Source organism: Carettochelys insculpta, chromosome 5 (assembly GCF_033958435.1).
Source record: "Carettochelys insculpta isolate YL-2023 chromosome 5, ASM3395843v1, whole genome shotgun sequence".
NCBI classification, from domain to species: Eukaryota; Metazoa; Chordata; order Testudines; family Carettochelyidae; genus Carettochelys; species Carettochelys insculpta.
Genome location: NC_134141.1, coordinates 122,720,809 through 122,792,897, shown reverse-complemented (window position 1 = coordinate 122,792,897; position 72,089 = coordinate 122,720,809).

Sequence of the window (72,089 nt, the reverse complement as noted above, 5' to 3'; positions counted from 1 at the left end):
GACCAGCCCCTGAGGATTCTCTGTTCTTTGCCTCAGAATAATTTCACCCCAGTGGCAGATAATTCTGTTGCAACAGTAAAGTGAATTTGACTGTAGCTGCTTTGAAATCTTTCCATGGCTTCCCCCGACTCCCGAGCCCCAAATGCTTATTTCTGAAAAGAGAAGCTCTGAAGAAAAGTCTTGATTTTTCTTTAAGTGACCATTCTCTTTTAGAGTTTTGTTATTTTTAATTTGGGAAATTGTCAAAGTGTCCCATTCCTACACTTCTGAAATTAAAAAGTTCAATATTTCAAGTCAAAATAACCTTTTTCATTTTGAAATGTAAGATAAGTTCCTATTGTAGATTTCATAGGATGAAATTAATAGAAAAAGATTAATAGAATTTTTTTCTGCAAAAAGCTATGGGGCTTTTCTATAAAGGGTGAAAGGTGAAAAAATTGCATATGCTAGTCTGAGGAAAAAAAATTAGGGCATATTTTGAAAAGTTATCCCTTGAGTCTCCATGAAAAACCTTAATGAAGATGATTCTTTCTTTTTCCTTGCACCAGGACTACAATTCTATTATGCCTCATGCCATACCAGTATAAAAGAAGAACATACATGCAATCCAAGGTTCTGATCCCATGAGGTGACCAACTAGCCTAAAACCTCAGTGTCTACATGTAGTACATTGTAGTCAGGAGGTAAATGTAAAGGACATATTGTCCATCAAGATCTTCAGGGAGGCTTCTGATGCTGCATCTACACTACGAGATACATTTGAATTTCAGGGCTTTAGCTTGATATTAAAATGTGACTGTCTTCACACGTAATACTGTTAACTGAATTTACTGAGCCATAATGCCAATTACAAAATATCAGTATTATGGGACGGAGGTAGCATCTACCTCAAATTTAAAATCTCAAATCAAGGCTAGTGTGGAAGCACCATGTCCTTAATTTGAATTTGCTAGCCTCCAGAAGTGTCCTGCATGTGTCCCACAAAGCTATGTGGTTAGCCTCGAAGTATGACCGCTTCATTGTTCACTGCTGTCAGGTGTGCAGGAGGAAGGTGAAAATAAGCCAAAGTAAGTTTGGATTAAATTTGAACTTTAATTGAAATTTGAATGGGAACTTAGCAACCCAGCCCTGCAAATAAAAAGAGGGTCCATTATGAGAAAAGCTGTTTGCCCGTCATGTCGCACCACATCTGTAGCCACCACACCACATCGGAAGCAATTGTCAGTAGCCCTGTACTGCAATCATGAGCACTCAGGGTAGTGATCTGACTAGCACTCCTCAGGCTCGCAAGAGAGCCCCAGCTTGGACCCATCAAGAGATTCTGTATCATTGCCATTTGGGAAGACCAATAAATGGCAAAGAGACTTTGGGTGGCCAAGAGAAATGTGACCATCTATGATTAGATGGTGCATGAGATGGCAGCCCGAGATTACTCCTGGGACTCTGTGCATTGCTGGGTGAAGGTTAAAGAACTTCATCAGGCCAATCAAAAGTCTGGGAAGCCGAGCAGTGGTCAGGCGTGGCTAGCTGGACCTGCCACTATTATCAACAGCTCCAAGGGGAGTGTCCTCACCATGGAGCCCGGACTGAATTACAATACTTGTGGAGTCCCTGGAATGCATTATGCAGGGTGAGCATGGAGGAGCAGCATGGCCTGGAGGAAGAGGGCAATGGAGAGGAGGAAGGGAGCAATGATCAGGGGGCAGATGACGTTGTTCCAGACAGCCCAGAGCTCTTCACCATAGCCCCAGAACCAGTCCCCTCCTTGGCGGGCCCCTCCATGGTGTTCCCCTCCATGCTGGAACCCTCCACAGCAGTCCCCTCCACACTAGTTACCTCCACGCTGGTCCTTGAGCCCTCTGGAGCAAGCAGTTCAGGTGAGTCTTTATTCTGCATGCTAGAAGTGGGTTAGGAGTGGGTATAGATATAGGGTTTTGCATAGGTGCCAGTTTGCTAGCCATGCTTCTGTGCCCCTCAGAACAGTGTCTTAAAGTTTCTTAGGATAGAGCACTTCTCCTTTATGGAGATCTTCTTGAAGGCCTCCTCCAGGCATTCTCGTATTTTTTTCACAAGATTCTTGGGCAGGCCTGACTTGTTGTGGCTTCCATGGTAGCACACCTTGCCATGCCAGGTGACCAGATAGCGATGTGGTGTCATGGCACCACACAGCATTTTAGCAAATTTTCCAGGCTGTTGGTCACACAGCAGGAGTAGCTGTTCTTTCTCCACATCCCTTAGTTTTAGGAAGGTGATGTCTTTTTTGGCAACCTGTGGAAGCATGGAAGTTTGCATCTGTTTCTTTTATTTTTCAACATGGTTCCTGCCCCTTTACTTTGGCCTGCAGCAGCCGGTGACCACTCTTTTCCCCACCCCATAACACAGTTCTCAGGCTCTGTGGAGGTTCCCCCTGCATGTCCCTTTCCAACCAGCATTTCTTGTCATTTTTCATGAACCCCTGCCCCAATGCCACACTGCTGCCAGGCTCTGCTGGGTGTTTCCCCTCCCAATCCCCCTTCCCACAGCATTTCTTTTGATTTTGCAGGACTCCCAGGTGCCACATGGCTGCTGGGCTCTGCTGGGCATTTCTCCTCCCATGTCCCTTACCAAGCACCATTTGTTTTGAGTTCTCAGGAATCCTCCTGCTCCAGGCGGGGGATTCCTCTGCTGTGCTTTTCCTCTCCCATGTCCCTTTACATCCAGTCTCTCTTTGGATATTTTTTCTTTACATTATTTTTATTGTGCATCGAAGCCCCACACACAGCCATTCATTTGTCACTGCCACTGGACACCCGGCCAGGACATCTGGTGGCTGCCCCTGCTTTGCAGACCTTCCCATTCACACCAAAAGAGGACAATTGCTTATAACTTCCCATGTCCACAAAGCAATGCTCTGGAGAAGTGATGGCACATGAGGTACTGTGAAAGGCACACTTACTGTCCTATTCTTCAAAAGTATACTTTCAGTGACAGTACACGGAAAGAACCATTCGTTGCACTTCAAGGCACATTATGTCAATTGTATCTTAATTTTGACCCTCATTTTCCAAACCCAGTGTACTGTGCTGAAGAGAAAACTAGGAGATGCAGTAAATGCAAACAAGGTATGATTCTGCTGCACATGCAAGACACTCAGGCAGAGCACATGAACTTGGCAAAGGACACTGCTCAGTGATGTCACAGTACAGCTGAGTGGCATTTGATAATAATGGGCATCTCCAGTGGCATAAGAGTCAAGTAAACTTCAATGAGCGAATGGTTGATCTGCAGCAGTAGCAATTGTCAATAATAATGGGCATCTCCGGATAGTCAAACTTGATTTTCCAATCAGGGAAAAATGTCCCATCCAGAAGCTTTCACTACAGTCCCGAATTTTGGAATATGCATGTGTCATGAACCCTCCCTGCCAGCCAACGTTCATGTCAGTAAAATAAATTTTGAGGAAGAAGGGGCTTGTAGAAGGAGGTTTTCTTCTAGGAGATCCCTGTGGGCTGTGCATCCATACATGCACTTTGGAGTCCAGAAGAGCTTCCTCCGGACTCTGACTCACGTTCCCATATGCTTATGAGGTGCGGGAAATTTAAATACGTGCTTCATTAGTATGTTCCGGACTGCTCATTACCATTTCACTTCCAGAAGAAGTGGCATGTGTAGAAATAGCCTAAGAGTCATAGCAAATTCCATAGTGTACTTCATGAAATCTCTGAAAGGTCTCCCTATTTAGAGTCAAAGCTGCTTCCCTGAAAAGGAGGCTGGAAAAAGAGGTTCTGGCTCAAAGGAGACCAAGCATTTTGGGGGCTGAATTTGATGATTTCCTGGGCTCCCTTCCAGTGCTAGGATTCCATGATTCTATGAAATAGATTGGGCAGTTTATAATGTAAACCTAACTTATGGTGAAAAGATTTACATAAAGAGGAACATAGTTTTGCTTATAAATTCTCAAGCCCAGAAAGGTGGGGACTTTTTTGTGGGGGTGTGTGTAAAATGAGGGGGTGGGGGACTGAATTACTAAAAAAGGGGAGGAAAAAAATCTTTTTTGAAGGATGCCATCAGGAAATCCTCATAATATAGAGCCAGACAGCAAACTCAGAAAGTGCCAGTGAAGTAAAAGTCAATAACAGTTCACTCCTCTGAGTCAAGAGGTTAAATTCTTTATCTAGCAGTTTACATACTCAAAGACCCAACTGGCTAAAGACTAATGAACGGGAAGACCACTGAAAGCACAAAAGGGATTTAAGCAATCAATTTTCATGGCGAATAGCATAGTCAACTGTCCTTTATGCTTCACTCTTCCAACATACTCCTTAACGCATAACAGGATAAATACAAATTAGCATCCCCTGTTAGGAATGAGAAGACAAAGAGACAAACTGACTTGCCCAAGGTTCACACCAAATAAATAAGTAAATATTAATTAATAGTATTCAGAATAATAGCTCCTGTCTTGAAGCTGTGTGGTGATGTAGGTGACTGATCAGATAAAGGTCTTGGGACCTGGACCCTTTATTTCTATTTTTCCAGTGCATTGGCCTCATACCTTGAGTAATCTGCTTCGAACCCCCTTGCATCTCAGCCTCCTTTCCGGGACAGTAATAGAGGTTGAACTTCTCTAGTCCAGGACTCTCTCATATGGAACATCTGTAATCCCACCTGGTTTTAGTTGAATGGACAACCAATTAAAATGGGTATGACCAAGTTTCCTAAAGTCCCATAGAGTATGCTTACAGCTACCAGTCCTGGCTCTCAGGGTTTGTTATTTAGCTGTCTTCTCAGAGCCACTAAGCAGTGGAAGTGCTGGTAATGTGGCTACGCAATATAGACCTCCTGTGGTTCGGCACATTATTTGTTCGGTATTGGTCAGGTCCCTAGGGTGCTGAGCAAGGGAGGTTCAACCTGTTCTTGCCACTCTTTTCAAACTGCTTTGAAATCTGCTGAGAAAAAGTGTTAACAGAGCCCATTCCAATTCTCACTGAAGTCTATGCAAAGACTTGTCTTAATGCCAAGAAGTGATGGATCAGGCTTTATAAGGACTGATAGTTCTCTGTAACCTAGAAGTGGAATCTAAAGGTCCAGGCTGTGTGAACACTTTGTTTTCCAGTTACATCATTTGCTTGTATACAGTAGTCTCAATTCTTCACCTAGAATAATTCCCTTTGCAAAGTACTTGTCCCACTGCTTTACAAAGAGTAGTTCCCAGAGCCAAACAAAGGATATTCAGTGGGAAGAGAATGACCAGCTTTTTGTTGTTTTGTTTTTTCATACGAGGAAAAGGGTCTCATTTTTTAATATACTGCATGGAAAAATAAAATCTCTCTCCTCTACCAGCCCATTGCAAATTGGTGTAAAACTGTTAGGTTGCCTCAGAACCTTTCTTCAATTTACATAGTTTTGGAACTGCTCCAGCAGATCTGTGCCTTGAGTGTGCATAAAAGACATCAACATCAAGAGTGACAAAAGAATTGGCACAGGTACAGAGTCACTTCTGAGGAAACACTCTCATAGTGAATTCCCATCTGCAAAGAGCCTTTACAGAGTGTGGTAGCCTAGCTCAGTGAGGAATGACAATTTCCTGCAAATGCTAAAGGCTGCTAACTAACTTTTTGCCAGGCAAATGCAAGGAGGGGATGGCATTAATTTCAGCTGATTCTTCCCACTGTGACCACAAGCTAATCAATCCAGAATTCCTGTACTATCCACAGGGCTGGCATAAATACACAACAGTGACTGCAACAGCAGCCAATAGAATTCATGCTGGGAACAAGGTTCTTAAAAAAATGAATATCAATAAGAAATTCATGCTCCACCAAAATCCACTTTCCAGGCTTTTGTTTTGCAAGGCCTTGTTTGCCAAATAATAAAAATTCTATGCTAAGTTTGATTAGCTGAATGTCCTGCCATTAAAGGTCAGGCCTTTAATGGGAAAATAATTTGTAGGACGGACTCCTGGATCTGAGCACCTGGGTTATACTAACCTGGATATAAGCAAACAGAGCGGAAACACTTGTGTAATTGTGTTCTCAGTGGTGCTGCATTCACTGATGTGCTTTGCTACACTTTGGGGAGGAATATCATTGGTTCTTTGAATTTCCATAAGATGAGGAACTCTGGGATTCTGTCCCAGTGAATTGTGGGAAATCTTGCCCGTCCTTCTGGGCAATCTGAGGGAATTATCTTTAAAAACTATGTACACTATTATTTAGCCAGGAGATGTTGTCATCCCTATTGTACACATGAGAAGAGTGATATGCCCAGCACTGGAAGGCAATGCTCTTGCCAATATTAGAAATAACAAAAGTTGAACAGCTTTTAGGCCCAGCTCTGATCTACCAGATCAGTGAGGTAACTCTGTCTATGTGAGGCTCAGAACAGGCCAACCAGGGACAAAGTGTGTTTGTGTGTGTGTGGTTAAGATGCTCAGATATGTGTCAACTAAGGTAGACCCACTATAGACCCTTTTGGACCTTCAGCAGTTCTTAGGTAATCTTTCAGTGCTTTAACTACTTATCTCTTTAAGGTGCCTTTTGATGGCCTCCTCCAATGTCTGCTGAAGTCGGTGAGAGTCTTTCTCCTTACTTCAATGAGCAGCATTAGCTCCTAAACAGTAAGATTGTGTTCTCCTCTCATGGCAAGGGATCCAATGATACATACCCCACAAGGCATCAGAAACCTCACTGGTGACCTTTTCACCCAGTGGAAACCTTGGAACTTGTGCACCTCCACATCATTTTCTGTTTCATGTGACTACAAGAAGCAAAGATCCAAGTCCCAGCTTCCTGTGACGACATTTATCATCTTACTCCCTTACCACTGAGCTGAGGCCATTAACACCCCACGGTGCATTCAGTGTACAAATAAGCTGGACATCTTAGCACATGGGTAGTTTGAGGGTGGGGGAAAAAGAGAATTTAAGTCGTTACATAACTTATTTGCTTGTGTTTTTTGATGGTATGATTCCTCCTGTATTTCTTTTATTACATAAAGGGCATATGAAAGTTTAATGGATTAGGCCTCCAAATAAATAAGAAAGAACAAAGGAAAATCTGTCTTGGCCGTTGGCACATTATTGAATGTACCGTCATATACATTATTTAGGCATACAGAATTCTGTCTAGACATTGTGTCCCCATGTAACTCTACAGCTGTTACAGAGACTCTAAAGTAGGTTGAGCAGGTGTCTGGATTTCATCTGAATACCTGGTTGAAAAGGGACTCTCCGTAGTTCTCCCCAGCCTGGTGAAAAGGAACAAGTGAGGGTGGTGGACAGCAAGTATAAGAGTGACAGGGGATGAAATAAGCCTGGTGGAACCTCAGAGAAGGGCGTAAGCAAGGGTGTTTGATTTTGTTCAGGTCAAAAAGTTTGCAACTCTACTCTAAAGACAATCTTGCAACATAGTTTTCTTAACAAAATTGATTCTGGATGCTTTCCTTCTGCCCACCCCAAATGTCTTCAGGATAGCTGCTTTCATTCTTAAATTTCTTCTGGAAGTTATCAAGTCCTGAGAAAAGGTCTTTATTTTCAAGATGAGATATTCTGGGGATAAAAGTGTCTGGAAAAAGGAGCTTTCTTTTTGTTCCCCTCCTCCTTTTGGAAAATTCTCCTAGACTACGTCTACACTACAGAGATCATTTGAAAGAAGCCCTTCCAGAAGATCTCTTTTGGAGAACTTCTTTTGAATGAGTTCATCCACACACACAAAAGAGGATCAAAAGAGTGATCTGCTTTTTTGAAAGAGAACATCCACACAGTCCCTGCTCTTTTGAAAGAATAGGTCCAGGATCGAAAAATCAGGTGCCATGAGGACTGATCTTTCAATAGTAGGGCCCTATGGATTATCTATACATTTTCTTTCAAAAGAAGCTTTTGAAAGAAGGCGTACTTTCTGAAATGGGAGTGGAAGAGAGCTTTTGAAAGGAGCACTTCATTCTTTTGATTTACTTTCAAAAGAACACTTTTAGTGTAAGATGCTTCATGGGATCTTTTGAAAGAGCCCCCTTCTTTTGAAAATCTTTCAAAAGAATTTGCTAGTGTAGTCACAGCCCTGGCGTTTATGGGAAACCATCACTTCTCAAAATGGCCAGCTCTTCAAGCATCAACTTAATTTTAGCCAGGTGTCCCTGGTAGAACTAGAGATGATGAGCAAATTCAGGGAGGTTGATTGGTTATCAGTATTTCTTATTAAACATTGAACCTTTAAAAATTGCATCAGCACCTGCAGAACTTACAGACGCAGGAGATGATCCTGCAACAGGATCCATTAGCAAGCATGGAATCTTGTATCCATACAGAGTTCCATTATGTTCATTCAGACTCTGCATGGTCATACCAGTCTGTGACAACAGATACTGGTACAACCTTAGGAGTTTGGCTGATTTGGCCAGAATTTTGAAAGATGGGTTTTCCTCAACCCACAGGCAGATATCTGGGCTGGACATCAAAGGAGCTGGTGCCACACTCCCTTTAAAATTCAGTGAGCAGTGCATGCCTCACTCCCTTAAATGCTGTCAGTAACCTATACTTTTAGCCTTGACCTACAAGTGACTCCATGTGGGCACATCTCTGCACCCCTTCAGAGTCCCATTGACTTCACAGTGACCACAGAGATGTGTCCAGGCTTCCACTGAATGCAGGGTCTAAGAACAGGTTCATGCACCTCTCAAAATCGTATAGATTATCTACCAGGCATATAGGGAACACTTGGGACTGCTTTGCTAACAGCATACCTCTACTCACGCACCAGATGACATGAAAAACATGTTCCTCATTTGGTAGGGAATCTCTTCTTTTTGCTTCTAAGCTAAAAGGTTAGAGTTTGTTTACAAATAAGCAGCCCTCTGGAGCAGGGCCAACAGCCACCATGGACCATAGGGCAAGATGCGAGGAAGGTAAGCTCTGCTTTCCAGGAAAGGGCGGGGCCTAGGGCACTCAGTCCTTAGCACTGCCAAGACCACAGTGCTGTTTGCTCTCCAACCTTCATCACAGCCACACAGAGTGGTGTAGCAGCACAGCCATGGTGCTTCAAAGGGGTCCTGAGCTCCAGGCCCACTTAGTCCCCTCTGTCAGCAGGCAGTCGTGTAGTGTTCTAATCGAAAATGGGTGGTTTGTAAAGGAGAGGTGGTGCGGTGTAATGGATAGGAAAGTTTTCTTTCTATCTCAGCTTCATTCCTCATTCATTGCAGCAAGCACCTGTCTGCATCTCTGTCTCTCTGCCCCACCTTTGCCAGCCTATTTTTCACGGAGAGCGGATGGGGGAGATTTTGAAAATGCCTCCATGATTTAGTATTGCTAATTCCTGAAAATCTCAACTCATCAGGACAGAAATTATCTCTCACTATGTGCATGTACAATGCTTTGCACAGTGAGTACTCAGTCTCACTTGGGGCTTCTAGATGTTATTGTAATGCAAAGAATAGTTTTAATGAAGCCACAGTTGTTTCGCTAATTGGAGAGTTTGGGAAAGGTGTTTCTTCTTTCCTTTTCTACCTGTAAAGATTTGAAGATGCAAAGAAGAAAAGGAAAATAATAAGAAAAAGTCCTTGTTGGTGTCTCATGGAAAGAAGAATATTTTCCAATCCTCTCTCGAAGCTGCTTGATTTCCTTTGCAGGCTCTGCTCTTTGAAAATGGGAGATACCCCTAGGAGATTTCAGTTTCCTGGAGGGAGGAAGTTATCGAACTGTAACTGCAAACAATATCCTCAAATCCCTTTGAAAAGTATCACCTGCACTGTGTCAACCTCTTGTCTCACCAGACACAAGAAGCCCTGTACAGAGAAACTACCATCCTATTTTGCATCCAGTAGCTTTGCATGGCATTGGTGGTGTTGTAAGTTTCAGCATTACTCATGCTAAGAGGGAGAATTAAATTCCTCTATCCCCCTTGGAGCTGGGAGCTGGGTGGAATTTACCTACTGTTGTTAAAGTGGCGGGCTGATTACAAGGCTGCAGCTGCTTGGCCCTGTCTTAAACAAGCAAACAAACCTCCTAACCAGCCACCATGGAGCACCTTTTACTCTGTTCCCATGGCAACACCTCTATCCTCTGGTGCCCATGGTGTCTCTAATGCTTTCGACTAGTTGGATTCATTGGTACCTGCTTCCAGTGCCAGGTCTTGTCAAACCTTATTAAGCTGAGAATCCATTTCTACTGCACTAGTGGGAAAAGAAAGCAGACAAATTTAGTTCACCTGAGATCTCTTTCAAATCCCAGTAAAGTCAATTTCTCAAGTTTCCAGCTAAGAGCTGAACTTGCCAAGGGCAAGTACACACAAACACACACCATTTCTTTCTCTTTCCCTTTATCTCTCTCACACACACTGTCACAAACTCATTCCCTTTCTTCTGCACACACAGTCTGTCACACACAAAGTAGCCTTCATTTACACACACTCATAAACAAATTCTTACACACAGAATAACCTTATTGTACATACACAAAATCTCAAACACATAGGCAAAGTTGTGGTCTCTCTAAAGCAACACACATTAGCTATATTTCACACTCACACCAGCTTGTTCATCCATACACAAACTGACAGATGTCCTTTCTCTTTGACTTGCACACATGTCCCTTCTCTCTAGAGCACATCTTTTATGGCATCTATAAAGTCATTATATTTAGTTAAAATCAAAATAAATTTTCACCTGGTTTAATGGAGAAATGTGAGGCTCACATTTTCCCTAGGAAAGGGGTTTAAGAATATATATGTATGTTTTTGTTCCCCGCTCCACACTGTCACAGGTGAACTTATGAATATATCATGCCAGGTTCATTTCATGACATGAGTGTATTAAGAGGTGATACTGCTATTGTGCTGGCACGTGTCATCACATCCTTAATGTGCATGTTGGGGTGATTAGAGAGGTACGTCTGCTCTCTGCCTACTGCCTCCAGCTGGCTGATTCATCCATACAATCAGCAGCAAGCACTTGTGGCTGTATTTTGTTAACTTATGGAGGACCAGCAAGGAGTGCATTCCTCAGCTTGCTCTAAAATATCCTCTTACTGTATGCATGATTCCTGCCACAGAGGCCACCTGAGATGCTGATGACCCTCTCTGCACTGGCAAGGGATTGATTTTACACTTGTTCTTTCATGTCACACAGGAGAGTAGCACATTGCATTGGATATGTCTTGGGAAAATTCTGCTTTGCTGAACTTCTTCTCCCAAGTTCATATCAAACTTAACTGCATTACACTATGGTAGGTTGCTGTGGCATGGTGAAGATCAGACTAGATGAGGCTGTCTCCAGCTTCCGTGAAGGAATGAAGCTAAATGGTATTCAGAGCCACCAGAGGGTATGTCTACACAGGAAAGTTGCTTGGAAATAATAGCTGCTATGTCAAAATATCTTTGCAATAGTCTACACCATGTAATGGCTACTTCAAAATAACAAGCATCTTATTTCAAAATTGCTGAAAATAATTGTACAAGGAACAGTGCCTATTTTGAAATAGCTATTTCAAAATAGGGGCTGTATAAACAGGGAATATCATCTATTTCAAAATAAGCCATACTGGCTACATCTACACTGGGATGCTACACTGAAATAGCTTATTTCGACGCAGCAAAATCGAAATAAGCGATTTCAATGTGTAGCATCCACACATCCTCCGGGGCTGGTGCCATCGATGTTCAACGTCGATGTAGGAAAGCGCTACATTGAAACAGGCCTTGCGGGAGAGCATCTACACACAAGAGCGGCACCTATCAGAATGAGAGGGCTAGGAAAGCCTGTGGACAGAATAGCCCTTCCGTGGCAACAGCAAGCTGCTCCCTTAAAGACCCCCTCCCAGACACACTTGGACTGCACAGCACAGGTCCACAGAGCCGACAATCGGTTGCAGACCCTGCGCATGCAGCATGGACCCCAGCAGCAGCAGCAGCCAGAAGCCCACATGGCTGTCTCCGAGGTAGTGGCCGCCCTGCTTGGTGCCGCGGAGGAGGCCGCCCAGCACTTCCCGAAAGATGAGCTGTGAAGGAGCTGCCCCAGACCATCATGTGGCCCTCCTGCCTGCCCTCACCGAGCATGCTGCCGGCTATGGAGGTATCCCACCAGCATGGAGTGGTGGGAGCGCCTGGTCCTGGAGCAGTGGGATGATGACCGCTGGCTCCGGAATTTCCGGATGAGCTGGCAGACTTTCCTCAAGCTCTTCCAGTGGCTCATCCCTGCCCTGTGGCACCAGGACACCCCTATGAGGTGTTCCCTCACCATTGAGAAATAGGTTGGCATCGCTGTCTGGAAGCTGGCCACTCCAGACAGCTACCAATCCACAGGACAGCAGTTTGGTGTGGGCAAGGCCACCATCGGGGCTGTTGTCATGGAGGTAAGAGGACCCCGGGGGGAGGGGAGGAGCCCAGGGTCAGCTCGGAGGAGGGCCAGGCACACCCTGCACACACCTCACGGGTGCTCATGTCCTCCCACTTCAGGTGGTCCACGTGCTGAATGCTCTGCTGCTCCACAGGCTCATGCGGCTCGGGGGCCTGGATGCAGCCATTGCGGGGTTTGCCATCATGGGGTTCCCCAACTGCTTCAGGGCACTGGACAGGACCCACATCCCCATCTGCACCCTGGAGCACAGTGGAGGATGCTTCCTGAACAGGAAGGGCTACCAGTTGGTGGTCCTCCAGGCCAGGGTGGACAGCCGGGGCCGCTTCCAGGACATATATGTTGGCTGGTCTGGCAGCACCCACAATGCCTGGGTTTTTAGGAACTTGTGACTGTGTTGCTGGCTGGAGGCAGGGACGTACATCACCCAGAGGGCGATCGCTCTGGGGGACACCACTATGCCCCGCTGCCTCGTGGCAGAACAGCTAACCCCCTCCAGCCCTGGCTCATGCACCCCTTCACAGGCCACCTCAGCATCAGCCAGGAGTGGTTCAACCCCTGCCTGAACCATGTACACCAGGTGGTCGAGCAGACTTTCGGCCACCTCAAAGGCCACTGGAGGTGCCTCCTTACCCGCCTGGATGTGGGGCTCCCCAACATTCCCCAGTTGTGGGCATGTGCTGCGCACTCCACAACCTGGTGGAGAGCAAAGGGGAGGCCTTTGTGCAGGGCTGGGCTGTGGAGGCTGGCACGCTACCCCCAGCCAGCCGCCACTCCAAGCCGTCAAGCTGACCACAAGGGGTTCCGGGTCCGGGAGGCCCAGCAGGCCCATTTTGACCAGGCTGCAGGGTGAGCGCTGGTGGGGCAAGCCTGGTGGGCCACCCACCGCTCCCCCCCTCACCACCCACAACACACTACACTGCCCCCACACCCACACTACTGCACCCTGAGAGTACACGACACACTTTTTTTTTTAAATAAACCAAACATTATTGAAACCCAACAAAAACAATGAAATTGTTAAACATGAATGGGAGAACTATGAACACTGGGGGAGGGAGGGGACAGCTACTAAAAGGAGGTAGGACTAGGCAACTATTTACAGCAATGGGGAGGGCTATGTATAAAGGGGGTTCCTGGGTGGCCCACTCCTTGGCCCCCTTCCCCCTACTGTCCAGCGCCTGGTGTGGCTGGGGCATGACCCGCGTCTGGGCCGGAGTCCCCGTCAAGGCAGGGTGGGGGCCGTGAGGACCAGCAGCTATGGCTGGGCCAGCTCCTGAGCTCTGTGGTCCACCTCCTCGGCAGGCTCCAGGGCAGGTGGAGGGCGGCTGGGAGGGACGGCGGGGAACGGCATCCACTCAGCGAACCACTCCAAGGGCCTAATGAAGGACCCCAAGCCTCCTGGTGCCAGGCCAGCACTCTGTCCTGCAAGTAGAGCTGGTGCTCCTCCACTTGCAGGTGGCATTCTGACACCTCCACCTGGCACTGGAGGGTGGCGAGGAGCTGGGGGTCAGCGGCTGCCCACAACTGGCTCTGGCAGTGGCGGGCTCATCCCAGGGCTCGTCCCTGCTCTGTTCCCTGTCTGCCATAGTGCGATCTGCCAGGCAAGCTGTCTGGCACGATGGATGTGGTGCCCGCGCTGTCATGGCCCTCAGATGGTGCAGCTGAGGAATAGAGTGGGGAAGAGTGAAGATAGCTGTTAGTCTGGGCCCTGATCCGTGGCCCACGTCCCCAACCCCTCTGCTGCTTGTTCCCCATCCCCTGTCCCCCAGGGATGATGATGGGTGTGGCTCCCCCCTGTAGGTTGACCCCCTTCGGGGGTTCTGTTCCCCCCATCCCCAGGATGGGGCATAGTGCTATCCTGGGGGGCAGGTGCTGGTGGGCTCTGGGGGCTGTGCTGCTGCTGTCCCAGGGCTGTGGTCTGGCTGGGCCATGGTGGGCCAGGGTCAGCTGGGTGTATGGTGGGCCCTGGTCGTGTCTTTTGCCCCCGCCCCTTAACCTGGGGGTGTGCGCCTGTGGGGTACATACCTGACAGTCTGTTCCCACGGTCAGGGGACACCCAGCGGGTGGATGCCCTGCTGGAGCTGGGGGAGGGGAGGTTGATGAGGAGCCTCTCATCGCTGGAGCCCTCCTCCTCCTCCGATGTCCCGGGGTGGGCTTCTCTGAGGGCTCCTGGGGTGCAGGGCTGTCCTCTGGGCCAGACTCCAGCTCCGGGGCCTGCTGGGGCTCGTCGGCCGAGGTGTCAAGGGTGGCCTGGGGAGAGGAGGTGTACCAGGGGCCTAGGATCTCCCTGAGCTCCCTGTAAAAGAGGCAAGCGGTGGGGGCAGCCCCAGACCAGCTGACCTTGGCCCAGACTGGGGCGTAACCCTGCCGCAGCTCCTTAACCTTACTTCTGACATGGTCAGGAGTGCAGACAGGGTGCGTTGGGCATCCAGGCCCTCCGCCAGCTGGGTGAACGTGTCTGCATTCCACCACTTGCTCCCCATTACCTGGATCCCCTCCTCCTCACCCCAAAGCCCCAGCAGGTCCCGGATCTCAGCGTCCAACCAGGAGGGGACCCGCCGCCTCTTCCCCCCTGGCTGGATGGCTGAGGGCTCTGGGTCCCCTTGCGGGGGTGTGCCCTGTGGGCGCTCAGGAGGCTGGCTGTCTGCCATGAGTGCTGGGTGGGGGATCGGGGCGTCTGGAGGGCGTGCAGGCTATGCGTATGTCTGTGCTGCTGCCTGCATACTCTCAGCTTCCTGCCACAGGAAATCCAGGGGTGTGGAGCTTTAAGGGCTGCTGTACGTAGTGACCATAGAGCCCAGGAGCTGGACAGAGCATTTCCCAACCCCTCAGCTGATGGCCGCCATGGAGGACCCCACTATTTTGATGTAGCGGGACGCGGATCGTCTATACATGCCCTACTTCGACGTTGGACGTTGAAGTAGGGTGCTATTCCCATTTTCTGATGGGGATCGCGATTTGGACATCTGGCTGCCTTATATTGATTTCAACCTCAAAATAGCACACAACACATGTAGACACGGCTACTGTGTCCAATGGCTCTATTTTGAAATAGCTGAGCGCTATTTTGAAATCCATTTTGTGTGTGGATGCATACATCTTCCAGAATAGCCTATTCAGAAATAATGCTTCTGCATAGATGTAGCCAGGGGTATGTCTATATAGCAACCTTATTTCAAACTAAGCGGTTCTTGAAGAGCTGTTCCAGAATATCTTATTTGAAATAACGCTGCTACACACAAAATGCATTGTCTTGTGTTCCCCAAACCCTTTGGTCAGTCTGATCCTGGTGTTGACATAGATTCAGCAAGACACCAACCCACAACCATCTCCCTTCTTGTAGCACCATGATGTTCCTGTATGGCTCAGTTTACAGGTGACCCTTCTATCAGCAAGCATTTTACTGTCTCCTCTGAACATAGGATGACTAATATATTTGATGTATTTCCCCTCCACAATAGTGTTTAGAGACAGCACCTTGACACATTTTGGTGTGGTTTGCCTCCAGTCTTTGTTAGCTTGATGAGGTTTGTGTAACTGTTTGTAACTTACCATTGTAGTACCTCCTGTTGGTCACTCCCAGAGTTATCGCTGTCCATCCTCTGGAGTGCCCTCTTCTGGCTGATGCCTCATCCACATTGGCTCAGGACCTGCATCACTCCTGGGCAGTAGCACCCCTTCCCTCACTGCACTGCCCCATGACAGTGTCCCTGCACTTTGGGGTCCTTCCCTACCAAGAAATCCCAACCCCTGCACATATCACGTTCTGTCAGTGAACCACTGCCAGGTCTCATCTAGCCCTGCTTCAGCAGAAAACTGCAGTCTGAGATAGTTACTCTTCTTTGGGTGTGGGCCTACGAGGGCTTCTCCCTGCAGATCTAATACCTTCAGGCCCCTGTTGCTGGGTTTCAGCCAGGGGATTACTCAGGTCAGAGTTCCCCTGGCCCACCCTGCCTTTCCACAGCCAAGATTTTTCACTGGGACATTGCTAGGTCCGTCTTCCTCCAGAGCTGGAGTGAGCGTGAGTTCCTTCTTCCCAAGAGCCGCCTTATAAGGCTTGGCAAGCCCTGATTGACTCTTTCATGACTCCAGCTAACTGGTTCCCAGGACAGCCCTCGCCCAGGGCTGCTTTTCACCCTTTTCATTCCAGTTCAGGGTAACCACCCTGTCACAATCTATTTCATGCTTATATATAAATTGGATGAACTGCTGTCTGGTGAATAATAACTCCTCTGTTTAGGACAGACCTTTTTAACATCTCCCATCAACATGCAATGTTTAAACATACTTTACTCATAATTATAGCATATATTCATAACTCTTAATACTCATCATGCACATAGATCACACAAGAATATTAATGATCAGTGAGTTATTAGTTTTCAAATGACACTTCACAAGGCCTATTTTATACAAAGATCATTACAATAGTGCGTAGGGTGTGACTATAGAGGTGCTTAGTGTCACAGTCCCCATCACAAGCAGTTCAGGCAGAAAGATAGATACCCATGAAACTGAAAATTCAACCTTGCAAAAAATCATCAGCTGAATAATAAGTTATAATTTGGACATACACTTGTTAATTTTGTTCAGAGCTTTGGCAGTCATGTCTAGAAGCCTTAAGTGCACTTAACTACCCTAAATTGCATATTTCACATTCAAGACTTAAACCGTTACAGTAACATATTTAACTGAAATTTGGAAACCAAAAATGGTAGCTCAAAAATATCTTCTTAGTGGAATACTTTGAAGATCTGTATTTTTATAGGTCCTAATTGGTTGATTCCCAATTGTTTCTAAAACCCTCTTGGGATGTCTGAAATCAAAATTAATTTAATTGATTGTTTTGCTCTCATTTTAAATTGGCAAACAATTATTTCTTCCCCTTTTCTCATTTTTCTGAAGCCCTCTGTGGAGTGAGAAAGACTTGGGGCGAGCAACATAGGGGAGCCAGTTTCAATTTGTGGTTTTGCTTCTTGGGTGATTGCAAACACCTGAGCTGTGATCCTTTACATAATTATCTCCCTGCTCAACTTTAAATATGTGTGTAAAATTTTTCATAAGAACGGCCATACTGGGTCAGACCAAAGGTCCATCTAGCCCAGTATCCTGTCTGCCGACAGTAGCGAATGCCAGGTGCCCCAGAGGAGGTGAACCGAAGGCAATGATCAAGCGATTTGTCTCCTGCCATCCATCTCCTGCCTTCGACAAAAGGCTAGGGGCACCATACTTTACCTCTTGCTAATAGCCATCTATGGACCTAACCTTAAAACATTTCTCAAGCTCCTTTTTAAACTCTGTTAGGCTGCGTCTACACGTGCACGCTACTTCGAAGTAGCGGCAGTAACTTCGAAATAGCGCCCGTCACGTCTACACGTGTTGGGCGCTATTTCGAAGTTGAAATCGACGTTAGGCGGCGAGACGTCGAAGTCGCTAACCCCATGAGGGGATGGGAATAGCGCCCTACTTCGACGTTCAACATCGAAGTAGGGACGTGTAGACGATCCGCGTCCCGCAACATCGAAATAGCGGGGTCCTCCATGGCGGCCATCAGCTGGGGGGTTGAGAGATACTGTCTCTCCAGCCCTTGCGGGGCTCTGTGGTCACCGTGGGCAGCAGCCCTTAGCCCAGGGCTTCTGGCTGCTGCTGCTGCAGCTGGGGGTCCGTGCTGCATATACAGGGTCTGCAACTAGTTGTTGGCTCTGTGTATCTTGCACTGTTTAATGAAAGTGTGTCTGGGAGGGGCCCTTTAAGGGAGCGACTTGCTGTTGAGTCCGCCCTGTGACCCTGTCTGCAGCTGTGCCTGGCTCCCTTATTTCGATGTGTGCTACTTTGGCGTGTAGACGTTCCCTCGCTGCGCCTATTTCGATGTTGGGCTGAGCAACGTCGAAGTTGAACATCGACGTTGCCGGCCCTGGAGGACGTGTAGACGTTATTCATCGAAATAGACTATTTCGATGTCGCAACATCGAAATAAGCTATTTCGAAGTTGGGTGCACGTGTAGACGTAGCCTTAGAGTCCTGGCCTTCACAGCATCCTCTGTTAAGGAGTTCCACTGGTTGTCTGCTCTGTGTGAAGAAAAACTTTCTTTTATTAGTTTTGAACCAGCTACCCATTAATTTCATTTGGTGTCCTGTAGTTCTTATATTATGGGAATAAGTAAATAACTTTCTGTACTCACTTTCTCCACACTATTCATGATTTTCAGATATTTAAAAATTTGCACCACCAAGTCCTTAACCTTTCCTGTTCCCCGGCATCAAATAAAAACAGGTCAGTTTTTCTTCCATTTTTTCATCTATCTCAGCTAATTAGAGCATAAGTCCTTGAGTGCAGAAACTCTGTCTTTCTGTGCATGTGGAGCACCCAGCATGATGATTTGGGCTGGGACTCGAATGCAAATAAACTGAAATGCCCTGTCATACTCATTTTCAGAGTATGTGAATGCATACTTATTGAACTGAAACCATACCTCTTTCCTGTGGCCTCTTCGTTCTCGCCACTGAGTAGGTTTGGGCTGGGCTGAAACTTAAATGCAAAACCTCTGAGGTGGAATTAAGTGACAGTGGGTGGTGTGTCAGATGACCATCTTCCTATTGAGTTGATAGTCTCAGCAGAGAAAAAAACCCTCCACACTCCATGAACCTTAGAAGAGCCCTCCAAACTGGAATTCCCTTCCTTTATCAACTTCCTCCTACTACATGACATGGTCCTGTGACAAGACAAGAAAAGAACTATCTATGTTCTCAACATTTCTCCACAGAGTCAGATCATGTCTACATTAGGAATGTTTAATTAGGATAGCTTTATCCAGGGTGGTTGACAGAATTGTGGGACCCCTGCGTAAGGTGGAAGGGTTGGTTCTGCTCTTCTGGAAGGAGTGAAGCCTCACCACTCCTCAGTGCCACCTCGAATTGACTGAATTCCTCCACTTCCTAGACACCCCTTATCACCACCCAGAGTGCACAGCATTGAGCTTCACCCAGGGCCCAGCAGCAGTGACCAGAAGTGCAGGGCCCTTTTGAATCACTGGGCTCAGGACTGTTGCTCCTTTTGTAGGTATGCAGACTTGGGTTTATCCATCTAGCAGAAAAGTAAAAAGCTCCTTGTGAGGACACAGCTATACTAGCAAAGCTGTGCTTTGACCAGTAGAGTAAAACTGACCCAGACCCTGAACAAATAAAACAAGCTGTACTGGTGAAAGATCACGTCTGCCAATATATCTGCAACTACACTGGGAACCTCTGTAATGAAAACCATGCTCATTAGGGAGTGCACATCTTCACACTCCTACCCAGCTTAGCTATGCTGGCACTCATCTGTAGTGTAGACACCACCTCAAACCAAACCCAACATGGTATCAGGAAGAACTATAGAGCTGGGGTCAGGGGAAAGAAGAGAATTGCTGGGCACTAGGCAAGGTGTGTGTGGGGAGGGAGGCAAGGCAGGTGCACATTCCCAGAAGATGTGGGGATGGGAGATAGCCTCTTCCCACCAGCCCTTCAGAGCTGCCCATACCACACTGCCTGGGACTCCAGTGACAATTTAAAGGGACCAGGTCTCCCAGCTGCTGGCACTGCTGAAGTAGCAATAAGCACCAGCTGGGAGCTCTGGTCCTTTTTGATTTGCTGGGTCCTGCAGCAGCTTTCTTTCCTCCTCACCAACACTGGGCTGGAACTGGGAGGTGACAAGCCCTGGACTGGATGTGAAACCTATGACCTGCCCACGTGTAGTGATTAAAGATCTCATCGTGCCTATAGAAGGGCTGGAATGTTAACCCAAACCAATGAACTCCTCTTTTTCACTTCTAATCTGAACCTCTCACTTTGATCTATTTGAGAGACTGATGCTTCACTGCTGAAGTCAATGAGAGTTGTGCCTTGGACTTCAGTGTGCTCAGAATCAACCCTTTAAAAATCATTACATTCCAGCCCAGAGGTGGCCACAATTCTGTCTGTTGTAAGCAAAGGGATCAATGACCTCTAGGGGATGTTTGGAGGCTTAATCTTTGGAATCCCTGAAGGAAAGGTACCCTAAAAATTGAAATTATTGTAATACATTTATATTATGGAGCTGCCTAGAAACCAGTCAAGATGTTGGATCATTGTGCTCGGTGCTGTATGGACATATGGATGATGTCTGTCCCTGCTTCATAAATCTTATAGTCTAAAATACAAGGTATAAGGATGGATTAAAGAAACTCACCTGGGGAAGAGGTCGCAGGAGACAGGTTAACAAAAATGATTTGGGCATTCTTAGCCAATAAGAAGCAATAATCCACTTATTCTAGGGATGTGCATGCTACACTAAAAAGAGAAATAGTAAAGATGTAAAAGCCCTTTGGTATTCATTGAGATGAATGGCATTCTAACATGCCAGATGCTTATCATTATTGCTATTACTTCTTCATTTACAATAATATTTTTAAAGCCCATGACACTGGTGCAGTCACTGAAGTTCTCCAAAATATGAAAAGCATTAGTTTTCACTCCTTTGCCTTCCTTCGGGGATATGTGTTAAATACATCTCTCGCTTTTCACTTGATATGTATGTCTCTGGAATTCACTGAATAAGAACTGAGGATTTTTTTTCCTCTTCTGTCTGTGTCCTTGTGTTTGGAAGCTATACTCATTCTGTGTGGATCTCATATTGACACAGAAGGACTTTCAAAGTATACCCAGCTCATTCTCCTGGGTCCCTGCTGAAGTCTTGGGAGGTTTTTCATGTGATACTCTCTAGAAAGCCTTTGGAACTAGGGTGACAGTGAGAACTGGAAGGCTTTCTGAAAGAGATGTCTAGTGCTGAAGTTTTGGGCCTTATGAAGGAATTACTCAGTGCAGATCTCTGGCCTGTGTTATGGAGGTTAGATTACCCTAATGTCTTTTCTGAACATAAAAGCAATCAATCTATGATTCGTTTCCAAGCTTGAGATGTTAAGGAGAAATCTGGAGAGAGAAAATGCACATATATTCATTGTGATGGAAGAAAGTCAGGTTCAGTTCAGATAGGCGCTCAGAAGTTTAGCTGCTCATCTCAATTTATCTGGCCTCTGAATCTGTTAGGCTTGCAGAAATATATTGCAAATCTGTCACAGATGTGGTGCTCCTATAAGGTTGGAAATAACATAGCAACAGCAGCAGCTTCTCTTTAATATCTGGTCCCAGTGAGACTCCGGATGGGCAGAGGTGAAAACGAAAACACAAGGAAAAAGTTAACAGAGCGTGTTTGGAACTATGAAAGATTTTTGCTGTTCTGGAAACAGAAAACAGATGATTGACATCCAAAGTATTAATGTTCATTCGCTGTTCCTTTTTTCAGGCATTTGTCATTGGATCCCATTGCCTCTGTCTTTCAACATCTGTAAGAGACTACCATTGGAAATCTAGTATATACACATAGTAGACAAATGTGCACCCCATTTTCAACCAAGAAGGTCTTCTTAACACAGACAGTCTCTGTGTGATATGGGTTCCCAGAGAACGAACACCTGGAACCTCAAGTCAGAAGAAGGTGATGCTACTTGAATTCAAGAAACACAGGTTGAATGCACTAGTGGAAAAGCAACGAAGGGTCCTGTGGCACCTTATAGACTAACAGAAAAGTTTAGAACATGAGCTTTCGTGAGTTAACTCACTTCTTCAGATGCTGGTCCTGGAAATCTGCAAGGCCAGGTATAAATAGGCCAGAGCAAGGCTGGGGATAACGAGGTTAGCTCAGTCAGGCAGGCTGAGTTGTATTGTCATCAGTAGATCTGGAGGTGTGAACTCCAAGAGAGGGGAAGCTGCTTTTGTATTTAGCCAGCCATTCACAGTCTTTGTTTAATCCTGAGCTGAGGGTATTGAATTTGCAGATGAATTGTAGCTCAGCAATTTCTCTTTGGAGTCTGTTCTTGAAATTTCTTTGCTGCAGGATAGCTACTTTTAAATCTGCTACTGTGTGGCCTGGGAGATTGAAGTGCTCTCCTATGGGTTTTTGTATATTGCCATTTCTGATGTCTGATTTGTGTGCATTTATTCTTTTACGTAGAGACTGTCCAGTTTGTCTGATGTATATGGCAGAAGGGCATTGCTGGCACATGATGGCATAAATTACATTGGTAGATGTGCAGCTGAATGAGCCCACGATGGTGTGGCTGATCCAGTTAGGTCCTGTAATGATGTTGCTGGTGTGTATATGTGGGCAGAGCTGGCAATGAGGTTTGTTGCATGGATGGGTCCCTGAGATAGAGTGACTGTGGTGCGGTGTATAGTTGCTTGTTAGGATTTGTTTTAGGTTGGCAGGTTGTCTGTGAGCAATGATAGGTCTGCCTCCCAAGGCCTGTGAAAGTGTGGGATCATTGTCCAGGGTTGTAGATCCCTGATGATGCGCTGTAGAGGTTTTAGCTGAGGACTGTAGGTGATGGCTAGTGGTGTTCTGTTGGTTTCTCTCTTGGGCTTGTCCTGTAGTAGGAGGCTTCGTGGCACACGTCTGGCTCTGTTGATTTGTTTTCTCACTTCCTCAGGTGGGTATTGCAGTCTCAAGAATGCTTGGTGCAGATCCTGTAGGTGTTTGTCTCTGTCGGAGGGGTTGGAACAAATGAGGTTATATCTACGTGCTTGGCTGTAAACAATGGATCGTGTGGTGTGTCTGGGATGGAAGCTGGAGGCATGAAGGTAGGCGTAGTGGTCAGTGGGTTTACGGTACAGGGTGGTACTGATGTGTCCATTGTGTATAAGCACGATAGTGTCAAGGAAGTGGATCTCCTGTGTAGATTGGTCCAGGCTGAGCTTGATGTTGGGGTGGAAGTTGTTGAAGTCCCGGTGGAGTTCCTCCAGAGTCTCTTTCCCATGGGTCCAGATGATGAAGATGTCGTCAATGTAGTGTAAATAGAGCCGGGGTGTTAGTGGACGAGAGTTGAGGAAGCATTGTTCTAGGTCAGCCATGAAAATATTGGCATATTGAGGAAAAGGTGGGAAAGGTGACCTGATCTCTCAATGGAGACATCTACCTCTGGTGCCTAGTGTTCTGGACTGGTCACCTTGATTCCTCTGCTCTCGACAGGCAATTGCATCCATGAATACCTTTTATTGCCTTCTATGGCCTTCAGCTGGTTATGCACATTCTTCTTCACTGAGGACTTAGCCACAATGACCCATGCAGCCGATAACATCCTTCAAAACAGAGCAGGGTGAAGGAAACACAGTGTTTATACTATGTACGTTCTGTTGATTACCAGGTGAATTCTGGGTACATGTAAAGTTTGCTAGATATGAGCGTATATCATGGAGCTGATGTTGGGTCAGACCACCATCTTTTGATGGCATCGTTCCGTCTTTGCCTTAAAAGAAAACAAGAACAGCAAACAGCTTGGCCCTATGCAGCTGAAAAGTTGAGAGACCAAGCCATAGCTGAACAGTACAAACTTAAACTTAGAAACCGATTTCAACAAACACAACATGAAACTTCACTCGAAGACCAGTGGATGCAGTTCAAAAGAGCAGTGACTGAGATCGCAGAAGAGATGATTGGTCGAGGAAAAGGCACACAAAAAGAACGCTGGATATAGGACAGGACCTGGCAGTTGATTGATGAACGTAAAGTTGCAAAGAGGCAAAGAGATCAGGCAAAGTCACCAGGTGAGAAAGTGGAAGCTGTGGTGAAGTATCAGTTGCTGGATCGTAGAGTCAAGAAAAGCTGTCACACTGACAAGAAAGAATGGTTAGAAAGTAAAGGTGCTGAAGCACAAGAGGCAGTGAAGAAATGCAACACCAAGACACTATATCGTATTGTCCGGGAGTTAACAGGAGCAAGAAGCAATAACAATGCTCCCATCAAAGACAAGAATGGGAAGATCTTACTCAGTAAAGAAGAGCAAGATGCGCGCTGAGTAGAACACTTTAAAGAAACACTGAATCAACCAAACCCAACCGCAACCTACGACTTCAGTAACTTCAATCTCCCTGACAAGCTGGAAGTAGACGTAGACATGATCACGATTGAGGAAACACATAGAGCGATAAAGGCGCTAAAGAACAACAAGGCTGCGGGCCTAGACCAAATTGCAGCTGAACTATTGAAGTATGGTGGAAACTCTGTGGTGGAGGAGCTGACAGGGCTGTTGAATGAATGTTGGAGAACAGAGTGCATCCCAGGCGAGTGGAGGAAGGGAATGATTGTCAAGTTACCAAAGAAGGCGAATGTCACTGATTGTAACAATTGGAGAGGTATCACGCTCCTTTCAGTCCCAGGTAGGGTCCTCTGCATCGTCCTGCTCAGGAGGTTTCAGAGTGTGGTGGATAAAACACTTCGTGAAGAGCAAGCCGGATTTCGCTGTGGACGATCATGTAGTGAACAGATCTTCACGTTGCACAACATCATCGAACAGAGTATTGAGTTCCAACGACTGCTGTTAATTAACTACCTTGACTTTAAAAAGGTGTTTGACAGCGTTCATAGAGGATCATTATGGAACATAGTGCGAACATATGGCATCCCACAACACTACATCAACATCTTCCAAAATCTTTATCTAAACTCTAGTTGCTGCATGAGGACCGATAATGGCATGACATATTTCTTCAACATCGACTCTGGAGTGCATCAAGGGTGCGTCCTGTCTCCATTCTTGTTCCTTCTGGCGGTAGACTTCATCATGAGAAAGGCGATGAGCGACACATATCGAGGTATCTCATGGAAAGATCAGCGTCGACTCACGGATCTGGACTTTGCAGACGATATTGCACTGCTAGCAGAAATGAGCGAATGCTTGCAAGGCATACTGACAAATTTGGAAGCAGAAGCCAGCAAAATTGGGCTGAGGATAAATAGTGATAAAACAAAGTTGATGCAGGTTGGGACCACTCAGACAAACACACCACCAGTGGTCAGACGCCAACCCATAGAAGAAGTAAAGCGGTTCACCTATCTTGGCAGCACTCTGTCTAACAATGGAGGTGTCAAGTCAGATGTTAACTGCAGAATTGGTAAGGCATCAGCAGTGTTCCAAAGACTGGGTCCAATTTGGTCTGCACCAGCAATCGACACTGCAACAAAAGTTCGACTGTATAACACCATTGTCATGCCAGTTGCCATTTACGCTAGCAAAACATGGAAAATAACATCAAGAGTAGCACGCAAGCTCAATGTATTCCACCAGCGTTGCTTAAGAAAGATCCTGGGTGTCACCTACCATGATCACGTTACCAATGAGGAGATACTACAAAGATGTGGGTCAAGGGCACTGTAGGATATCGTGACAGAGCGCAGAGTGTGGTTTGCTGGACACATTCTGCATCTGCCAGATCAACTGCACCCAGAGACTGCAATGAGATGGATACTGGCAGACAGAAGAAGGAAGAGAGGCAGGCCACTCAAGACGTGGAGCACCACATTTAAGGAAGACTTATTAAGCGTTGGTATATCATGGAAAGAGGCGGAATTATTTGCAGACGACCAAAATCACTGGTGAGCACTTGTTGCCCAATGTGCCCAGATGCGCAGGCAGACCTAAGTCTAAGTAAAAGTTGCTAGCTTTGGAGAAACTAGGGGTTCAGACACCTGACTGGGCTACTGCACAGTTACCTAAGTGAATCTCTCTTTCCAATCAAATACCATACCAGATAGACTGAAAAGGAGATTCTTCCCCTGATGGAGACCCCATTTAAACTTGGACCCATTGCTAGTGGGACAAAAAGCATTCTCATGTATGGCTCTCAGCTCTGGAACTCACTCCTGTAGGAGATGAGACTGAGCTGAAATCTGATTGTTAGGTGCACATATTCCAATTAGCATTGTCCAGTTTAGAAGGCATCCAACAGTGAAGGCATCAGCCACCCAAGCCCAGTCTTTGTTTGCAAGAAGGGAGGAGATGAAACATGTACCTGAAAGCTTGGAGAGATCTCTGATGTTAATCTAAGAGAAATGCTTATAACTTTAAGAGTTCTTTCCCCAAATATAGCCCTGCATCTTTTATTATGAGGTATTGAAACACACAACTGGATTGCAAATCAGGATGGAGGAATGAAATCTTTGTTAGTATGATGTGGAGTCAGTTTTTACCATGAGTAAAACAACACCCCTAGAATTCTGTATCAGACACATCCTTGAAAATTATTCAGAGAAAAGATGAAAAATCCTCTTGAAAGGAAATGTCAGTCATTCGTTTGCTCTGTAAACAAATGGGATGTCTTGAAGACAGTGTTGAGTATGTAAAACATTCATAATGTACATACCTGAGAGATATAAAGACAACATTTACGCTTATATTCAGATGTTACCTGAAGCAACAGCAGGCCCTTATGATCTGATGAGTCTTACATTGGAGAAAAGAAAAAAAGAAAAAAAAACAGGATGAGAAAAATTAGCTGCGAAGACACGACAGGATATTGTATTTAGGGCTACTTTCATTACTTCCACATGTTTTTCACAGGGTTTTATAAGAGATCATATGCAAATTCTCCAATAATTGCCTACTTTGCAGTCACACTCATGTACAGCAGCCTCAGTTAAATTAAAGACATTCCGAGCAGGGCACTGGTCCTATCTTGTGCCACAAAAAGGTGTCTGAAAAAGCTCATCTATTAGTTCTTGTCTGGTAGAGAGTTTGATATTTTATAGTTTATAGTTCATGATGGGGTTGCCTCCAGGAGGAATATAATCAGTCCTTTGGGGATGTGGTCAAAACCTACCTTAAGAGGTTTTTTGGCAATATGCCATTGATTGAGTCATTTTCTACTTGCACTCTTTAACTCAAAAACAATCCAACCTTGAACACAGCCTCAGAACATCTTCAACACACCAGATCTCACACCAGCATGTTCCTGGCTTATAACAGTCCAGTCAAGGGTGGCAGCTTTTCTACCAAGATGCCAACACGGATTTCATTTGCCTAAAGGGTCTTTTGAACACATTTCCATCTCCTTTCCCATGGACAGGCTGGATTTGTTGGTAGATAGTACTCCACAGTAGAAAGTCAGATGTGCTAACTACCTCACAGCATTTTCAGTGTCACATTAGATATATGACGAGTGAAAACAACAAGCAAAGCAGATGGGGACAGCTATAGACATATGATCACTGAGTTACTCAGATTAGCCATGTAGAGATAGATAGATAGTTAGATAGATAGACAGATAGATAGATAGATAGATAGATAGATAGATAGGTGATGGGTGTGGGGGAGATGGATGGATAGATCAATCAATAAACAGAAAACGAGGGTGTATGGGGATAGACAGATAGATAGATGTTTGCTCATTTCTTCTGAGCATTCTGGAAGCAGTGAACTTCCAAGAGAAATTGGATGAGAAAATTTGAGTGGGGTGGGGCGCATGTTTCACTCTCAGTAGCATCAGTTATACGAACTGGTAAAAAAGAACAGGCCAAGGAGCCATCTAATCTTGTATCTTTTTTTCTAATAGTGCCCAGTGCTAATGCTTCAGAGCATGGACTAGGACCTTGGCTGAGTGACTAGGTTACCACACAGTTACCCAAGTGAATGGTTCTCTGTCCAGCCCAATGCCAAAGCAGCTAGGCTGAAGTGGGATTCTTCTCCTCAGGGAGTCCCAGTTGGATCCATTTGCTGTTCTCCTTCCCAGCCTAGCACACATAATGCACTTAAATGTGCAGCACTTCCCCTCGGGAGAGACTGTTTTTCCTGACCCCTTCTTGCGCTTTGATGCTTGTGTGTCTGTCGTATAATTAATAACCCAGAGTCTAGCTGGCTGCTAACTTTCCAGCACAGCTCTTCTTTGATGATTTTCAGTGAATGGGAGTATTGCAAGCACCTGTTGCCTCATGTGAAGGGTCACTGCAAGCACTCTCACTCAATTATAGCTCTTACCTGAGGCAGAATGGAAAGATATAAAGTTTCTATTTGCAGCAGCCTCCTTTTTGAGTGGCAGTGCAACCATCCAGAAACTTTCACTACGGAGGAAAAGCACTTGCTTCCTCCCAGCCTAGCAGACCTGTAGCAATGTATAGTCCGTTAGCTCTAGAGCAGTAAGGATCACCAGCCATTCTCATGCCTGCTGCAGGGGTGAACCTGTCTCCAAGCTGTGTTCTGTTCAGCGCTCTTACTTGAGGCAAGATCGGCCCAGCCGCCTGTTTTGAAGGGAAGTCTAGTAATTTCAGGAGATGAGACTCCTGATGAGTCAGACCAGATTCCAGTGCACAGATATCAGAAGGGAAGAAAATGTGATGACTACCCAAGAGGAAGCTTCCCTGACACATACAAACCCTTGGCAATTAGGAGCAACAACAGGCAATGTAAGTGTCAAATCCGTAGGTGTTTAAGATGTGCCAAGGGGCTCCTGGAATTTGTGCAGAGATTTCAGCATGAAGGAAAAGCCTTTTGACAAGAAGGCTGCGTGAGGGGCTGTGATGGGGAAGGAGAAGCCCTAGTGACTCCAGAGTGACGTGAAGTCCCAGATGTCAGGCTGTACGGTGTCGTGGAGGCATCTTTCTTCTGTAAATGTCATCACTTGTTATGCTGTAAATATCAGCCGATGAAACACCTGAAGACAGGTTTAAGATGAAGATGGGAGCCCTTTCTAGCACAGGGAGTTTGCTGTTATCTAAAGGACAAGGTCCCTTTCTTGTTTTATTATGCAGTACAAAGGAAAATACAGATGGGAAGCAATAGCCTGCCACACAATACAACTTAAGACTGGAAAGTTAAACACATGGAATCCACGCATAGGCCTACCCCACACATCTCAGTCCCTCTGCCCCCCATCATTGCCTTCACACTTAAGCTGTGTCTACATGTGCACGCTACTTCGAAGTAGCGGCATTAACTTCGAAATAGCACCCGTCGCGGGTACACGCGTCGGGCGCTATTTCGAAGTTAACTTCGACGTTAGGCGGCGAGACGTCGAAGTCACTAACCTCATGAGGGGATTGGAATAGCGCCCTACTTCGACGTTCAACGTCGAAGTAGGGACCGTGTAGACGATCCGCGTCCCGCAACGTCGAAATTGCCGGGTCCTCCATGGCGGCCATCAGCTGGGGGGTTGAGAGACGCTCTCTCCAGCCCCTCAGCTCACTGGTGGCCGCGTGGAGCGGCCCCTTAAAGGTCCCCTCCCCCTCCCTTCCTCTGCAGGAAGCTGAGGGAATGTGCAGGCTGCAGCCTGCACACGCGGCCAGCCTGCACCACCCTCAGCCCCACAGAGCTGCGATGGCTGGCCGGCAGCCCCCCCAGCGCCCCCAGGGAACCCCCCCCAAGGGGAGCCAGGGCAGCCAGCCCAGCCAGAAGGGCAGCCAGGCTGGGAAGAGGCAGCGGGGCCCCTCCTGGACGGAGGCCGAGCTGCGGGATCTGCTGGGGCTCTGGAGCGAGGAGGAGGTGCTCCAGGTAATGGGGAGCAAGAGGCGGAACGTGGATGCGTTCGCTCGGCTGGCCGACGGCCTGGCTGCCCGGGGTCACCCTGCCCGCACTCCTGACCATGTCAGGAGTAAGGTCAAGGAGCTGCGGCAGGGTTACTCCCGGGCCCGGGATGTGGCCAGCCGATCTGGGGCCGCCCCCGTCACTTGCCCCTTTTACAGGGAGCTCAGGGACATCCTGGGCTCCCAGCACACCTCCTCCCCTCCGGCCACCCTTGACACCTCGGCTGACAAGCCCCAGCAGGCCCTTCAGACGGACTCCGCCCCGGAGGCAAGCCCCGGGACATCGCGGCAGGAGGAGGAGGAGGAGGAGGAGGGGGGCTCCTCCTCCGCAGAATCCGGGCTGCAGATCCTCCTCCTGCCATCCCGGAGCAGCAGCAGGGCCTCCGCCCCCCAGGGATCTCCGGACCGTGGGAGCGGACCCACAGGTAGGTACCACCCTCTGGTGGACACCCCTGGGCTTGGCGGGGGGGTAAGAGATATGTGTCCAGGGCCCCCCACATGCTCACATGGCCATGGCCCCAAGGACACCAGGGCCATGGCCCTCAGAGCACTGCATCCATCAGCCCCTGCCCCCCCGCACCCCGCATGACAGTGCCATGCCCCATCCCCGGGCCAGGGGGGAGCGGAACCTCGAGGGGCCCCCGAGAGGAGGGGGTGGGACACCCTGCAGCAGCAGCATGTGATGGAGTGGGGGGAGTGCCAAAGGGAGACTCAGGCTACATATGAGCAACAAGAGCCGAATAGCTCCCAGGGGCAAAGGAGGATCCTGGGGCTACAGCTGGCAGGTGACACCTCTGCCCTGAACAAACAGGAGGGAGGAGTCGAGCTGGCTGGGACTTGGGGGGGCGAGGGCGGGGCCCACAGGTAGAGGCTAGGGGAAGGGAGATCTGGAAGGCAGCCAGCCTGAGGAGGGGGAAAGCTGCATCCCAGAGGGGCCCCCCTTGGGGTCTTCTCCCCACGACGGGTTGGAAGGACTGTCTCTTCCGACAGCTGGTGCTGTCACTCCTGGCAGAAACTGGGCATCTGTGGCCTAAGAAACCTCTCCTGCTCTCAGACCCTGCAGGGTGAAGTGAGAGTCGCTCCCACCAGGGGACAGGGTGCAGGGCAGGGGGACCCCTGAACCCCATCCATCACAGCAGCATCTCCCGGGGACGGGGATGGGGAACCTGCAGCACAGGGCTGGGGGGACAAAGGCCACGGCTCGGGGCCCACACTAACGCCTGTCTCCATTATTCTTCGCCCCCTCCTCTCCTGTGTCCTGCACCTGCACCATCAGAAGGACCGGAAGAGAGCACCCGCGAGGCGTCAGTCATCCCAGAGAGCCCTCCGGGACCATCGCTCCAGGCCAGCCCCTCGGCCGAGGACCGACCAGCCCCACGGCGGGCTAGACGGTGGACCCCGCGCCACCAACCGCCGACGGCGACGGACTCCCAGCTGCTGGCCATCCACCGTCGGCAGCTGGAGTTCGCAGAGCAGCACCTCCAGCTGCGGGAGCGGGCGCTGGCCTTGCGCCAGGAGGCATGGGGGGCCTACATGGACACATTTAACCGCCTAGTGGACTACCTGGCCCCCCATGCCGCGCCAGCCGCAACATCGCCCGCCCTGCCTGCTCCTGCAGCTCCACCACCAGCTGCTCTGCCCGTCGCCGTCCCGTCCACCGTCGCCCCGCCACCCACCGGCGAGGGCCGGAGTGCCGAGGGACCCCTGGAGCCACCTAACACTCGCCGGCCACCGTACCTTCCGGTCCAGCCCACTCCCACCCAGCCACGGACCAGGCTGCGAGCGCAGCGGGGCTCCCGGCCGCCAACGCCCGGTGCCGGGCTATAGGGGCAAGGGGCCCGGGACGTGGCCCCCCACCTTGTATATAGTTGGACCCTGTTTTTTTCGGCCCCCAGTTTGCCCCGTCCCCCCCATGTAAATAGTTCTCCCCTTTATCCTCCCTGGTTTTCTTTTTATTATTGCGGACAGTTGTTTCTTTGTATTGTTTTATTTTTGTACATATTGCTTTTGTTCAACGTTTGTACATAGTTTTTGGTTTGTGGTTCACATATTTATTTACAGTCATAAAAAAAAAAGTTTCGGAAAGAAAAAAAAAAGTTTACATTCAGCCACAAGTGCGTGCTGTCATTTGTCCAGGACAAGGGGGGGGTGGGGGTGGTGGGGTGCTCCATGGTGTGGGAATTGGGGCAGGAGTGTGGGGGAGGAAGGGGCGGGCAGTAGGGGGCCTGGGCAGAGTTCACCCCATGGCCTGTTCATCGAAGTGGGCCCGCAGGGCCTCCCGGACCCGGGTCCCCTTGGGGTCCACCTGCCGACTGGGGGCAGCAGGTGGCTGGACGTGGGCTCTGGCGGCCTCCGCAGCCCAGCCCTGGAAAAAGGTCTCCCCCTTGCTCTCGACCAAATTGTGCAGGGCGCAGCAGGCACCCACAATCTGGGGGATGTTGTTGGGGCCTGCATCCAGGCGGGTCAGGAGACATCTCCAGCGTCCCTTCAGGCGGCCAAATGAACGCTCCACCACCTGGCACGCGTGGTTCAGGCGCTCGTTGAAGCGCTCCTGGCTAGCGGAGAGATGGCCCGTGTAGGGGTGCATGAGCCACGGCCAGAGGGGGTAGGCCGCATCTGCGATGACGCAGAAGGGCATGGTGGTGTCCCCCAGAGGGATCTCCCGCTGGGGGATGTAGGTCCCCGCCTCCAGCCGGCGGCACAGGCCCGAGTTCCGGAAAACCCGGGCGTCGTGGGTGCTGCCAGGCCAGCCCACGTAAGTGTCCTGGAAACATCCCCGGCTGTCCACCAAGGCCTGGAGGGCGACAGAATGGTAGCCCTTTCGATTGAGGTATCGTCCTCCACTGAGATGCAGGACGCGGATGGGGATGTGAGTCCCATCCAGAGCCCCGAAGCAGTTGGGGAAGCCCAGGGTGGCAAAGGCGGCGATGGTGTCATGTGGGTCCCCCAGCCTCACGAGCCTGTGCAGGAGCATGGCGTTGATGGCACGCACAACCTGCAGAGAAAGCACATGGGACAGCACCAATGAGGGGTGAGCAGGGTGTGCGTGACCCCTCCCTGCCCTGCCCTGCCCTGCTCTGGCCCCGCCGCCCTGCCCTGCCCTGCCCTGCCCTGCTCTGCCCCCACTGCCCTGGCCCCCCTGCCCTGCCCTGCCCTGCCCTCCCCCCGTGGGTTCGCTTACCTCCATGAAGACAGCCCCGACGGTGGCCTTGCCGACACCAAACTGCTGGCCCACGGATCGGTAGCTGTCTGGAGTGGCCAGCTTCCAGACAGTGATGCCCACCCGTTTCTGCAGTGTGAGGGCACGCCGCATGGCGGTGTCCTGGTGCCTGAGTGCGCGGGTGAGCCACTGGCACAGCTCCAGGAATGTCTGCCGGCTCATCCTGAAGTTCCTGAGCCAGTGGTCGGCGTCCCACTCCCCAAGCACCAGCCGCTCCCACCAGTCGGTGCTGGTGGGGTAGCTCCACAGCCGCCAGCGTGTGAGCGGGGGGGGGGCGGGGTGCTGCAGGGGTAGGGGTTGAGCCCTGCTGCCCTGGGAGCATCTCCTCCTCTGGGGCAATGAGGTGCTCAGCTGCCTCCCGCATGGCACGGAGCAGGGCAAGCCCTGCTCCTGCCGGGAGGGCTGGGTGGACCTCTAGCTGCTGCTGCTGCTGCTGCTGCTGCTGCTGCTGCTGGGGGTCCATGACTGTGGCGCCCGGGGTCTGTGTGCCTATGGCTCCTCAGACCGCGTGCTGTGCAGGCTGAGTGTGTCTGGGAGGGGCCCTTTAAGGGAGCGGCTAGCTGTTGCCCCGGAAGCTCTAGTCCGCCCTGTGACCCTGTCTGCAGCTGTGCCTGGCATCCCTATTTCGATGTGTGCTACTTCGGCGTGTAGACGTTCCCTTGCTGCGCCTATTTCGATGTTGGGCTGCGCAACGTCGAAGTTGAACATCGACGTTGCCGGCCCTGGAGGACGTGTAGACGCTAATCATCGAAATAGCCTATTTCGATGTCGCCACATCGAAATAGGCTACTTCGATGTAGGCTTCACGTGTAGACATAGCCATAGAGATGTAAAATCAATATGTACAGATACCATCAATCCCTTGTGTCCCCCCAAAACATATATACCCAGACTAAAAACATATATACAACACATTCTACTTCTGCAACAGCACCCATAAAGGCACACATTACTCACCCCGCACACACACCTGCACACATACAGAAACTCAATAAAGGCAAAAGCAAAGCAAAAAAAAATAAAGAAAATGAAAGAAAACAAAAAAAACCACACACACAGAGGCTACAATCCCCTTTCATGTGTGGCTGCTTTATGGCGACAGAAGTTGTCGGCAGATATCTTCTGATAGTAACTTCTGTCAGCAGGTCATTGTAGTGTAGATATAGCCACTGGCTAGCTATAAGATATCTTCCAACAAAATTTCTGTCAAAAGAGGGCAGGCAGACATGAAAATGGATCTATCTGTCGATCTGCTCTGTCGACAAAGAGCAGCTGGACTGCTGGGCCACTCTCTCAACAGAATGGCCGACCAGAAGCACAGCAGACAGGACTGCCTGGTGACCCGGAAACTTCTTCTCTCAACACAGAGCCGCTGCAGAGCATCCACGCGGATTTTGTTTGTGAACAGATTCTGTTGAGGAAGGTGTTCTGCCTCATGAGGGAGAGGCAAGACGCTGTCAACAAAAGTGCCGGGTTCTGTGCACAGTATGTCAGCAGAGCACATTTTTAGTGCGGATGCTCCATGCATTTTGTTGTCAAAATCCGGGTTTTGTCAACAAAATCCTCTCGTGTAGACAGAGCCAGAGACTCTGACACACATGCTTAGATTTAACGCATACACAGAGAGTTCAGAGATACTCAACAGACACAGACTCTAGCTATTTTAGAGAGCAAGTAGTTGCAAAACTGCCTTCCAATATGATTTTGAAAATAGAGGGGGTAGGAGACACTAGAGAGATGAAACAAACTCACTGCAGCGGATGTTCTTCTCCCTTACACCTGCTTTCCAGTCCGGTAACCCCACACATTCTTCTGATTTATCCCAGTTTGAGAGCAGAACAAGGCCCATTATTTAAAAACAAAATATGGTTAATATATTTTATGGTGTAATAATTGCAGTCCAAAGCGGTGTAAACTGATATAAGTCCACTGAACTCAATTTATGCAACAACTTTCATAAGGAGGGATATGACTGCTTCTCACAGGCTGCAAGAGTGGTGGCTGAGTGAGTCCATCGATGGCTGATCAGCCCGATTCTGCAGCCGCAGGTCTTGTCTCAGAAGGGGCAGGTGCTGGTAACTGTTCAAAGGTGTAGCCAGACAAAAGTCTCCCCCTTACAAGCCAGCTTGCTTGCTGCCCCCCCTCCCCACTGAGGTGCCTCACAAGCACACAGGGCATGGAAACAGCTGCTGACAGCACAATCTTTGATGTCTCTCATTGAGGCCCAGATGTGCTAGCTCATCGTGACCCTGAGAAACAGAAAGTACAGATAAAAGGCTAACAGGCCAAACTGTCAACAAGAGGAGGGGAACCTCAGGAAATCACCCCAGCTGGCATTGATGGATTTGATGCCCACAGAGCCATCCCAGAAGAGGAAATCTCTGCCCCTGTAAAAGAATGTCCTGTACTCCCAGATTGCTTATCTCCTGTCTTATAAGTGCAAATTAAGTAAGAATTGCCCTTGTAAAAACTGGCATCACAAAAGACAGACCAGTACGATCTGGCACCATAGATATGAAAGAGAATACATAACCTAAGGGGGTATAAAGGTGGGCCCAGCAGAACTCTAACTCTGAGTGCATCTCCACCAACTACCTGCTGGTCGGGTCAGGTGATTGCCTCCCGCGGTCCACAACTGGGGACACCCAACCTCGTATTTGTCTTTCCGCGGAACTGAGTGACCAATCCGGTTTGGCTACGCTGGTATCGAGAGACGCAAGGAGGGTAAGATATACCCATGTTAAGGTCTTTTTGGTGCGCACAGTTAAAGAATTAGAGCTCTGTAACTAGATGTCGTTGTATTAAGATATCATTGTGTTAGATGGTAAAAGATATCTTTGTATTGGATTGTAATGTAACCTGTTAACACCTGTACTTTGCTAGCATATAAGAAGTAGACAATAGCCTTTTGTAACCGCACGCTTATAACTGTAGCTTAATAAACTTGTAACTGGTTAAGATCTAAGCCTGACTGCTGTTACTCTTTATGATCCCAACACAGCCGGCACAATAACAAGAACTTTAACTGTTTGGTTACCACAGCCTGGCCATTGGTGAGAGTGCTAGGAGCTCCCTGCTCTAACAGTAAAAAACTGGGTTGTTTAGGACCCAGGGGAATCCGTCAGCCTGGCTTGTCGCTGCCCACAGCGACGAGCTCCGTACCTGGCCACCGGCTAACAGAAGGGTGCAGGGTGATTTTTGCTGCTCTTTCTTCTTCTCTGCCTGTACACCTCTGTGCTGTGGTAGACCTTTATATAGCACCACCCCATGGTGGATTACCGCTTTCCACGGGGACAGTTTTGCGCAAGGTTCTCCCAAGTGTCGGCACTGAAGCTGCACTTTTTCATGTGTGCCTCCAACACATCCTGTATCCCTTCTGCTGGCCCCCAAAGTTCCAGTGGTGTAAGAAGTAATGGGCAAAGTAATGTACTGGAACTGAGGACGCCTGTGATGCATACTGCTCTCTGCCTCTGCAGTTTAGCGCGTCTGGGTGAATTAGAGCAAGTCGCTTCTCTCCCTGTCTGTGTTTCCCCACCTGCAAAATGGGGATAATGAGGCTCATTAGAGCTGTGCAGAGGAAGGACATTTCATGTTGTGGAATTTTTTTGAAAATTGTCCTCATTAGAAATCAGCGTGAATAGTATAACTTTCAAAACTATCCAGAAAACAATGATGAAAACATGTTTTGGGGTCACTCTAACATTTTCTTATGCAAAAAAATAAAGATTTAATTGTAAATCTTTTGTATATTTATATGTCGTGTACTACTGCATAGGAGGGAATACAAATTTTTAAAACATTGAGAGCAAACAAATCTATTTTTGTTAATATGAAAAATCAAATGTTAGGCCTGAAAAAGTAAAAAGAAAGGGACATTTTAAGAGGGTCAGAACATAAGCTTTATGTCTTGTTTTCGAAATAGAATTCTCTCCTAGGAGGCTGGAATTCATAAAATGTTTTTATTTTGGGGGAGCTGATTGCTGTAATGAAACTAGTTCCCAGCTAATGTTCTCTGACTAATACTGACCCTTCAAAGTGCTTTGAGATATAGTGGTGAAAGGTGCTATATAAGAGCTAGGTATTAATTATTATTTAGTACTGATGGTGATTATTATGGGCCAGATCCTGTGTGTCCTAAAGGATGAACGCTTAGAAAGCCTCCCCAGGCAAGTCCATTTACAAACCTCTCCAGGTAGTAATGAAATTCCTACTTCTTCCTCTTTCTGCGAAAAGGATACAGAACAGCCATAGCGCTCAACCTTAGCTACCTTGGTGATGGGTAGAGTGGAGAAGTCTAAAGAGAATTCTGGGATTCCACACAAACTAAAGAAACATAGGTGAGTGGAGCAGAGTCTTGTCAGAGATCTATTGTACAGAATGAGAGAATCATAGAACACTAGAACCGGAAGGGACCTTGAAAGGTCATCAACTCCTGTCCTCTGCCTTTGTAGCAGGACCAAAAACCATCTCGACCATGCCAACAGGTGTTTTGTCTAACCTGCTCTTAAAAATCTCCAATGATGGAGATTCCACAACTTCCCTAGGCAATTTATTTGGTCTGAACCACCTTGACAGTTAGGAAGTTTATTTTTAACTCATGTACAACCTAAATTTTCATTTCTGCAATTTAAGCCCATAGCTTCTTGCCCTATCCTCAAATGTAGGAAGAATAATTATTCTCCCTCCTCTTGGTAGCACCCTTTTAGGTGCTTGAAAGCTGTTATCATGTCCTCTCACAGCCTTTTCTTTTCCAAACTAAACAAACCTAGTTCTTTCGGTCATCCCTCAGAGATCTTGTTTTTAGACCTTTGATAATTTTATCTATCTATCTATCAATCTATCTATCTATCTTCTGGTCCACTGTGACCCCTATATCCCTTTCTGCAATACTCCGTCCTAGACGGTCATCTCCCTTTCATAGAATCCTAGGGCTGGAAAGGATCTCAGGAAGTCATCGAATCCAGTCCCCTGCCTAAAGCAAGATCAACCCCAACTAAGTCATCCCAGCCACGAGTTTTTCAAGTTAGTAATTAAAACCCTCTAGGGATGGAGATTCCACCATCTCTCTATGTGGTGGAATCTCATATGTGTGAAACTGATAGTTCTTTTGTAAGTGGAGTATTTTGCATTTGTCCTTATTGAACTGAGTTCAGGCAACGTGGCTGGGACAGAAAAGGAAGCAGTGATGAGGGAAAAGAGAAATAAGAAAGCATCCTCATGCCATAGGAAGATGAAGATGTGAGATCACGAGAATGGGTTGGATGCTAAATAAAATGTCCATGTAACATGGGTGATAGCCCTTGGAAATCTCCCATCTGTAAAATGTGGGGGATGCTTTTCTACCTTATGTAAGGGTACAACCCATTAATAATTGTGAGGGACTCACGTACAGTGGTGATTAGGGCACACACAGGTATGTGACTTCACTGGAGTTTTAGCCCAGGTGTTTGACACCTGTGTGAACTCAAGTGACGTGTGAGTAGTCACACTGCAAAGCCTCACTGTGGTTCCCACTGGTGCTGGTGTAGGACTTTTGAGGGACTGAAATCACCAGTGAAAGGCCAGGTAAAAGGCCATTGTAGTCTTTATTGGTGGATAGGAGAGAGATAAAGGACAGCACAAAAGGAATAGCCTGGTCTGATTCTGAGTTAACTTTATAGGTAGTTGGGTGACACAGGCAGTATGGCATCAATTTCTGAGCCATCACTGAGTGTCGTCTTACAAGAGCAAAGCACCAGGACAAACTCAGTAGCCATGCCCAAGTGACACTAGAAAAAAAAAAAAAAGACAAGTGACCTGAACCCTCATGTATCGGGCTAGAAGTCATTTAAAAATTGATATCAAGAAGTAAAACATCCTCAGGCTCCCTCCCCACAGCATAATATTGAACAATTGGATGAGCTGGCAGAGTTTCTAACTTGCTCTGAAGCATCAAAACTGGCCTATTGCTGCAGACGATGTGCTGGATGTTAAGGACCCTTGAGTGTTATGTCTCATGTTTCTGCACAGGAGCCAGGTGCAACAAACAGATGGATGCTTTGCAGCTGCAGGGGGCAGAGTGGTGTCTTTGGAGAGAGGGAGTCTGGCTCACAGCCCTCGGTGCCTCTGCGTTAAATAATGTTTTGTCATCCCCAGTCTCATAAGTGATTAAATTTGTCCCGGTATCATTACCAAATGGAATTAGCAGCAATTCCTGGAGTCACAGTAGCCTGGGGGTGGTTTGAACAGCTCCATTGATGCGGCTGTAATAACAAAGACTGAGAATGACATGTCATTATTACTGTTGGTGCTGCTGTTGATCTACATCAAGGCATCGGTTCCATGGTAGCCATATCTCAGTTTTATGCTGATCCTCTGGTGTGTCTCTGGGCATAAAAGTGATACTGGGAATTTAGTGCTTCAGGGTCTGAGAGACAGGCCTACCAAGCTCATCCTGTCCAGCAAAAGAGTCATAAACATAGACTTCTCCCTTCCATAGTATTGGAGAAAGGCATAGAACCCGCTTCACAGTTCTTCTCTTCTCTTGCTTTACTGAAGGGACCAGGAAAATATGTCCTGATTCTTCAACTGATTGATTGGTTTCAGGAATGGCCCATATCACAAATATTAGTCAAATTTATCAAAAGCTTCAACATATTTACCACCTCTCTTGGCAATCCTTGGCAACACTTGGTGTAAATCTGGAGTAAATGGATAATTTCTGGTTTTGGATGGAACTGTGGAAAACATGATGTGTATGCATAGAAGTGTACTTACTAATGTGTTTCTGCCTGATTAGGCCTCAGTTAGAGGCTGTTTCTAGTTCTGGGCACCAGGTTTTATAAAGGATGAGGAGAAATTGTAGAGGGTCCAGAGAAGAATAACGAAAATTAATTAAAGGTCTGGAAAAATATGACATCTGGGAGAATATTAAAAGAATTGGATTTATTTAGTTTGGAAAAGAAAAGTCTGAAAGGGGACCTGATAACAACTTTCAAATATCTTAAGTCTACATCTACATTGACCATGGAATGTCAACCCCAGAAGTCCTTGCGAGCTGTGAAGATTCAGGACGGTCAATGGGAGGAGCACTCCCATCAACCTTCTGCCATGAAGACAGGCATGGAAGTTGATGGCTAATAGTCAATTTTAGGTACGCAACTGGCATACCTAAAACTGAGTATCATCTGTCAAACTTTGGGATGAGTATAGGCACAGCTTAAAAGGATGTTATAAGAAGGAAGGAGAAAAATTATTTTCCGTAACCACTAATAATAGGACAAGAAGAAATGGGCTTAAATTGCAGCAAGGGAGTTTAGGATGGACATTCAGAACAACTTTCTCACTTTCAGGGTGGTTAAGTAGTGGAATAAATTGCCTAACCTAGTCGTAGAATCTCCATCATTTGAGATAATTAAGAATAGGTTGGATAAATATGTAACAGGAATGATATAAGTAATGCTTGGTCCTGCTGAGAGGGCAGGGGACTGGACTTGATGACTTCTTGAGGTCCATTCCAGTTCTCGTATTCTATGATTCCATGTATCTTTGGGTGTCACCCCCTAATGTTTGGCTCAAAAACATTAAGAACCCTTCTTGCCACAATGGCTACGTCTACACGTGCAGCCAACATCGAAATAGCTTATTTCGATGTTGCGACATCGAAATAGTCTATTTCGATGAATAACGTCTACACGTCCTCCAGGGCTGGCAACGTCGATGTTCAACTTCGACATTGCTCAGCCCAACATCAAAATAGGCGCAGCGAGGGAACGTCTACACGTCAAAGTAGCACACATCGAAATAGGGATGCCAGGCACACCTGCAGACAGGGTCAACGGGCGGACTAGCGCTTCCGGGGCAACAGCTAGCCGCTCCCTTAAAGTGCCCCTCCCACATACACTCAGCCTGCACAGCACGCGGTCTGAGGAGCCATATAGGCACACAGACCCCGAGCGCCGCAGTCATGGACCCCCAGCAGCAGCAGCAGCAGCAGCAGCAGCAGCAGCAGCTAGAGGTCCACCCAGCCCTCCCGGCAGGAGCAGGGCTTGCCCTGGCTCATGCCATGTTGGGGGCAGCTGAGCACCTTCTTGCCCCAGGGGAGGAGATGCCCCCAGGGCAGCAGGGCTCAGCCCCTACCCCTGCAGCACCCCGCTCCACCCCCCGCCTCACACGCCGGCGGCTGTGGAGCTACCCCACCAGCACCGACTGGTGGGAGCGGCTGGTGCTTGGGGAGTGGGACGACGACCACTGGCTCCGGAACTTCAGGATGACCCGCCAGACATTCCTGGAGCTCTGCCAGTGGCTCACCCCCGCACTCAGGCACCGGGACACTGCCATGCGGCGTGCCCCCCCTGTGGAGAAACGGGTGGGCATCGCTGTCTGGAAGCTGGCCACTCCGGACAGCTACCGATCCGTGGGCCAGCAGTTTGGTGTTGGCAAGGCCACCGTTGGGGCTGCCTTCATGGAGGTAAGAGAACCCACAGGGGAAGGCCAGGCCAGGGCAGGGCAGGGCAGGGCAGAGCAGGGCAGGGGGGCCAGGGCAGGGCGGACAGAGAAGGGCAGAGCAGGGCAGGGCAGGGCAGGCCAGGGCAGGGGGGCCAGAGCAGGGCAGGGCAGGGCAGGGCAGGGCAGGGCAGGGGGGCCAGGGCAGGGCAGGGCAGGGCAGAGCAGGGCAGGGGGTCCAGGGCAGGGCAGGGCAGGGCAGGGCAGGGCAGGGCAGGGGGTCCAGGGCAGGCCAGGGCAGGGGGGCCAGAGCAGGGCAGGGCAGGGCAGGGTAGGGCAGGGGGGCCAGGGCAGGGCAGGGCCACGCACACCCTGCTCACCCCTCATTGGGGCTGTCCCATGTGCTTTCTCTGCAGGTCGTGCGTGCCATCAACTCCATGCTCCTGCACAGGCTCGTGAGGCTGGGGGACCCACAGGCCACTGTCGCCGCCTTTGCCACCCTGGGCTTCCCCAACTGCTTCGGGGCTCTGGATGGGACTCACATCCCCATCCGCGCCCCGGACCACAGTGGCAGCCGATACCTCAATTGGAAGGGCTACCATTCAGTCGTCCTGCAGGCCTTGGTGGACAGCCAGGGACGGTTCCAGGACATTTACGTGGGCTGGCCTGGCAGCACCCACGACTCCCGGGTTTTCCGCAACTCGGGCCTGTGCCGCCGGCTGGAGGCGGGGACCTACATCCCCCAGCGGGAGATCCCTCTGGGGGACACCACCATGCCCTTCTGCATCCTCGCGGATGCGGCCTACCCCCTCCGGCCGTGGCTCATGCGCCCCTACACAGGCCACCTCTCCGCCAGCCAGGAGCGCTTCAACGAGCGCCTGAACCGTGCGCGCCAGGTGGTGGAGCACTCATTCGGCCGCCTCAAGGGACGCTGGCGATGTCTCCTGACCCGCCTGGATGCCAGCCCCAACAACATCCCCCACATTGTGGGTGCCTGCTGCGCCCTGCACAACCTTGTGGAGAGCAAGGGGGAGAGCTTTCTTCAGGGCTGGGCCGCTGAGGCCGCCAGGGCACATGTGCAGCCACCTGCTGCCCCCAGTCAGCATGTGGACCCAGAGGGGACCCGGGTCCGGGAGGCCCTGCGGGCCCACTTCGAGCAACAGGCCGCTGGGTGAACTCTGGCCAGGCCCCCTACTGCCCGCCCCTTTCTCCCCCACACTCCTGCCCCAACGCCAACACCATGGAGCACCCCACCACGACCCACCCCCTTGTCCAGGAGAAATGACAGCACGAACTTGTGGGTGAACGTAAACGTTTTTTTTGTCTTAACGAATTTTTTTTTTTTTTTTTTTAAATAAATATCTGACACAGAAACCAAAAAGAAGGAGGGACAAACGTTCAAGCAAATCAAGATGGGCACAAATAAAACAATACAACCACAAAGCAAATAAAAAAGTGTGCACCATCAACAAAAAAGCAAAGCAGGGAGGAGAATGGGGCGAACTATTTACAGAGGGGGGACGGGGCAAACAGGGGCAACACCAACAGAAACCAGTCCACCAAAAACTATGTCCAACAAGGAGGGGGGGCCACGTCCCAGGCCCCTCGCCCCTACAGCCCAGCAGTGTGCGTGCCCGGCCGGGAGCTCCACCAGGCCTGCAGTCTGGTCCGCGGCTGGGTGGGAGCGGGCTCCACCGGAAGGTAGTGGCGCCGGCGACTCTCGGGTGGCTCCAGGGGTCCCTTGGCGCGGTGGCCCTCGTGGGGAGGTGGTGGGGCGACGGCGGACGGCCCGGCGACGGCTGGAGCAGCTGGTGGTGGGGCTGCAGGAGCGGGCATGGTGGGCGGTGGCTCGGCCGGCGCGGCATGGGGGGCCAGGTAGTCAACCAGCCGGTTGATGGTCTCCATATAGGCCTCCCATGCCTCCCTGCGCCAGGCCAGCGCCTGCTCCTGCAGCCGGAGGTGCTGCTCCGACACCTCCAGCTGCCGGCAGAGGATGGCCAGCAGCTGGGGGTCCGTGGCCGCCGCTGGTAGCAGGCGCGGGGTCCGCCGTCTGGCCCTTCGCGGGGCCGGTCGTTCCTCAGCCGAGGGGCTGCCCTGGAGCGAGGGTCCCAGAGGGCTCTCCGGTACAACCGAGGCCTCACCGGCGCTCTCTTCCGGTCCTTCGGATGGTGCAGGTGCAGGACACAGGAGAGGAGGGGGGAAAGAAGAATGGAGACAGGCGTTAGTGTGGGCCCCGAGCCGTGGCCTTTGTCCCCCCCGCCCTGTGCTGCAGGTTCCCCATCCCCGTCCGCGGGAGATGCTGCTGTGATGGATGGGGTTCAGGGGTCCCCCTGCCCTGCACCCCGTCCCCTGGTCGAGCGACTCTCACTTCACCCTGCAGGGTCTGAGAGCAGGAGAGCTTTCTTAGGCCACAGATGCCCAGTCTCTGGCAGGAGTGACAGCACCAGCTGTCGGAAGAGACAGTCCTTCCAACCCGTCGTGGGGAGAAGACCCCAAGGGGGGCCCCTCTGGGATGCAGCTTTCCCCCTCCTCTGGCTGGCTGCCTACCAGCTCTCCCTTCCCCTAGCCTCTACCTGTGGGCCCCGCCCTCGCCCCCCAATTCCAAGCCAGCTCGGCTCCTCCCTCCTGTTTGCTCAGGGCAGAGGTGTCACCTGCCATCTGTAGCCCCAGGATCCTCCTTTGGCCCTGGGAGCTCCTCGGCTCTGGTGGCTCATATGTGGCCTGAGTCTCCCTTTGGCACTCCCCCCACTCCATCACATGCTGCTGCTGCGGGGTGTCCCACCCCCTCCACCCGGGGGCCCCTCGAGGTTCTGCTCCCCCCTGGCCCGGGGATGGGGCATGGCACTGTCATGCAGGGTGGAGGGGGGCAGGGGCTGATGGCTGCAGTGCTGTGAGGGCCATGGCCCTAGTGTCCTTGGGGCCATGGCCATGTGAGCGTGTGGGGGGCCCTGGACACATCTCTGTTCCCCCCGCCTCTCAAGCCCCGGGGTGTCCACCAGAGAGGGGTACCTACCTGTGGGTCCGCTCCCATGGTCCGGAGATCCCCGTGGGTCAGAGGCCCTCCTGCTGCTCCGGGATGGCAGGAGGAGGATCTGCACGCTGGATTCTGCGGAGGAGGAGCCCCCCTCCTCCTCCTCCTCCTCCTCCTGCCGCGATGTCCCGGGGATGGCCTCCGGGGGGGGCCCCCGGGGTGCGGGGCTTGCCTCCGGGGCGGAGTCCGTCTGCAGGGCCTGCTCGGGCTCGTCAGCCGAGGTGTCAAGGGTGGCTGGAGGGGAGGAGGTGTGCCGGGAGCCCAGGATGTCCCTGAGCTCCCTGTAAAAGGGGAAAGTGACGGGGGCGGCCCCAGATCGGCTGGCCGCATCCCGGGCCCGGGCATAACCCTGCCGCAGCTCCTTGACCTTACTGCGAATGTGGTCAGGAGTGCGGGCAGGGTGACCCCGGGCAGCCAGGCCGTCGGCCAGCCGAGCGAATGCATCTGCGTTCCGCCTCTTGCTCCCCATTACCTGGAGCACCTCCTCCTCGCTCCAGAGCCCCAGCAGGTCCCGCATCTCGGCCTCCGTCCAAGAGGGGCCCCGCTGCCGCTTCCCAGACCGCGTGGCCCTCTGGCTGCCCTGGCTGCTCTGGCTGCCCTTGGGGGGGGTCCCCTGGGGGCGCTGGGGGGGCTGCTGGGCAGCCATGGCCGGTGTCAGGGGCTGAGGGCTGTGCAGGCTCGCCGCGGGTGCAGGCAGGAGCCTGCACGTTGCCTCAGCCTCCTGCAGTCAGGGCGGGGGAGGGGACCTTTAAGGGGCCGCTCCACGCGGCCACCAGTGAGCTGAGGGGCTGGAGAGAGCGTCTCTCAACCCCCCCCAGCTGATGGCCGCCATGGAGGACCCGGCAATTTCGACGTTGCGGGACGCGGATCTTCTACACTGTCCCTACTTCGGCGTTGAACATCGAAGTAGGGCGCTATTCCTATCTCCTCGGCTGCGTCTACACGTGCACGCTACTTCGAAGTAGCGGCAGTAACTTCGAAATAGCGCCCGTCACGTCTACACGTGTTGGGCGCTATTTCGAAGTTGAAATCGACGTTAGGCGGCGAGACGTCGAAGTCGCTAACCCCATGAGCGGATGGGAATAGCGCCCTACTTCGACGTTCAACATCGAAGTAGGGACGTGTAGACGATCCGCGTCCCGCAACATCGAAATAGCGGGGTCCTCCATGGCGGCCATCAGCTGGGGGGTTGAGAGATACTCTCTCTCCAGCCCTTGCGGGGCTCTGTGGTCACCGTGGGCAGCAGCCCTTAGCCCAGGGCTTCTGGCTGCTGCTGCTGCAGCTGGGGGTCCGTGCTGCATATACAGGGTCTGCAACTAGTTGTTGGCTCTGTGTATCTTGCACTGTTTAATGAAAGTGTGTCTGGGAGGGGCCCTTTAAGGGAGCGGCTTGCTGTTGAGTCCGCCCCGTGACCCTGTCTGCAGCTGTGCCTGGCTCCCTTATTTCGATGTGTGCTACTTTGCCGTGTAGACGTTCCCTCGCTGTGCCTATTTCGATGTTGGGCTGAGCAACGTCGAAGTTGAACATCGACGTTGCCAGCCCTGGAGGACGTGTAGACGTTATTCGTCGAAATAGCCTATTTCGATGTCGCAACATCGAAATAAGCTATTTCGAAGTTGGGTGCACGTGTAGACGTAGCCCTCATGAGGTTAGCGACTTCAACGTCTCGCCGCCTAACGTCGAAGTTAACTTCGAAATAGCGCCCGACGCGTGTAGACGTGACGGGCGCTATTTCGAAGTTGGTGCCGCTACTTCGAAGTAGCGTGCATGTGTAGACGCAGCCAATCAATAGAGAAGAGAGGGAGGTTTTTTTTTACCGTTGTTTTGTTTGTTTGTTTGTTGGTTTGTTTTTGTTCAAACACTAGTGTGCAAGGTTTTATTTTATTTGATTTTTTTTAATCAAAGTCCTTCACTTCTGCCTTTTGCACAGTCAATATGTATCCTTGTTGTGGTAAATGTCAGATGAGATTTTAATACAATTGGATCCCAGAACTGATGATACCAAACACAGTGTTGGGGGTGGAGATGATCTAGCATTGCTGTGTTACTCAGTGTTCATCATGGAAATCTCAGGACGGTCTCATTTATCCTGTGGAGGAGGGATGGCTCCCATTCTTTGTTCCCACTTTTATCACAGAATCACAGGGCTGGAAGGGACCTCAGGAGGTTGTCTAGTCCAGACCCTGCTTCAGACAGGATCAACCCCCACTAAGTCATCCCAGCCAGGACCTTGTCCAGCCAGGACTTAAAAACCTCAAGCTATGGTGAATCTACCACCTCTCTAGGCAACACGTTCCAATACTTCACCACCCGCCCGGTGAAGTAGTTTTTCCTAATATATAATCTACACCTCTCCCTCTTCAACTTCAGACCATTACTCCTTGTTCTGCCATCGGACACCATTGTTTCTCACTCTCCTTTTTAGAGCTCCCCTTCAGGAACTTGAAGGCTGCTATTAAATCACCTCTAAGTCTTCTCTTTTGTAAACTAAACATGCCCAAATTCCTCAGCCTATCCTCATAGGTCTTGTGCTCCAGACCCTTCATCATTTTTGTTGCCCTTCGCTGAATCTGCTCCAGCAAATCCACATCCTTTTTATACTGGGGGGCCCAAAACTGGATACAATATTCCAGATGTGACCTCACCAGTGCCGAATAAAGAGGAATAACTACTTCTCTAGATCTGCTCGAAATGCTCCTCCTAATACACCCTAGTATGCCGTTAGCCTTCTTGGCTACAAGGGCACACTGTTTATGCATATCCACCCTTTCATCCACCATAACCCCTAGGTCCCTTTCCATCGTACTGCTGCTGAGCCAGTTGGTCCCCCACCTGTAACAATGTTTGGGATTCTTCTGCCCCAGGTGCAGGACTCTACACTTCTCCGTATTGAATCGCATCAGATTTCTTACCAGATTTATGCCCAAAGGTTCATGTATTTCAAGAGAAAAAGGGATCACCACTGTGATCATCTGTCCTAATGTACAACAGAAAACACAGAATTTTCCTAAAGTAATTCCTAGAGCAAATATTTGGGGAAAATATCCCACCTTGATTTAAAATTCTTCAATGATGGAAAATCCACTATGGCCATTGGTTAATTGATCCAATGGTGAATTACTCTCTTTGTTAAAAAAATATGCATTATTTCCTGTCCAAAATTGTCTATTTTCCTCTTTCAGTCATGGCCTCGTGTTATACCTTTCTTCACTAGATTGAAGAGCCCATTGTTAAATATTTGTTCCCCATATGAACACTTATAGACCGTGATTAAGATGCCCATTAATTTTCTTATCATTAAGCTAAATCAACTGAGGTCTTTGAGTCTATTACTATAAAGAATGGTTTCTCATCCTGAAATCTATCTTCCAGTTCTTCTCTAAATCCATTCTGATTTATCAACATCCTTCTTCACACCAGAACTGAAAAAGAGGTCTTAGCATTTGGGCTCTGGCCAAAATATGGAAGTCTATGCTGCAGCTAAATATCTCTACAGCCTGATCAGGTGGCATAGGCCACTCATCGGTGTTTAATTTCAGTGTAGACACACCTAAAGACTGTCTAAAATTAGAGCTCCCAAATCAAATATGCATTCAGCAGTTGCACCAGTCCCAAATGCAAAAATGAAATGTTCTCTATATCCCTACTTGAGATCCTCCTATTTGTCCACTATGAAAGGGTATTTACTCAGTGACTTTCAATTGGAACCCCCATTATTTCTAACATTTACAGTATCATTAGTATCAGTCCCAAGAAGAACAACAAGAATGATTAAAGGTCACAAGAACATGAACTATAAGGGAAGAGAGAAAGAACTGGGCTTGTTCGGTTTAGAAAAGAGAAGATTTAGAGTGGATGTGATACTGGTTTTTAAGTATCTAAAACAGGATTACAAGGAGGAGGGAGAAAAAGAGTTGCTCTTGGCCTCTTAGGCTAGGAAAATGAGCAATGGGATTAAACTGCAGAAAGGGTGGTTGAGGTTGGACATTAGGAAAAAAAAAACTTCCTAACTGTCAGGGTGGTTAAACACTGGAATAAACTGAAACAAAAAAGCAGTCAAGTAACACTATAAAGACTAGCAAAATAGTTTATTAGGTGAGCTTTCATGGGACAGACCCACTTCTTCCGACCATAGCCAGACCAGACCAGACTCAATATTTAACTCACAGAGAACCAAAAACAGGAATCAAGGTGGACAAATCAGAAAAAAAAATGATCAAGGTGAGCAAATCAGAGAATAGAGGGTCAAAGTCAAGAATTAGATTAAGCCAAGTATGCAAACGAGCCCCTATAGTGTCCCAGAAAATTCCCATCCCGGTTCAAACCACGTGTTAATGTGTCGACTTTGAATATAAAAGAGAGTTCAGCAGCCTCTCTTTCAAGAGTGTTGTGAAAATTCTTCTTCAGTAACACACAAACTCTTCAGTCATTAACAGAATGGCCCACTTCCATTAAAATGCCGGCTAACAGGTTTGTGGATCAGGAGTGTTTTTATGTCTGTTTTGTGCCCATTAATGCTTTGTCTAAGAGAGTTTGAAGTCTGTCCAATATACAAAGCATCTGGGCATTGTTTGTACATGATGGCATATATGATGTGAGTTGAGGAACATGAGAATGCGCCCGTGATTCTGTGAACAACCTGGTTAGGTCCAGTGATGGTATCTCCAGAAAAGATATGTGGACAAAGCTGGCAGTGGGCTTTGTTGCAAGGAAAAGTTCCAGGACTGGTGTTCCTGTGGTACAGACTGTGGCTGTTGGTGAGACTTCTCATAAGGTTGGGAAGTTGTCTGTAGAAGAGAATAGGCCTGTCACCTAGGGCCTTCTGGAGTGTGGCATCCTGATTAAGGATAGTTGTAGGTCTTTAATAATTCATTGCAGTGGTTTGAGTTGGGGCTGTAGGTAATGACCAGTGGGGTTCTGTTCTTGGCTTTTTTGGGCCTATCTTGGAGTAGCTTGTCTCTGGGTATTCATCTGGTCCTGTCAATTTGTTTGTTTGTTTTTTTTATTTCTTTTGGTAGGTAATTCAAGTTTATGAATATTTGGTAAAGAACTTGTAGTTTTTGGTCTCAGTCAGTAGGATCAGAGCAAATGAGATTGTACCTACGGGCTTCACTGTAAACAAGGGATCTAGTTATGTGTGCAAGATGGAAGCTGGAAGCATGTAGGTAAGTATAGCGATCAGTGGGTTTCCGGTACAGAATGTGCACAATTTGCCTCGGGAGGTTGTGGAATTTCCATCATTGGAGACACTTAAGAGCAGGTTAGAGAGATATCTATTGGGGATGGTTGGTGCTTGGTCCTGCTGTGAGGGCAGAGGATTGGACTCAATGACCTTTTGAGGTTCCTTCCAGTTCTAGTGTTCTAAGATGCTGTGATTCTATGAATCAGTATAATCAGTATCATTAAAGGTGGAAAAACTCTATTAAACCATTCAATCCATCTATAACTATGCTTTGGAAAAATGGGGAGCCCAGCAGGTCATTTCCCTTCCAACAGGGGTGGTAGACAGGCCGTCATCCGTCTCACAGAACCAATCAAAACCACTTGCAGTTTGTCAGGATGACACTAGCTACCACTTCCTTCAGTAGGCTGAGCACAGATTCTTTCATGCTCAGGATCCAGAGATCAAGGTGATAATGAAAACTGACTTTTCCATGTGGAAGCCACAAGAACAGAGCTGGCTGGCAATTATTTTCTTTATTAAAACTGGTGAGACATATTTGCTTTCTATCCGCTGATGTCATGAAGAAATATGAACTTTTTTTTGTCAATATTTCTGGGATTTTGTCCAAAAAAAGAGGAAAATCAGTTTTGTCTCTTTTTTTTTAAAGCAAACATTATTTCCACACCCCAAAAAATTTAGAGTTCCTCAAAAAGCCATTGTCAATCGAACAGGTCTTTGGAAGGAAAAATTGCAACCAGCTCTGGTATTTGTTGATTGAATATCAAAATACAGAGATACTGCTGGGTGAAAACTCTATTTTCCCAATGTTGAAACCACATGTTGGGCCCCAGACTGTGCTCCCAATATGTGAGGCTCACAGACTACAAGTGCATGCTATTCTATTCTTGTTGATAGGGTGTATGCTGTTATGTGTACATAGGTCGGGTCTAGTATTGTAATATTAAGAACACTATCCCACAGGGAAATCTAGAAACATGGCATTCACTCCACTAAAGAAATCTCAAGAAGTACCACCCACTTTAACTTTCTCAACAGTCACAAGAATCTGAACAGATCCTCTATTAATGGTAGTCCATCGATCCGATGATGACAAATCTGTGCAGATCATCTGTTATTGGTCTCATGGTGTGCCCTCTGGTGACTGTACAAGCCAATTCTAGAGGTGCACATTTTGCCACAGATGGTGCATGGGAAGTTTGCAATCTGTGGGTTGTGCATTGCTGATGCTCTGTGACATTGTTCACGTGCCTCTTGTAGATGTCAGCAGCGGTCTTCCTCACAGGCAATGCAGGTATTTCTGACTTGCATGCCACTGTGTTCTGTTACTGGCGGCATCCTCAAGGTCCCTAGGTTTGATACTGCTGTACTGCGATTGGCTTTGATGGTATCCTTGTAGCGTTTCTGTGGATGACCTATACGCTGGATGCCCTGGGAGAGTTTACCATACAGAAGCTGGCGAGGGATACTGTTGGCATCCATGTGGCTGACATGACTGGTCCAACATAGTTGTGACTTCATAATCATCATTTCGATGCTTGTCATCTGGAGTCTCTCAAGGACCTCAAGATTGGGCACTTTGTCTTTCCAGTGGATCTTCATGATGTTACAGAGTCAGCGCATGTGGAATGCTTCGAGCTGCTTGATGTGACGCCTATATAGTGTTCGTGTTTCTCACCCGTACAAAAGAGATGAGAGAACAACAGCTCTGTACACAAGCAGTTTTGTTGACATCTGGACATTATGGTGGTTTAGAACTTTGACATGCAGACAGCCAAGTGCCTGGCTTGCTTTGGATGTTCGTGCATTGATCTCATTATCCAGTGATCCATCACTGGATATGACACTACCCAGGTTTTTAAAGTTCTCCACTACTTTAAGCCAAGTGCAGTCAATGGAGATACTCGGAACAGTAGCATTTGATCCAGGAGCAGGTTGATGGACCGCAAGTAGTGTTGAACTTCCAGCCGCGGCTTGCTGGCCAGTTGTTGTTGTAGGGCAGGCAATTTTTAGGCCACCTTTTCTAGGCCCCTCCCATACTAGGGTGAGCAGTGCTGTCCTAAAGAGGACTGCTCAGACGCCTGGGATGCTGCCAGGCAACTCTGCTGCCCCAGGTACAGAGCTGGACGACCACTTGTCCACAGGGCGCCTACGTGCAGGATTTGGACTATAACTCCCTGTGGTAACCTCCACCTGTCTCTCTACCCCTCCCCCATCACCGCAAGACTTGGGTGATGTGATGATATGATGATTTGCACAGGACCTATGCGTGAAAGCTTTTTAAGTGGTAGAGCCATTGCACAGGAGCGATCCCACTCTCTCGACCTTGGAGAGAGTAGAATCGTCATGACTGGTAACTCCTTTGGTTGCAGTGGATGGCCTTGAGGTCTTTCGTACCTTGTCAAGCCCTTCATTTTCCACAAAGCGTTGCACAACCGCCTTCTTGGCCGTTGGAGATAAATGATCTCTTCCGCCCAGTCTGCCGGAACTGACTTCGCATGCTGGGTAGGCACATCCGAAAATTCACCGAGGGTTTGAGCCCCATCGGTTACACTCACCTGGTTTGGCCGGCCTGTCGAAGACATTGCCCGGGGTGTGCCCACTGTGCATGCTGCAGCTACTTGGAGCCACAAGTGAGAGCTGAGTGACAGGCAGGGACCAAAGTGGATGGACTACCCCCAAAGGGGTACAACACTTCCCTCCAACAGAGGTACTACCCCTCCCTGTACACCCCATACACCCCGATCCTCTATTAAGACACATTCTAATACACCTTCTGTGTTTCCAATTTACGTTCTTCTGCTACCCAGTTAACACCCTGTTAAAATATGCACTTGTAAACGCTTTATCCTGAGTTCATTGCTTTTGAGCTTCTAAGCAGTCCCCTTACTCCACCACCTCACTATAAACATGGTTGAAAAAAAGCTCTTTGGAATAACAACAGCTTTAAGATTCTTCCTAAAACGGTGTATAACCTCTAAACTCCAATGTTACAATTGTCTGAGCACTTATAGATTATTTTTTTCTGCAGCTTTCCTTGGCTGACATAAAGGTTGACATGTCTGTTGACATGGTGGCTATTATTTTGAGCAGTTTCTAAACAATATCATTTCTGTGCCCTTCTGCTTTCAATAAAATTATAGGTTGCTTTATTTTTTATGAAACAATGGCTCTCAGCTTCCATGTTACATTTCCCTAGCGAATTTTCGACGCGACTGCCGTGTCTTGCTATTAATGCAATTATCGCCGTTGACGTCAATAGAGGCATCAGCGGCGGTGATGTGTCAATTCATACTGGCATTTGTGAGGATGGCATTATAAATGCCAGCCTGGTTATTTAGCCTGCCTGTGCACATATTAAAAAAAACCCCAAAAAACCCCCAAAAAAACAATACAATGAAATAAAATAAGCTTCTAATTCAAAATGCATCCAGATAAATAAGAGCAATATTTATAGGAATGCACAGGCAAGAAAGCAGCTGTGAATGTGAATGAGGTGTTGATAAATTCTCATTACCTGCTTGGGGCTGACAACTGAAATGACCCGCTAAGCATCTGCTAGAAATTCAATCAAGTACCTGCAAATGGCAGACATTCCATTTAAAACACACACACACACACACACACACACACACACACACACACACACGTGATTTTATTTAATATTTATGTTTTCACTTGCTTTCAGGTCAGTACTCTGAGAACACTGGTCAGGACTTCATGTTCATCCAAAGTATAGGGAAACTTTTAAGGTCTCCCCTTCCTTATCTCTCACAGTGGTATAGTAGACTGGTTAGTTTCTGTCTGCTCTCATGTCATTGCATTCTAATGAGGGAAACAGAATTGCTCAGCTCTATGTCTTAGATCCTATTCTGCCTGTTCATCTTGGGATCAAGTGACACAGGCCTTTGATTTTGGAGCTAAAAGATGTGAGTTGTGTCACAGCTGGCCTCAAAATGTTCTGAGTGCCTAGGGCATGCGTAAGTGTGATAAAAAAAAGTCACTTTACGCCATCCTGACCTTCTTTCTGCCAATTTCGTTGCAGCCTTTTCTTTGATCCCCAGCAAAGTCCTTGAAAACCCCAACTAGTTTTCATCCCAAAACCCAAACAACTCCTCAGCACGCTACCCTAAAATGATTTCTCAGACTCCCTATATCATCTCTGTCTTTGGTGATAGCAAAACAGGCAGTGCTTTCAGAGGTTGGCTTTGTCCTAATGCAGACTAATGTACTGTGCAGGCTGTCAAGAGAACTGGAATTCTGTGCCAGCTTGACCACTTGGGCAATGGGTGACCTTTTGCAGGTCACTTCATCTACCTGTGCAACTGCTTTCCCTCCCGGTGACAATTATTTGAGAGATAGTGATGTTAGTCTGTATCTTTGAGAACAAGAAGTCCTGTGGCATCTTATAGACTAATAGATATTTTGGAGCATAAGCTTTCATGGGCAAAGACCGACTTCATGCGGTGCATGAATGGGGGGGGGGTTCCAGAGGGGTATTTAAAGAGTGGGGTCCCAGTAAAAGGGGGGGCTAGATCTGACAAGTTCTTTTCAGCAAGGTGGAAATGGCCCATTATCAGTAGTATGTATCAAAAGAGGAAAAAACAAGTCAGATCAGACAGGCCCATTATCAGAGTCTAATGGGGAGATACTAACAGCCAGGGCTGAGAAGCTGCTTTTGTAAGGGGTGAGCCGCTCCCAGTCTCTGTGTAATCCTTGGTTGATGGAGTCAAATTTGCAAATAAATTGCAGTTCAGAGATTTCTCTCTCCATTTGGTTTTTGATATCTACACCAGTGATATCATCACAGGACCTAAAATCATTCATACCATCAGGGGCTCCTGTACCTGCACATCTACTAATATATGCCATCATGTGCCAGCAATGCCCTACTACAATTTACATTGGCCAAACTGGACAGTCTCTACATAAAAGAATAAATGAACATACATCAGGAACGGTAATGTACAGAAACCTGTGGGAGAGCACTTCAATCTCTCTGGACACTCAGTAACAGATTTAAAAGTATCAGTCCTAAAACAAAGAAATTTCAAAAATCAGATGGAGAGAGAAATCTCTGAACTGCAATTTATTTGCAAATTTGACTCCATCAACCATGGATTAAACAGAGACTGGGAGCGGCTCACCCCTTACATAAGCAGCTTCTCAGCCCTGGGTGTTAGCCCTGATCTCAGCCCTGACTTGTTTTTTCTCTCTTTTGATACATACTACTGATAATGGGCCATTTCTACCTTGCTGAATAGACCTTGTCAGCTCTGGCCCTCCCTTTTACTGGGACCCCACTCTTTAAATACCCTCTGGACTCCCACCCCCCACACTCATACATTTGATGAAGTGGGTCTTTGCCCACAAAAGTTTATGCTCCAAAATATCTGTTAGCCTATAAGGTGCCACAGGACTTCGTGTTACTTTCCCTCCTTTCCTTTTCTCCTTTGGAAGGAAAATGTATTCTTTAAAAATGTTTCATGGGAAAATACAAGAGGAAAACCCAATAGCCCACAGGTAAGAATGAAATGCTGGGATTTGGTTCAAGTGCTTACTCCAAATCAGGCAGATCAGTAAATTGAACATGGCTTTCATGAGCCTTTGGCAAGCATCCTGAACTCCATCCTGGACATCAGAAGCCTCTCTGATGAAAGTTTATCAAAACTTACTAGTTTATGCAAAATACTTTCAGAAAAAAAAATCAACCAACTGGCTTTTTTCTGTTGATCTCCCCACAACCAACCTTTAATTGAAAGCTTCCTGACCATCTCGACTGCACAGACCTTAATGGGGTCTACTTGGAGTCTGAAAGTGGGAGGGAGAGTGCTAATGAATCAAGCCTGAATTACATCAAAGACCAGATTCTGATCTATGAACACTATCAGCTGTGCTTCTGTGGGACAATGCTGATTTGAAAGCCCCAGACAAAGCATGCAAGAACTGGGGAGAAGCATTCTCTTTTGTGGGGATCTGGCTATGGAAAAATCTTCCAAGATTAGAAACATGCAAGGTCTGACCATCTTCACAGAATGGTGCAAACCTTCATCTTTGGAAAAAAACAAACAAACCAACCTTGCCTTCCTAAACATGACATATAAACCGACCCTCTGTTTTACTCATCCAAGCAACAAAAATTATAAAAAGAAAATTAATAAAATCTATTAGGCTATATTTCATTAAAATTTACCCCAAGCATAGCAATGACACCCAAAAGGGAGAAGTGTCAGAGAGTCCATAAAGTCCAGTTTTGTTATTGCTCTGAATTGTATGTGGAAGGTCCTTAGCATAGATCCTCAAAAATATTTTCAAGAGACTTAAATATCTTTGAGGTTCTTGGCATCAGATGAGGTAGTGATGGGTGTCTATAGAGAAATGCAAGCTATATTGTTATATATACCTGACATTCTAAAAAATCCAAATATGAAATCCTTGGAACACTACATGGTACCATGAAAACACAGCTAGATGATCCTGCATACATAAGAAAGAGAAAGTAGTTGTGCTATAGCTAGGTATACCTTGCAAATTCAACTATACATTATGTAAATTTTACCTGGAAGTGACAAGTACTTTCAGCAATACTTCAGGTTCATTCTGACACAAGTGGTGTGACCTACAAGTGCTTGTTACCTGGATGTAATCTGAATTTTCAGCAGCAGCACAGATGCTTTATTCCCAAATAAATCTAATGTGTTCCCCATTATGGAATGGTTGGCAATTCATTCTTTCATGCAATATAGGAATTTGTTTGCATGATCCAATGGATAAGATAAAAGTGTGGGACTCCGAGAACCCTATTTTTCCTCCCTGCCACAATCACTATCCATAATATTACGCAAGTCACTTACTTACTTGTGTCTTAGTTTCCTAGTTTATAGACAGGGCTAATAGACATTATATGAATCTGGGAAGTCTGTGAATGAGATCTGTGAATGAAAATCGCTGCCGAAAGGTAAATCCTATTTTTTTTCCTGAATTAACGTGAAATATTCGGCTACCTGCCAGGCATGTTATACCTGAATATAGCTACAACACTTAGCAGCAGTTGATATCTGTGGAGTGGCAGGTATTCCTACACACAATTCTGTTATTTTTTCTCTATGAATCAGGTGACATCTGAAAGGAAAAGCAAAGAACAATGCCACAGTCAATATATGGCCCACGCCAATTCCACATAGAACAAATGATTCACAAGGTTTCCAAAGAAAAGGTTAACTGAAGTCAGTGTGGGAAATTTCTGGTTCTGGGAAGAGTTCTTCCCTCTCTTTTCAATGCTGAATCAGATCTTTGAGGCATGACTTTTATCCCTGGATCATGTAGAAAATTAAGTGCAGAACTTTTGCTTTAAGAATGTTTTAGTGGCACTGAATGGTATGTGGTAGGTGTGATGAGCTGAATCAAAGAAATCCCCCTGGGGCTGTCCCTCACTGTGCTGATCGTGCCACTAATTTTCACGTTCCTGCTCTCTGAGGTTTTCCACTGCTCTGTCCTGTTGAGCCAGAATCTCTGGTCTCCCCCACCAAAAGTACAGGGTTGGAGTAAACCCCTCTGGTATGGAGCAACACAGATGCTGAAGCAGCTCATCTCTGGGAAGACACAGTTATAAGGGCTTAGCAACCTAGAAATCAGCCTCCAAAGGGACCAAAAGCCCAATAAATCCATCTTACTTCTGTTTAAAAGTTTCACGTGAAGAAAACTTGTGTAAGTTCACCCTCTTTATCAATGACAAAGAGAGATGTAGGGTGGTTGCTCCCCCAGTAACAATTATTTTTACTGGGCTTTATAATAAACAGAAGTTTTTTTATTAAGTACAAAAAAGTAGAATTTAAGTTGCTGCAAGTGAGAACAATCAGATCAAAGTAAGTTACATAGTAAAAATAAACAAAAAAAATGACATCTTATTCTAATCCACAAAGAAACCTGTTTCATGAAAATTCTTACCCTAAACAGTTGTTCTAAACATCTCTTTCACAAGCTAAGCAGCCTCCTAGCTTAGGCACAATCCAATCCTCCTCCACCTGTTCAGTCTTAGATTGTTCCAACAGGCATCTTAGGTAGTAAGTGGGAGGTCTCTTGCCATCTTGCCACTGACCCTATTGTTTGGTTCCCACCCCAACCATGTCTCTTTTGCCCAAGAGAATTGTTGGGTGGGAATTGTTTATGCTCAGTTCACACTTTTCTTACCTGAAGTGTAAAACTCCACATCCAAAATGGGTTACAACATCAGGTGAACCTGGACACTTGTCTTTCTAGGACCAAGCACAGTTTGGGCTTCAGGGACAAACAAGACTATTCACAGGTCGTGGACCTGATCACCTAGCCATTAAGTTTCAGAAGCATGAGTAATGGCCCTCATTAACACATTTAGGACTACAAACAGATTCACACTTTATAATCTTGACTTCACATACAGGAATGATACATACACAAAAATAGGATGTACACATTCAACAGATTGTGACATTAAAATTGATATGTTACATGAGGTATTTTGTCTAAAAGCGTCTTTGACTTATGCATATTCACAAGCCAAATTCCAAAAGCTTGGCGGGGGTGACAGTTGACTGGCCAAGATTTTCAAAAGTGCCTGCTGATGTTAATTTCTTCTATTTTTAGATAGGCAGCTCGAGCTATCCAAGAGCAGCCCAATTGTCAAAAAAAAGCCCTGCCTTCTGAAAATCAGTCTCCTTTAAGGTGTCTCAATTTGGGAAGCCAAATATTTGAGAAACTTATGCGGCGACAGATTAATATGTCTGCCCCCTGAGACTAGTTAATTTTGAATATCTTTTGCCTTTTGTTCCCCATCTACAAATTATTCACTTCAGACCCAAGCTGGCCCACAGCCAATCACTTCAGATATGAAAATCCCCAAACTTTGGACCAATGGTTCAATCTTGTCTTCTCCACAGATTCTTATACCTCCCTCATCATTGTAGTAACTGAGTGACTTCCAGCCGTGTATTAAAAGCATTGTGACTAGCATCTGTCACACGTGGTTTGTTCTCCTTCTCTGTTATCATATCCTTGGAAAGAACTGTGTGTGGCATGCAGAGTTTCTTTTGGGAAGCTTTTTACATATTGTAACAGGGTCAGAGCAGTAGACCCTGGGTGGAAGGCAGCCCAGAACCCAGCCTGGGCTGGGAAAAGACAGAATGAGTTAATTAAGCTCCCAGGTGGAGTCAATAGGACATGGTACAGGTAATCAGTTAACAAGGTTCAGCTGAGCTCACTGCTGGAAGGCTTAAAAGCAGGGGAGGCAAACAGAGCAAGGGGAGGAAAAAGAGGAGAGGAGGCAGAGGGGCATGAGAGACACTACGAGGGAAGTAAAAATTAGCAAGAGTGGATCAGGAGGCAGAGAGTGCTGACAGCAGGGCTGGGGATAGAGCAGTGATGGGCTCACCTCCCCAACCTAGGCTAAGCAGGTTTGTGAGGAGAAGAGGCAAGGGGCCTGAGCCAAAGCAGAGGGGGCTACCTTGACACATTATTAAATATTGCTCACCAAGCTCTCATGAGTTATTTAAAAAAACCAAAACCAAACCAAAACCAAACAAAAAAAAAACCGCCCAAAACAAAAACAAACAAAAAACTAGCCTGATCACATCCACATCAGCTGTTTGAGCAAAGAGAAAGAAAAGAACCCCTGTGGTCCCAAAAAAAGAGCACATCTCCTAGTTAAAACCTTAGTGAAAGAATGACAAAGATCTTGTAAGGGAGCTTCTGAGAATGCCAAAGGAAAGACACCTTAACTTTTTCTGGCTCCAATAGTAAATGAGAGCTTCCCACCTTTTTCAAACACTCCTTGGCTATAGCAAAGGTTTTCCACCTGACACAGGTAGACTCAGATTTCCTTCCATGCTGGCCGAAGCAGGATGCCACCCTGGTGGAGAGTGAGGGTTAAAGATGGTTAGTGGCCAAAGAAAGGAAAGGGGAAATAATGCCAAGAGTTGAAATAGCTGGAGGTTGTATTTTTCTCTGTTATTTCCTTGGTGTTGGATCTCCCTTTCTGAAAGGCCCATGGAAGTTGTGCTATATGAGAGTGTGATAAAGTGTGACAAAGAAGCTGTATGGTAGCTTATGCATGAGTTTCACTGACATGACCAAAGCATTCAACTCAATCAATTGTAGCGCCCTGTGGACCATTGTCTCAAAGATCAGTTGCCCCCAAAAATTCCTTTAGCGTCTGGAGCCTGTTTTACGACAACATGATGGTCATAGGATTGAGCAATGTTGGATCCCAAAGTGACCCCTTTGAGGTCAAAATGGGAATCAAACAAGGCTGCGTCATTGCCCCATCACTGTTCTGTATCTTCGTTGCCATGAACCGTTACCTCATTGATGGCAAGCTTCCAGGTAGCATGATGATTGTTTGTAGAATGAATGAGAAACTTTTCAATTGCAGAAGACTGAAGGCTAAAAGCTAGACTTCGACATCCTCAATAATGGAGTTTCAGCGAGTGGATAACAACAGGGTTGCTACTCTTTCTCCCACAGCCCTTCAGGCCACCTTAAGTGCCTTCATTGAAGCATACAAGAATCTCGGCCTCACACTGAACTTCAGAAGGGTCAAGCTGCTCCACCAACGCTCGCTGAAGGGACAATCTCATGTAACTTCTATTGAAATCGATGGAGAATTGTTGGAAAATGGGGAGCACTTCCCATATTTTGGAAGTCATTTTTCTCCTAAGGTTGACATTGTTGCAGAAATCCACCATTGTCTGAGTGGTGCAAGCTCTGCTTCAGCCCACCTGAGGCAAAGGGTCTTTGAGAACTGGGACATCTATCCCAAGTCAAAGCTCCTTGTATATTATGCAGTGGTTGTTCCAGTGCTACTGTATGCATGAGAAACCTGGACAAAATATAAGCATCATTTGAAGGCACTTGAACAATATCATCAATGCTGCCTTAGGAGGATCCTAAATATCTCTTGGGAGGATAGGCGCATGAACACTAGTGTCCTGAAAGAGTTGAACACGACCAGCATTGAAGCCATTATCATTCATCAACAATGTGGTGTGACTGGTCATGTGGTTCAGATGTCTGATCAGCACCTCCCTAAACCGATTCTGTTTTCTTAGTTGAAGGAAGGACAGAGGAGTGCTGGGGTCCAGCAGAAGCAATATAAGGGCATGCTGAAGGCACACACAAAAAAGTGCTGAATTGGTGTTGACACTTGGAAGAACCTTGCCCAAGACTATCACCAGTGGAGAGTGGTAATCTGTAAGGGATGGTGCAATCTGAGAGGTCCTCCTGCAGTTCAGACAAGGCAAGGTGGAGAAGATAGAAAGAGCATCAAAAACTGCCCCATGCCTCTCCAACAGCTTCCAACGCCTGCCCCTCTGTGATAAGATCTTCAGCTCCAGAATTGGGTTGATTGGCCATTGACAGACTCACAAATAGGAGGGTGACATGAGGACCTCCTACTTGTTATCTAGTGACCACCAAGAGATGTTGAGACCATGAAGGATCTGGTGCCCTTGAGCAGCGTATTGGTTTAAGTACTCTGCAAGGACTGATGTTATTAAATTGAACTACTATTGCTAGTACTTAAGAGAAAATTATTTGACAGGAGGAACAAAGATAAATTAGAAGACTGCAGAAAAAAAATCTTGAAAAGAACTCAGGCTGTGTCTACTCTACGTCCCTACTTGGAAGGGAGGATGGTAAGTAGGGTGTTGGGTGATTATTAATGAAGTGCTGCAGTGCATATGGGACTTTGCTGCGAGCGTTTGGGAAAAATAATTCAGTTTTACAATACATAACCATTTTATGATGATAACAGCAATGGAAAATACCCTACATAATTTTATTTCTACATCTCACAAGATGGGTAGTAGTCCGACAACACAGCAATATTGACTAACATTGTGCTATCCTCCCCCTCCTCTAATCTTCTATCGATACGGTAGTGTAGCAATCCTCAACAACATGCAACACATGCACTATGTCGGTGTGGGGGCTACACTGTCAGCTGCTTGATGTCAGCCAACCCACGTTTGCCATATGATGATGTATTGAATTTATTATTTCCACCGATACGAGTAAACAAAGCGAGTTCCATTTCTTTCTAAAAAGGCCAGAAGTGAGTGAAAATACTGCTACTTTTAGTTATTAAAAACCAGATACAATATTAGCTTTTCATTGCTATGTTACTTGATTAATTTACTTCATTTTGGTTTTGCTGTATATGTTACTGGTTTTGTGTTTTTAGTTTTGAAAACAATTGAAGAGTTTTTCATAGGTGTTCCACATTCAAAATATTATTGTTTGGCATTTTGGGGTCTCAAAAAGTCTAAAACACACTGCTCCGGTGCACTTAACATAGTATATTTCTAAGGCACAAAACCATATAATGTCTTGGAGACATTTCTTATTTAGGACAGGGAATATTTTCCATTTCTGGCATCCTGTGTGGATGGAAGTGCACATGGAATGAATATTTAAGGCAACCCCCATCTGTTTTTCAGTGTCCATGCCTGTGTCTTCTTTTGCCACACTCCCCTTGGTACTCCAGTACCTCACAAGCATGAGACCAACTTTCTTCAGACTGTCTTGGTTTATTCATCAGAGTCACCCTGTGCATTATAAACTGTGTCTCCACACACAATGCCACTACCTTCTTCAAGTGCACTTGTACACCATGAGGACAAAAAGATGATCAGCATTAATAATCTTCCCTACCACCCTGACTAACCAGAGTCACCTCCAAAGTTCAGGCACCAGCATCAGCTAGTAGGGGTAACTTTTGAGGCACAAGCAGCATCAGATTGCTTCACAGTGCTAATGGAACTGACAACTCTGCATGTGTCAGGAACTCCATCCGTATGTAAGGCCTGACAGTTGGACAACAGTGCATACCTTTGCTGGCTAAATGTGTCAAAAACTTGAATGGAAATTGCCTCAAGGAAGTGTTTGTAGGAAAGCAAACACACACTCAAAGAAAATAATTAATGATAGCGTATTGCTGGATCTGGCAATGCTTCATAGGCCAGAAGTTAGAGACAGAAACAGAGAAAGGCAGAAAAAGAGATAGAAAGCAAGCAGTAGTGGAAGAACAGACAGAAAGTGCTGAGGAAAAGCAAGAACTCACCACTCATTTAAATCAGAAAGGCCAAACTTTCCTGGCAATATTGGGCCAAATCCACTACTGGAGTGAATTGACACGGCTTTGTTTTGCGGTCCAGAATGTGGCCTTTGTGTTCTACAGAGAAAGTCATGTCTGCAGTTGTATTTCTTTGTTCTGATTTCATTTTAAAAATTCACCTCTCTGCCGTTTCATTGAGTGACTCCTGGTCTCAGCCTTCCTCTACTGGTTTAGCGTCACCGCTTCTCTACCTCTTTGTACAGTCTGTATAGGTACCCACACCTCCCTTTGAGGCAAGAGTCCCATACTGACTGACATGTTCTCAACCTGTAGGTACTTCCACTGAGGTCAGGGACTTCATTTTATTGTCCATACCAAGTCTGTAGTTTGCAAAGAAGGTGGATGATAAAAATAGGGGCAGAGGGGAATCACAGCAGCTTGAAGAAATGAAAAGAATGAAGCTGTGAAATTGGAAATAACTTTTATGAAGCCTATTGGGTATGGAAAACAATGGGCTGATTTCACCTCTATCTTGTTTTTATTCTGAATATATCTGTAGAGGTATATCTATGTCCACTCCTTCTCATATTAATTGAGTGCCTCAATATATTCATATTAATTCTCATGCCACATCTCAGTTGTGGAAAAAAAATATTAAGCCAATTTTATAAGTGAGAAAACTGAGGCACAGAATAAGTAAATGATTTCCCCAGGGTCATACAAGTTGTCTGTGGTCAAAGTGGGAACAGACCACAGCTCTCTTTGGTCCCAATCCCCTTCATTTACCACAATACCATTTTTTGATGCCTGCAGAGCTCATTGATGCAGTATTTATCTGTCATTCATTGGTGATCCTTCAGTTTGAGGATGATCTCTACCACAGATTTGCATATGGGTCCTGAAATGACTCAGGAATCTGTCCCTGGGACTGCAAATCTGCCCACAGTAAGTACAGACAGTTTGTAGCTGGTTAGCTGCCTGGTGGGAGTTTTCCTTCTTTCTCTCTTTCCAGTATTGAGGTCAAGGCATTTCTACTCAAAGTGGGCCACTGCCTAGTGGAGGATATAGTGTCACTGGGGATGGCTGGCTGCTTGCTCCTTTTCAGATTGTGATGTGTACATCAGTTTTCTTAAAACGTGTTTTCAGTTCACCTTTGTAGCATTTCCTCTTAACACCACAGGATATGTGACAGTACTTAAAGTGAGAGTAGAGCACTTGTTTTGGGAGGCGAGAATCTGGCATCTGCACATGTCCAACCTTGTGAGGCTGGTACATGAGGATCAGCACTTCAGTGCTGGTGACAATGGCTTCAGATACGATACTTATGTTACTGCAGTAGTCTTGCCACTGGATGTGAAGAATCTTCCAGAAGCATGGTTGGTGTTACCTCTCCACACTCTTAGGATGCTGTCATCCAGTATTTGCATCCATAAAGGAAAGTAGGAATGACATTTGTCTTGTAGACCTGAATCTTGATGTCCTTCCATAGAATCATAGAACACTAATACTTGAAGGGACCTTGAGAGGTCATCGAGTCCAGTCCCCTACACTCATAGCAGGATCTGTCACTGTCTAAAGCAACCCTGATAGATGTCTATCTAACCTGCTCTTAAATATTTCCAGTGATGGAGATTCCACCGTTCCTTAGGCAACTTATTCCAGTGTTTAACCCCCTCACAGTTAGAAAGCTTTTTCGAATGCCCGACCTAAACCTTCCTTGCTGCAGTTTAAGCTCATTGCTCCTTGTCCTATCCTCAGAGGAGAAGGAGAACAATTTATCTCCTTCCTCCTTGTACCCCCTTTTAGGCACTTAAAAAACACTATTATGTCTCTAAGTCCTCTATTTTCTACACTAAACAAGCCCAGTATTTTCAGTCTTCTCTCATAACTCATGTTCTCTAGTCCTTTCATTATTTGTGTTGCTCTTCTCTGGACCTTCTCCAATACCTCCACATCTTTCTTGAAATATGGTGCCCACAACTGTACACAATACTCCAACTGAGGCCTAATCAGCTCTGAGCTAAGTAGAAGAAAGACTTCTCATCTCTTTCATCTCAGAATCACATTTACTTTTTTTGCAACAGCATCACAATGTTGACTCATATTAGGTTTTGGGCCACTACAGCCGTGTCTACACGTGCACGCTACTTCGAAGTAGCGACACTAACTTCGAAATAGCGCCCGTCATGGCTACACGTGTTGGGTGCTATTTCGATGTTAACATCGACATTAGGCGGCGAGACGTCGAAGCCGCTAACCCCATGAAGGGATGGGAATAGCGCCCTACTTCGACGTTCAACGTCGAAGTAGGGAATGTGTAGTCATTGCGCGTCCCGCAACTTCGAAATTGGGGGGTCCTCCATGGTGGCCATCAGCTGAGGGGTTGAGAGACGCACTCTCCAGCCCCTCAGCTCAATGGTGGCCAGGTGGAGCGGCCCCTTAAAGGTCCCCACCCCCTCCCTTTCTGTGCAGGAAGCTGAGAGAGCGTGCAGGCGGCAGCAATAAGATGCGGCAAGCCTGCACGCTCTTCTTCAGCCACCCACACCCCCAAATGACCTGATGGCCGCCCGGCAGCACCCCCCAGCACCCTCAGGGAACCCCTCCGAAGGGGAGCCAGGGTTTCCAGGGCAGTAGCCAGGCCGGGAAGCTGCAGCGGGGCCCCTCCTGGACAGAGGCCGAGCTTCAGGACCTGCTGGGGCTCTGGAGTGAGGAGGAGGTGCTCCAGTTAATGGGGAGCAAGAGGAGGAACGCGGATGCGTTTGCTCGGCTGGCCGAGGGCCTGGCCGCCCGGGGTCACCCTGCCCGCACTCCGGATCATGTCCGGAGTAAAGTGAAGGAGCTGCAGCAGGGTTACGTCTGGGCCCGGGATGCCGCCGGCCGATCTGGGGCTGCCCCCGTCACTTGCCCCTTTTACAGGGAGCTCAGGGACATCCTGGGCCCCTGGCACACCTCCTCCCCTCCAGCCACGCTTGACACCTTGGCTGAGGAGCCCCAGCAGGCCCCGGAGCCGGAGTCCGCCCTGGAGGCAAGCCCCGCACCCCGGGGGCCCCCCATGGAGCCCACCCCCGGGGCACCGGAGCAGGAGGAGGAGGAGGAGGGGGACTCTTCCTCCACCGACACTGGCCTCCAGATCCTCCTCCTGCCATCCCGGAGCAGCAGCCGGGCGTCTGCCCCCCGGGGATCTCCGGACCGTGGGAGTGGACCGACAGGTATGTACCCCCCTCTGGTGTACACCCCCGGGATTGAGGGGCGGGGGTAATTGATATGTGCCCAGGGCCCCCCACATGCCCACATGGCCATGGCCACAAGGACAGCAGGGCCATGTCCCTCACAGGAGTGCATCAGCCCCTGACCCCCCGCCCCAGCACGACAGTGCCATGCCCCATCCCCGGGGCAGGGGGGAGCGGAACCTCAAGGGTCCCCCGGGAGGAGGGGGTGGGACACCCCGCAGCAGCAACAGCAGCAGAAGCAGCAGCAGCAGCATGTGATGGAGTGGGGGGAGTGCAAAAGGGAGACTCAGGCTAGATATGAGCAACAAGCTGAATAGCTCCCAGGGGCAAAGGATGATCCTGGGGCTACAACTGGCAGGTGACACCTCTGCCCTGAACAAACAGGAGGGAGAAGCCGAGCTGGGTTTGAATCGGGGCGGAGGCCGCAGTTAGAGGCTAGGGGAAGGGAAAGCTGGAAGGCAGCCAGCCTGGGGAGGGGGAAAGCTACACCCCAGAGGGGCACCCCTCAGGGTCTTCTCCCCAGGACGGGTTGGAAGGACTGTCTCTGACTGCTGTACTGTCGCTTCTGGGAGAAACTGGGCATCTGTTGCCTAAGAAACCTCTCCTGTCATACCTGCAGGGTGAAGTGAGAGTCACTCCTGCAAGGGGACAGGGTGCAGTGCAGGGGGACCCTTGAACCCCATCACAGCAGCATCTCCCGGTGACGGGGATGGGGAACCTGCAACACATGGGTGGGGGGACAAGGGCCACGGCTCGGGGCCCACACTAACGCCTCTCTCCACTCGTCTTCCCCCCCTCCTGTGTTCCGCAGCTGCACCATCAGAAGGACCGGAGAGCGCTGGCGAGGCTTCAGCGGTCCCGGAATCCCCTCCGGGGCCATCGCTCCAGGCCAGCCCCTCGGCGGAGCAACGACCGGCCCCACGGCGGGCAAGACGGCGGACCCAGCAGCAGCAGCCACCGGTGACAGACCCCCAGCTGCTGGCCCTCCACCATCGGCAGGTGGAGGTCGCAGAGCAGTGGCTGCGGGTGGAGCAACGCCGCCTCCACCTGCAAGAGCGGGCGCTGGCCGGGCGCCAAGAGGCATGGGGGGCCTACATGCAGACATTCAACCGCATAGCGGATTACCTGGCCTCCCATGCCACGCCGGCCGCCGCTGCGCCCGCCCTGCATGCTCCACCCGCTGCGCCACCCGCTGCTCCACCCGCCACCGAGGGCCATTCTGCCGAGGGAGACCTGGGGCCAACTTACACTCGCCAGCCATATCTTCCGGTCTGCCCGGCCCTCAGCCAGCCCCGGCCAGGGCTGCGGCCGAGGCAGGGATCCCGGCCGCCCACCCCCAGTGCTGGACTGTAGGGGTATGAGGCCCAGGATGTGGCCCCCCCTTTGTATATATTCCCGCCACTTTTTTTGTTTTTTGCCCTATACATAGTTTGTATTTATTTATTTGTGCCCTCCGTTTTCACTGTCTGATCATTCCCCACCCATGTAAATAGTTCTCCCCTTCCTTGTTATCCCTGTTTTTATATTAATATACATACATATAATATATAAGTTAGTTAGAAGTTCTATAGTTATTATTAAGAAGAGTTCAAGTAAACATGTTTGATTTCACAAACAAGTGTCTGCTTTTATTTGTACAAGAAAAGTCGGGGGGGTGGGGTGCTGTTGGGTGCTCCGTGGTGTGGGCGTAGGGGCAGGGAGTGTTGTGGAGGATGGGGGGTAGTGGGGGGCCTGCCATCGTTCAACCTGCAGCCTCATTGAAGTGGGCCCGCAGGGCCTCCTGGACCCAGGTCCCTTCAGGGTTCACCTGGCGACTGGGGGCAGCGGGTGGCTGCACAGCGGCCCTGCCGGCCTCCACAGCCCAGCCCTGAAAGAAGGCCTCCCCCTTGCTCTCCACTAGATTGTGTAGGGCGCTGCACGCACCCACAATCTGGGGGATGTTGGTGGGGCCCGCATCCAGGCGGGTGAGGAGAAACCTCCAGCGCCCTTTGAGGTGACCAAATGTGCGCTCCACCACCTGGCGTGCGTGGTTCAGGCACTGGTTGAAGCGCTCCTGGCTGGCAGACAGATGTCCTGTGTATGGGTGCATGAGCCAGGGCCAGAGGGGGTATGCCGCATCTGCGATGATGCAGAGGGGCATGGTGGTGTTCCCCCCAGGGATCTCCTGCTGGGGGATGTAGGTCCCCGCCTCCATCCGGAAGCACAGGCCCAAGTTCCGGAAAACTCGGGCGTCGTGGGTGCTGCCAGGCCAGCCCACATAAATGTCCTGGAAATGGCCCAGGCTGTCCACCAAGGCCTGGAGGACCACTGAGTGGTAGCCCTTCCGGTTGATGTACCGTCCTCCACTGTGCTCCGGGGCGCGGATGGGGATGTGAGTCCCATTCAGAGCCCGGAAGCAATTGGGGAAGCCCAGGGTGGCAAAACCCGCAATGGTGGCATCTGGGTCCCCAAGCCTCACGAGCCTGTGGAGGAGCATGGTGTTGATGGCTCGGACAACCTGCAGGGGAAGCACATGGGAGAGCACCAATGAGGGGTGTGCAGGGTGTGTGTGGCCTTCCCCTGCCAGGGCCCCCCTCCCCTCCCCTTCCCTGCCCTCCCCTTCCAGGGCCCCCCTCCCCTCCTCTCCCCTGCCCTCCCCTGCCAGGGCTGCCTCCCTCCCCTCCCCCAGTGGGTCCTCTTACCTCCATGAGGATAGCCCTGACGGTGGCTTTGCTGATGCCAAACTGCTGGCCCATGGATTGGTAGCTGTCTGGAGTGTCCAGCTTCCAGACAGCAATGCTGACCCGTTTCTCCACAGGGAGGGCACGCCGCATGGCAGTGTCCTGGTGCCTGAGTGCAGGGGTAAGCCACTGGCATAGCTCCAGAAATGTCTGCCGGCTCATGAGAAAGTTCCGGAGCCAGCGGTCATTGTCCCACTCCCCAAGCACCAGCCGCTCCCACCAGTCGGTGCTGGTGGGGTAGCTCCACAGCCGGTGGCGTATGAGGCGGCGGGGGGGTCGGGGTGCTGCAGGGTTGGGGGTCGCATCCTCCTCCCCTGCGGGCAGCTCCTCCTCTGTGGCAAGGAGGTGCTCAGCTGCCTCCTGCATGGTACGGAGCAGGGCGAGCACTGCTCCTGCAGGGGCGGCTGGGTTGACCTCTGGCTGCTGTTGCTGCTGCTGCTGCTGCTGCTGCTGCTGGGGGTCCATCATGACTGTGTCGCCCGAGGTGTGCATGCCTATGGCTCTGCAGACCGTGTGCTGTGCAGGCTGTGTGTGTCTGGGAGGGGCCCTTTAAGGGAGCGGCTAGCTGTTGCCCCGGAAGTGCTAGTCCGCCCCGTGATCCTGTCTGCAGCTGTGCCTGGCACCCTTATTTTGATGTGTGCTACTTTGGCGTGTAGACGTTCCCTCGCAGCGCCTATTTCGATGTAGTGCTGCGCAACGTCGATGTTGAACGTCGACGTTGCCAGCCCTGGAGGACGTGTAGACGTTATTAATCGAAATAGCCTATTTCGATGTCGCTACATCGAAATAAGTTACTTCAATGTAGGCTTCACGTGTAGACGTAGCTTAGAAGCCATAGATCCTTTTCTGTTAGTACTCCTTCTGAGACAATCACTTCCCATTCTGTATGTATGAATTTGATTGTTCCTTCGTAAGTGGAGTAATTTGCATTTGTCCTTATTAAACTTCATCCTATTTGCCTCAAACCCTTTCTCCTGTTTGTCTAGGTCATTTTGAATTATGACCCTATCCTCCAGAGCAGTTGCAATCCCTCCTAGGTTGGTAACATCTGCAAACTTAATAAGCTCACTCTCTATGCCAATATTTAAATCATTGATGAAGATATTGAATAGACCCAGTCCCAAAAACAGACCCCTGCAGAATCCCACTTATTATGCCCTTCCAGCATGACTATAAACTATTAATAACTACTCTCTGAGAATGGTTATCCAGACAGTTATGCGTTCACCTTATAGTTATCCTGAACAGATCGATCTTCTGGTGTTGTGCAGATGTAGCCTCTGTATCTTTACATCCCCTCTGAAAAATTTCATCCAGGAGACAATGAAATTTTCCTTGAAAATGTACACATTTCCTCAAAAATTTAAGTTTTGACATGGAAAAAGTTCAGTGCCAAATTGTTAAACCAGCTATACCAAACACCACCTATGATATTAAATTCAACATATTTGACATTAGAATTCGGCCCTCAGTGAAATCTTGGATCTTAAGCCCCGGAACCTGATGTAGTTTCCATTTGATTCAGACTTATCTATACAATTTATCTGAAATGTCTTCTCTGAAATACAGATTCACACGCCAAATACAAAAATTCAGCTCCAGTATTATAGTTTTGCCCAATAGAGTCTTGCAAGTGAGACCTTTGCCCCTTTTTTGCCCCTTGAGAAAAAATTGTGTTGGCTTGAGTGGGGCCAGGATTTCATTCACACGATCTATATACTGACCCATCTCTAAGTAAAAAGTTTCAGAGACTGAAATTAAAGATGTAGAAATAGCCTAGCCCAATAACTAGGAGAGAGGAAGGAAGTGGGGGAGAGAGGAAGTAGGAAAGGGGGAAACTGCCCCAAAGCCTAGTGATACAAAAGGCCCCAAAGACCTTTTGCCCTTCTGCCCTGGTCTCTTTAAATTGCTGTTGGACTGCCACACTCTCTGGAGAGAAATGAAGACTGAGGCAGGGGGAACACACCACAGGCCAGGCCAGCACTGAAGGGGAGCTATCCCGAATAGAAGGTGAAGGTTTGGGGATCCATTTATTCATTTATCAATACTTTCTCTCTGTGTGCACGCCTGATTCTCTACTAATTAACACATGCATACTTATTAAAAACAATGTTTCTAACACATATGAACACCGTAGGTCTGAATCAATCTCAGGGCCAAAGAGGGTTAAATATTTAAACAGGATACGTATTGAAATGCATTTTTAATGGCGTGAAGGCATGCCGATGAAAGATTACTCAGGAGCCTTCATTCCTGAGTTTAGAGAGTAATATGGTATTATCTGAACAGATGGCACAGCTGTATACATCCTCAGCCTCCCTCCCTTCCCCCCTCAGAGTAAACCCAAGTGCCACCCCTTTGCAAAGTCATCTGCTGTCAGCCAATGGGCTGAATGGATGGCTGCCTCTATTTTGCTCATTCTCATATGACAGCCAGGAAGGCTGACATCTCAGACAGTGGCTTCTCCTTAAGGAGCAAAATGTCTTTTGTAATCTTATGTTTCCAGAACTTCACAAGGGGAACAGGGAATTTTGCGAGGATTCACAATGAACTAGCTGCACTGCTGTCACTTAATTGCTAGGCTTATGTGGTATCATTATGTCATCTGTAATTGTCTCTGTTAATTTCAAGATGGCAACCCCCCATAATTCTCTCCCTTTCCTGTACATTGCAGTATGGGGGGGCTGTTGGAGGTGGGAGCGAGTGGCTAGAAGAGGAGTGGAACCTGTCAAGACACATTGATTATCATTAATTAAAGCAAACAGAAAACAGGAGAGTGCACGGGCCTAGTTTGTGCTGTCATGGTCTAAGACAGGATTGGTGGCCTTGCCAGCAACACTGTCATAGCGTCAGAGTGGACAAACCATGTGATTCAAGAAGCTGCTTCCAAGCCATCTTTTTCATTTTACAGTTGCTGGGTTCTCAGCTAGATGAAGGCATAGGAAGTAAAGTTCTTTTCCAGCACCTGAGCCCCAGATACAGAACCTCACTATGTCATGTCTATCTATCTATCTATCTATGTATCTACTATCATCACCAAACATACAAGAATGACCATACTGGGTCAAACCAAAGTTCTTGAAGACTTTCCTCAGTGGGATAACAATTCACAGCTGTTTATACCTCCAACTGTTGATCAAGTACAGAATGGTGTCATACAGATGAAATTTGGAAAGACACCTGTTAGTGATGTGATCCAATCAGAGATTTACAAAGCTGGTGGTGGCCAGATGATACACTGTCTCATACACTTATTCATCACCATTTGGGAGAAAGAGAAGGTCCCACAGGACTTCAAAGATATCCTAATTATACCAGCATACGGTAAGGACCCCCACAGCATCTGTCTGTTGACTATTGCTGTACAGTAAGATCCTGGCTTGCATCTTCTACAATTGGGTGTCTTTACATATGTTTACAAATTGCATAATTCCTGAAAGTCAATGCGGATTTTGTGCTGGTCAGGTAACTGCTGACATGATAGTCACTGCCAGGAAGATCCAAGAAAC